Below are 72089 nucleotides of genomic sequence, written 5' to 3' on the forward strand. Positions count from 1 at the left end.
CTAAGAGGATTCTAATTTAGGAAAGGTTTAATCATATTTTATTTAAACGTTATCTTTTGAATTATTTTATTTCAATAAAATTTAATTTGCAAATCAAATAAATCCAATTCAGTAAACAATCTATTGTCACGTCACTTATATCATTCTCCCACGCATACTTGATTTTAATATCGTCCACTTAAATTAACAGAAATCTATAATTCATTCAATTTTTTACATTCAATTACTAATTGAAAGATTTTACAATAAAAGGACTTAACTGAAAAAATCTTAAAAAAAATATTCTAAATGATTAAACTTATATATTAATCACCATCTTTGTACCCTTATATTAATCACCATCTTTGTACCCAATATTATCTATATCCAAACTCATACTTAAGTAATGTTAGGATTATTTTTTAATCAAATGGAAAGTGATTGGAAAAATATTCAATGATAAGTTTATTTGTCATCCTTATTAATAATATTTCTAGAATTAGTTTAAAAATAATTCAAAAAATATTTAATAAAAATATCGGTATAGTATTTATATAAAATTTAAATTTATTCTTAATTTAAAATTACTATACTTTAAAAAAAATTAAGACTGAATTATATCAAAATGACAAATAAACTAAAGTAAATATAAAACAATGATACCTGGCGCAAACATTCACATACATACGACATTACTACTACGACATTACTACTACGACATTAAACTTGATATATAGACAATTTGTTTTATAAATTAAAATAAAAATGAAAATAAAAAGTATAACAAAAAACAAAAACAAAAAACTATGAACCGATTAAATTACATTTTTTTTTTCAAAAATTAAGGTCTAATTGAATAAATACAATTAGGAGATCAATTTGAAATATTTTAATAAATTTGAAAAAAAAAATTTAAACCAAATCCTTCATTTATATTATTTATTTTTGTTAATGTTTTTCTATTTTACATTTAGAAAACTTTGTTTTCAAGTTGAATATATTATTTTCATGTCATGAAATTCCACATAGACTAATCAAGATAGTACACACTCATATAAATTGTGGATAAAAGATTTTTACAATTCTAAAGAATTAAAATTTAAATTGCTTATAATTGAATTCATTATATTTTAAAAATATTTTATTTAAAAAATAATAATTAAAATATCTTATATTTTAAACACAAAATAAAATATCTTTTTTTACCATATTATGTGTTGTTCTTGATAATTATACAGTTGTTTTCAGAAGTCAGCATACTTATTTCGTGTACTTTTAATTTATAAAGTCGAAAACATTTTGATTATAAAATTTGTTTAAATAAAATGAAATAAACACTTATTATTAACGCTACTGGAAATGTTAGCGATTTTAATTTTTTTTTTGGCAAAACTAATAAAAAAATATTATTAAAATTTATATTGAATTTATAAAGAAATATATATATATATATATATATATATATATATATATATATATATATATATATATATATATATATATATAAAGTCAATTATAAATAAATTTTATGAATTTTATTATATTATAATTAAATAATAGGGATTCCAAATTTTGATCAAAATAAAAGAAACATCATAATACATTATTTTAATTTTTATTTAAAAATATGATTATAACTATAAAATAAAAGCATTTCCATTTCTATGGATGATTTTAATGGAAATTAAAAAGTTAATTAATGAATGTAAAGAAAGAAAGGTAAGAGAGGTGAAAAGGTATATAAAAAATAATTATAAAAATACAACCTTAAAATGAAGATAAAACATGTATACAATTAGTTATAGGATATTTTAATTTTTTCACGAAAATCATAATTTTAATTGTAATATAAAATAATTTCAATTTTTATAAGCAATTATTTTAGATAATAAAAACTAAAAATTTGATTAATAAATATAAAGATGTAAAAGGTAAGCTGAGATAACAAAAGTATATAACAAGAAATAGCTGTAAAATATATTTCTCATTAATTGTTATAAATTAGGGATATTGAAACACCATCTATATATTATATTTAATTATCATAAATTTTAATTATATAAAAGCAAATGTATGTGATTCTATAAATAAAAACATCTTAAAATTTAGTTTTGATGAAAAAAAAGTACATTTGTAAAACTCAGAATGGGGTTTATTGTTACGAAATTCCGGAAACATCCCCTTCCGTGCTAAAGCAACCCTTGTACTGAAGTCACTGTTTGTTTCTTTCCATCACTCGCTCTGACTCGTCTTCTTCCCCCTCTCTTTTATATACATTACAATTCTCGGTTTACGAATTTTTGCATCTCTTTCTTTCAACATGACTCTAATGACTACGTCTCCTTTCGATGTAAAGGAATTATTTGTTTTCTTTCTTTTACCTTTCAATTCAATTCGATTGCATTCTTTATCCTGTTTTTGGTTCTATTTCTTTTCATTTTTATTTTGCGGTTTGTCTGTTGGAAGATTGCTAGGGTTTTGACTTATATGTTTCATTTTCTTCCGTTGCATGAAGCGCCAACAACCGCAGCCATCGCCGCAGCAGCAGCCGCATGATGAGATTGAGGTTCCTCCCGGTCCTGAACCTATGGAAGGTAATTCTTGAATTTCGATAATGCTCATTGTTGAAGACTCAGTGAATGACTGGTTGCATCACATTGAATTTGTTATTTAATCATAATGTGTGAAGTTGTGGGAAGTGGCTGTTGCAATTCTTTATGAATGTTTAGAAAGAGGAATTCGAGTGAAATAGGCAGCATTTTTGCAATGAGCAATGAAATGGAAAATATTTTTCTTATAGTGGGGCTGGTGACGATCGAGCTACATGCACTAAGGTTAGTGTGAGTGCGTAAAGGTTGGTTAGATTGAATGAATGAACGTTATGAAAATTCAAGCTGTGACCTATGTTGATTTTGATGTCTTGTGTTGATTTTATTATCAGGACTAATGTTATGTGTTGTGAGGTAGCATTGAAGTTGCTATGTTTTTTGAGTTTTGAGTATAAGCTTTATTTTAAGTGGTGCTTCTTTTTGTTTGGGATGGAAGGGTAAGGTAATTTTTGGGACTCTTTTTCCCACGTGGTTTGTGAAATTAACAAACTTTTATTTATTTATTTATTAAAATTTGGTCTAACTGAGTAGTCATTATGTTTGTTTTTATTCTTATTATTTTGTATAGTGTTTCTTTACTTTTTCAATTTCAGCAGCAGAAAGCACGAGTATAGTGGCTGCTCCATCATTGGATGATACACCATCTGCGAAATTCACCTGGACCATTGACAATTTTTCAAAACTTCCTCACAAAGTCTTCTCTGATGTTTTCTGTGTAGGGGGCTTTAACTGGTATGTTCATTTCTACCCTTATCCATCGATGTCTAATGTTAATTACATGTGTATGCGTGTCAAGTTATCCTTATTATGAATGTTGTTTTAACTGACATTAGTTTAAATGAGCAGGCGGGTACTTATCTTTTCAAAGGGAAACAGTGTTGACCATCTTTCAATGTATGTAGATGTTGCAGATGCAGCTAATTTGCCTCACGGTTGGAGTAAACATGCCCAACTTAGTTTGACTGTTGTTAATCAAATTCATAGTAACTTTTCAATAAGAAAAGGTAATATTGCTGCGGACCGTATTCTTTGAGAATTTTTCTCTTTTCCAAGTTGAATTACTAAAGTAACAAAAATTATATTCCTCTTTCCAATATGGGATATTATGTTTGTGAGAACTAACATAGTGGTTCTGTTTGTGGACAGCTAATAATTTAAGGTAGAGATCTCTGTTGCAGACCTAAAAAATATTGGGGATTGAGTTTTGTCAAATTGATGCCATCTCAGAATTGTTCATTTAATTCATATTAATTATTTGATGTGAATGAAGTTCTTGTTTTGCAATTTCATTTAAGAAGCAAACTGATGGATCTAGGGATTGTAGGCAGGCAATAAAATCTTTTATTTTTTAACTGTTTGCTTGAAGTTATTGCAGATTATAATTTAATCAGGTCACCTTAATAAGATAATTTGGTAGAAGAAGAGACTATCAATTGAAATATGAATTGTTTGTAATTGATTAATCATTCCTGGTTTATGGTTTCATAGCTCTAGGGTCTATCATTCAATTATAAAACTGTCTCTCTTGTGTAGTCAAGACTCTTGACGAGACCGTGCTTTTCTTGCCAAGAAATTCCTCTCAGCTGATGGCCTTCCTGGCTGTGTGACTTAGCTATCTTTCTAGCAATTCTCTTTTACTTCTCTAATATCCCTGAGATGTTTTTCCAACTATTGTTTTTGGCATAGCTCAATTTTTATGTTTTTTATTTACGGGTCAAGGGAGAGTATAAAAAATCTGAGAAATATCTTATGATTTTATTTTTATATCTTTAATGTTTTAGAGATTTGGTACTGCGACTCTGAAGCCCAAGTGAAATCCACTATGCTCAACACTTCCCACACTTTTATTTTTCAAATGTTATAGGCATTATGGAGAACATGATGGGTCTGGTTCTTATGGTTACTGGATGTGTTTCTCTCCTTTCTGATTTGTTTGAAGTTTTGTCCAATTTCATTCCAACATGGGTGGGTTTTTCACTTGTTACTTAAGAATTTTTTTTAATTATTTATGATATAATAATAACATAATAATAATAATAACATTAAAAAAATAGAAAGAAACTATTTAAAGCATAATATAATATATAGTAAACTAAATAATCTAGTAAACTTAATAAAATGTATCATCTAATATGATAAATTAAAAATTAAAATGAAAAATAATAGTAATGAAAATGTATAATAAACCACTTAGTACTAGTAATAAAAACTAACTAAAACATAATATATAAGCTAAATTATAGATAATTATAAATAATGTATTAGTATACATTAAAATCTTATGAGTGAGTAAAATAAAAGTTCTCTTTTACCATTCATATTTTTGTTTTAAAAAATATTAATATATATATATATATATATATATATATATAAAATAAAATAATAAAGTAAAAAGAATATAAAATACTGTTAAGCAATAATATAGTTTTAGTTATATAATACAAACTAAATATTTATATACTTATATTTGAAAGCTAATATATATTAGAGGTTCTTTGAACTGGTAAAAGAAATTCAGAATAGTGGTTATCCTGCTACTTGTATTGACTACTATAATCAAATTTATGTTTTTTAAAGTACAATTATATTTTATTACTAATGATTATCAGGCGACGAGATTTATATATTATTCACACACACACATATATATAAGAATAAGAGTAATGAATATGTATAAAATTATTAGAATAATAGTCATCTCACCATTTGCCATCCTGTTTAGATTTTACCAATATTATTCAAAATATTCTCTAGTTGTCTAACATGTTTTATGTATTTTTCAATAGAAGTAGTAATTTTCTTAAATTTGACAACTAAACATGGTTTTGTAGAAATAGAAAATCTAAAAGTGAAAATCTTTTTCAAGAAATATAAATAGAAGATGAAGCAACTGGTGTTTCTTCTATTTAAATTAACTTTAGGGTCAGTGGTAATGAAAGAATGGCTACCATATCTTGTTCTATTAAATTGTCTGGGGTGGTGATATGCTGTTATTTCTTTATCCAATTGCCTACCTATTCTCTTATGTAGCATATTTCCTATCTCCAAGAGGGGGGCGGGGGGATTAGAAGGCAGCATGATAGAGTAGTTGATCTCTTAGTTACTATCTCACCACTGCAACTCTATTATAACCCCTATCACCACCGCTGCCACCACCTTCCTTGTCATCACTGTTCCTTTTTCACCACCCTCACTGGCATCTTTGTCATAACAACTACCACCATTTTTAGTGCTACCATCTTATTATTGTCAATTTTTTCGGAGAGTCCATATAAATTAGAGTTATGACCAAATTATAGTATATAAGTGAGTACAAACCACACTTTAGAAGTCAGGTTTTTGGTATCAAAACCTATCCTAATAAGATTTGGTGAGTCTATTGTACTACCTCCTATTAGACCATAGATCCCACATTAACTAGATATGACCAAATAATAGTGTATAAATGAGTGTAGTTAAACTTAAATTCAATTTTGTGAGGTTTAGTTAAACTTAAATTCACTTTTTAAGTTTTGTCATTGTCACCATTATCATTACTCTTGTCACTACTATCACTATGGGCATCACTACCACAACTTATTATTACGTGGTCTTTATCATGGTGCATGTCAAACATTGGATATGGTTAATGCTTATCTTGCCCTTACCTTATTGTGTTCTATCTTAGTTTTGTATCCTGTAGTAAGTCCATGATGCTTTGGATATGTTTGATGATTCTTTTATCAGCCTTTGGAGGATATCAAAGGATCTTTGTCAAATGTGTTTGGAACTTTAACTTTCAGAGGTTTCATATTACCAAGAAACTTAAAATGTTCTTATTTTACCTTTTCCATGTATTTATATTATTATCTTAGGTTCGTATTGAAGCACATTTGGATGGATTTAGTTTTTAAATTTATATGATTGATTGGAAAAAGCTACTAGTGTTACTTTTTCTAATCAAACTTGTTTGGTAGTTTAGATTGATTATAATCCAAATTTACAATCTTTAACAAAGACTCTCTTTTTGTGATAAAGAAAATTTTGGAGATTATCTTTAAAAGCTAGCAAATTACGTTTTTGAGTTTACTTTTGTTTTACATTTTTCCATTTTATTCCTGACAATTCTTTCCTTTAAATACAAACCAGCTACAAGAAGTAATTCTATGTCTTTTTTTTTATTATTTTTTTTTAAAATTTTACTATAAAAGAAACAACTATTTTTGACAGTTCTAGGAAAATAATTTATCTTCACATATAAAACCAAAAAAAGAAAAACTATTTTCACATATTCAATTATAACAATAGCGAGTATTATAGATTATTAAAATAATCCAGTCTTCTGAACACATTGTTTCTTTACCATATTTCTTTCTCTGATACATAGGGAGGTTAGACAGTTAATTACTTACTGTAACAATCACTAAGTATTACATTCTGTGTGTGTTATTTTCATTTCAAATACCACAGTAATTTTGTATTTTTACTATGTTAGAAGTTTCTCTGGGTGAGTTTGTGCTAAGCTTGTTAGGTTATTTCTGTTATTAAAAGTTGACATGGGTTGGTAGAATATTCTAGATTGTATTGGTAGGATTTGATACCTGTGCATATTAGTAGGTCTACGGGGCAGATAAAAAAGGAAATTATCATCATTCAGAAAATATATTCTCTCTGTAACTAATTCTCTGCATCAAGTTTATTCTACTATTGGGCTTCCGTTTACAACGTAGGATTTTTTCTTGGTTCCCCTGAAAAACCCAAATCTATCACAGTTATACTGGATTTTGTTTCTTAGCTCTCTAATTTTAACTTGTTTTGTGTTATCCATAATGTCTTATCATCTACTCTTGCAACGATTTTTGTAGCTCCCTCATTTTCTTATTCAGAAAAACAAAGTTGATTGCTTTTCCATATTCCAGAATGTCATCATCAGTTCCATGCACGTGAGTGTGATTGGGGTTTCCAACATTTCATGCCACTTGCTCAATTGTATGATTCTGCTAGAGGTTATCTCGTGAATGATACATGTATAGTTGAGGCTGCCATTACTGTGCGTAAAGACATGGATTGGTCATATGACTCAAAAAAGGAAACTGGTTATGTTGGACTAAAAAACCAAGGAGCTACTTGTTATATGAATTCCCTGCTTCAAACACTGTACCACATTTCTTATTTTCGAAAGGTTAGCTAATGTTATATACATTTGTAAGTCTTATTTTTTAAAAGGGCAAGCATTTATATTTGAAATTAGCTCATGTATAGAATTCCTTTTGCAGGCTGTGTACCATATGCCCACGACTGAAAATGATTTGCCATCAAGGAGCATACATCTTGCATTACAGAGTTTGTTTTACAAATTGCAGTACAGTGACACTAGTGTAGCAACGAAAGAGTTAACCAAGTCTTTTGGATGGGATACATATGATTCATTCATGCAGCATGATGTCCAAGAACTTAATAGGGTTCTTTGTGAGAAGCTAGAAGATAAAATGAAGGTATTTAGTTATTTATAATAGTGTTTTATTGTTATGTCTTGTTAAAGTAGCTTTTACTCTGGATTTGCGTGCTTTTATTATGTTCTTGAGATTTCGTCTTTGCCAGGGAACTGTTGTGGAAGGCACTATACAGAAATTATTTGAAGGCCACCATATGAACTATATTGAATGCATCAATGAGGATTACAAATCAACAAGAAAGGAGTCATTTTATGGTATGCATTTTTCTTTTAGGATGCTGCTATTTACCAGACTATTCCATATTATTGGACCTTATGGAATATTGGATATTTGATTACAGATCTTCAGCTTGATGTCAAAGGCTGTAAGGATGTGTATGCTTCTTTTGATAAGTTTGTGGAAGTGGAACGGCTTGAGGGTGATAACAAATATCATGCTGAGCACCATGGGTTACAGGTAAAACCTGAACCGTTGTGCTTTTTTATTTGCCTTTTATTATCAGGCTGAACTTCACTAAATGTTTTATAGATAAACATCTCTTTTGTACTGATCTTCCTCTATTTGGTTAACTGTATTTGCTTAGTAGTTGCTGTTTCACTTGAATGATTTCTAAAGCTGTTATTATTATGATTTTTATGTTCATTATCTGGATGATTATTTTCGTGGAATGTGATTATGGTTACTCTTTCAGGATGCTAGGAAGGGTGTATTGTTCATTGATTTCCCACCTGTTCTACAGCTTCAGTTAAAACGGTTTGAGTATGATTTTATGCGAGACACTATGGTGAAGGTTGGTATTTAATTCAATAAGCAACAAAATATTCCTTGCCTTGTGACTGTCATATATATATATATATATATATATATATATATATATATATATTTTTTTTTTTTTTTTTTTTTTTTTTTTTTTTTTTGCTTTATAATATTATATTCCTATAGGACTTTTTACCATTTTTTCTTTGCTGGTTGCAGTTACGGATAAGCTTTTCTATTATAAATTATCAGTTAAAGACCTTTTGCTTTTTATTAAATGAATGATGCACCGCATTTAGTACCCATTTATTGGATTCTAAGAGCAAATGCCCTGTTTGGGCTTGTCTTTGATTTTTATCCGCTAATCTTTGTTTCTCACGAAGTTTTTATTGTTATTGTAAGCTTTCTCTCTTGCTTGTCCAGGAAATTTTGTACCATATCCTGTTGTGTACTTTGTTTAATACTTAAAGTGAAGTGATTTTAACTAGTAGTTACTTGAAGTTTGAAACATTCTATATAGTTGTTTCTGTCGGAGATGTGCTTTTCTCTGTCTTACCTTGATTTTTCCCCCCCATTGGACAGATACTTTTGTAAGTAGGATATTAAATGCATTACTAGAAGTTGGTACAATATTAAATGTATTACTAGAAGCTAATATAAGTTGTTAGAAGATTCTAGAGATCTCCTTGTAATTATTACTTTAGGGTTAAAGTTCTCTATACATAGAGACTAATGTACTGTTTCAAATGAATCAATTGAATAAAAATCTTCTTTCAAATTAATTCGTTCCAGTTGGTATCAACTCCCGATCTTGGGAGTCTTGCTTCATTTCTTCTTTACCATCTTAGTTGCAGTTCCTTTTTGGGGTTGCCTGAAGTGCACCCATGTCCTTTAAATATTGGGATTGGATTGCCTGAAGTGCACCCAACTTGTGGTTTTGTTCGGTGTTGCACCCTGCTATCCACCAGTGCTGTTGGCAGACCTTCACCGGACCTTTGTCACTGGTCCCTTGCTGGAGTTGTTGTCGGAGTCGTCGTCGGGCTATCTTGTTAGAGCTTACACCATTGTCGTCATTAGAATTGTCGTTATTGTTGCTGCTGCTACATCTAGAGCTTTTTTGTCTTATTGTTCTCTTGTAATTAAGAGGGGATTCTATTATTTACTTCAGCATGGCAGCTCCACTAAGCAATGTTGAGCTTCTAACTTCAGAGATACATACAATATGTGATGAAATTGAAGTTTGAAATCTTGGATGGAGTCCACCAGTAAGTCACCTTTTGGTACTTGCTCTCTAGCTATGAATAGTAAGAACTTAAATTCATCTTTTAATGTTTCTAAAACTTTATGTATGGACTCTTGGATTCTGGACTCTCGGACCACATACTATATGACCTCTCATTCATCTCTTTTAACATCATATGTTTCTCTTTTCGGTAACCATATTATTGTTGCCAATGGGACTCATATGTCAATAACTGGACGTGGTAATGTTTCCCTTTTGCCATCCCTCAACCTTAAAGACGTTCTTTATGTTCCAAACCTTTCTAATGATCTTATTTCCATTAAGAAACTCACCCATGACCTAAAGTGTTTTGGAACATTCTTTCCTACTCATTGTGTTTTCTAGGATCTTGCCATAAGGAGGACGATTGGAATTGTTGAGGAACGAGGAGGGTTGTATTGTTTTAACAACTAGGGATCTAAAGATAATATTACTACACAAATAGGTACCCCTTGTCTCTAATCTTGTGTTACTTTTGAGTCCTCTCAAATTTGGCTTCTCCATCGTCGTCTAGGACATCCCTCCTTTTCGTCTCTATGGTTTATGTTCCCTCCTTATTTTCTAAATAGTTTGTTAAGTCATGTAAATGTGATGTATGTCAACTTGGAAAACACCGTTGTGGCACATATACTCCTAGTAATACAAAGAGTGTTCAACCTTTTGATTTAATTCATTCTAACGGTTGGGGGCTTGCATGAAACAATAGTATTTCTAGTGCTAAATGGTTTGTTTCGTTTATTGATGATTGTACTTGTGTTACATGGATTTTCCCCATGAAAGAAAAATATTAAGTTTTTACTTTATTTGTCAAATTCTTCCATATGGTAAAACATAATTTCGGAAGTCAATTAAACGTTTCCATTTTGATAATCGGAGGGAATATGTAAGTCATGACATGTCTAAATTCCTTTCTGAAAATGGTGTTGTTCATGAATTACTTGTGTGAATACACCCTAACAAAATGACATTGTTGAAAGAAAAAAAATAGGCATCTTCTTGAGGTGACACAAATACTTATTTTCCAATGCATGTCCCTAAATCTTATTCCCTACAGCCTATCATATTAACCAATTACCCTCTCAAGTTCAGGATGGTCTGAGTCCTATTGAGTTCATATCTTCCTTCTTTCCATCTGTTCCTTTTCTCTTTAGTCTTCATAGTTGAGTATTTGGATGTGTTGTGTTTGTCCATATTCATAGTTAATTTTGTAGAAAATTAGATCCTAGAGCTGTTAAAGTATATTCGTTGGCTATGCTTCTAATAGAAAGGGATATGGTTGTTATCATCCTACAATGTGAAAGTTTTTTTTACCTCCATGAAGGTTACTTTTGATGAAACTGAATCTTTTTTACGAACATCCTGAACTTCAAGGGGAGAGTTCTTTTGAAGCTAAGGCTTTTGGATCTTTTGAGTCATCTTTTACCTCTTTCATATAAGAACCATCTCGTACTACTCTTGGTATGCCTGGAACATCTCATATGGACATCTTTAAAGCTGCTCCTAACAAGGCCTTCTTTACCTCCAAGTCTAGTGCAAAGGCTGTGTTCCAAACTATGACACAAGGGGTGTGTGAATTGTTATGGCGGAGAATTATTCTAAATGATCTTAATGTCGCATGTGAAGAAACTATGATCACTTACTAAGATAATAGGTTAGCTATTAGCATTGCTCAGAATCTAGTTCAGCATGAAAGGACCAAACAAGTAGAGATAGACCGACATTTTTTTAAATAGAGACTAGATTGTGGTCTTATCACTACTTCTTACATCCCATATGGGCTTCAGCTAGCAAATTTGTTTACAAAAGGTCTTCCTAATGAGTGATTTCATGATCTCACATGCAAGTTGGGAATGATAGATATCTATTCACTAGAGGGGGGGTGTTTTAAGAGGATATTAAGTGCATTAGTAGAAGTTGATTTAGTATTAAATGTATTACTAGAAGGTAATATAAGTTGTTAGAAGATTCTAGAGATTTCCTTGTAATTGTTATTTAGGGTCAACGTTCTCTATATATAGAGACTAATTTACTGTTAAAATAAATCAATTGAATAAAAGTCTTCTTTCAAATTAATTCTTTCTAGTGATACTATTATAATAATATTTTGTGTTTATTATTCCATTTGTAATATTTCTATTACTTCTGACATCTCTTTGTAACTTGGTCATTGATTGGCATCAGATCAATGATCGCTATGAGTTCCCTTTGCAACTAGATCTTGATAGGGATAATGGCAAGTATCTATCACCTGAAGCTGACAGAAGTATTCGGAATCTTTATTCACTTCACAGGTATCTTATATAGTTCATGCTATGGTTGCAATTTTTTTCTATGCTGCATTTGAACTGCATGCTATGCTGCATCATGAAACTACATTTGTGCTTCTGCTTGAAGTGGTGAAACTGGGAAGGTAAATGATTTGAAAAGAAAACCACTTCATACTCAACACCACTATAATATTTGGATGATTTGATTCAATGAAAGAAAATAAAAGCTTTTTTTGCCTTCTGTTTTTTGTTAATATGTTTTTAGACAAGTATAACCTAAAAACAAATATTTAGTGGTGGAGTTCTCATTTAAGTTTGAAAAGACTGCAGGCAGAACTAAAGCTAATTGGAGGGTTAAAGCTTATTGTATTGAAATGGGAGAGTTAAACCTAATTGTGTTGAAATGATATATTTGTCTATTAACTTACCAACTAACTATTGTATCAAAAGGATATAAAGTCATTTATCATCAACTTCCAATTTTGGTTGCATGTTCTGTATGACTTGGCTTTTAGCACATCCTTTATCTAATTGAATTAATGGATAAAGTTAAGAGATCTATAAACATGTTCTTTCTCTTAAGTCTATAAACGATTATGTGCTTTTTCTGGTTAGTATAATCTTTCTTGTTTTTGGCTCTTGACATGGAATCAATGCATTCTAGCATTGTGGTGAGGAATTCTATTCTTCTAAATTGACGTTGAACTTTTCGGGCATGTTCATATTTTGTGCTTCATATCCAAATAGCGTTTGTGAGGAATTTGTTTAGAGTTGTTATAATCATTTACATGTATTTATCCAACATTCTAAGCATTTTGGATTTTGGTTGTTGAAAGAATTGATAGTATTAGTGTTATGTTTGTTGTTTGTTTTAATTGTCCCATCATGGCTTTGTTTATTTTCTTTTTTAATTTATAATGGAGACATTGTTGGCGTTGCTGCTCAGGAAGTGGCAAAAGCTGCTGTTTTTAGGGGATATAGTGGGATAGGTTGTGGTGTGTATGTCAAAACAGTGAAGAAGGGTGAAGACAGAGGAAAGAAAGCAGAATATGGTGGGAACATGGTGACTATTATGGCTGGAAATAAAGTAGAAGATGCAACTTCTTGAGTGGGGAAAAATTCATCCAAGAATTCAAGATATGGTTGTCACAAACATATAAAACACTAGAAGACCAATGGCAGACATATTTCTTTGCAGGGCTGCAATATAACATTCAGAGTAAATAGTTAGCTCAACATGATGATGATGAAGAAATTGGAATGTCAGATCAACAAGTTCTTTCCTTTTTAGCTTCTAGGATGAACAAATCTGGACAAGGAGAGGGTTTAGCTAGTGCTACTGCTATAAAAGTATAGAAAAAGTTTCGGGGTTGGAAGAAGAGAAAAGAATTCCTGATCATTCATTAGAGAATTGTTAAAAGCCAGGCCCATGTAAGTAGTCACCAGGTCAGGAAGCAGTATAGAACAATCATATGGTCCATGGGAATTCTAGAAAAGAAGCAACTCTTATCATTAATGGAACAAAAGGAGTCAACAATTCTTTCATATCGACCACCACCCAAGCCTCCAGACTTGAATTGGAGAGCAGTAACCAATGGGTTCCCTTCCTATGATAGAAGATGACCCATGAGATCAAGCTTCACGGTTCCAACTTTGAGGATAAGGTTGTTTTACAGCAGGATGTAGTGATAGGATATAATATGATAGGTTATAATGGATAATAGGGGCAGGACAGAGAAAACAGTTTATGAAAGTGGGTTGCCTTTATAAGAAGGTAGGAGAGGTCTGGTGGCAGAGCAGTTTTGGGTATTCATTGTATTGACAGGAGGTTGTTCCTGTGGAGGGAGAGTGCTCCCTTAGGAAAAGATTGTAAACACTTCATGCTTTGATTATAGAAGCAATATACATAGATATTCTTTCTTTTGTGTGTGAGTGGATACTCTGAGGAGTGAAAGATTGGTTTCTTGACAAAAGAAACCTAACAAGTACATACATTCTTTAAACAGTCACGACCTGGTGCCTTCATTTATTCTTTTCATCTTTGACGTTCAACTTCTGTTCGATAGAAGTATAATTGGTGTTATTTGATCTTAGTGGAGTTTTGAGGATATATTTCAAGCACTGTGTGGATTTTACTGGCAATAGGCTGTATGCTGGTTTAAAATTTGAACTTTTACATAGTTGTGTTGTAGATATTCTGATTTGCCTTGCAAAGTCAGGCTATTTTAAAGATAATGTTGCTCATGTTATTAATTTCATATAGATTGTGCTATCCACTCTTTGTTCCTTTGCTTTCTATTCTGTATTTAGTTGAGGGCAATTAGTTGATTCAATACAACAAGTTTTTACTGAAGATTAATGGAAGTTTTTTTTTTTTTTTTTTTTTTTTTTTTATATCAGTACATGTTAGTTGTTAGTTTTTCTTTGTTGGGGAGTTGAACCCACAAATGCTCTCACCCTCCCTTCCAAACCCTTGAAACCAATCTTGTATCTGTCAAATGTTAGTGGAGGGAGTTGAACCCACAACCTCTTCCAACTTTTACCACTAAGCCAACCTTATAGCTCCATCAACAGAAGGTTAATTGCATATTAACGTTAATTTTTTCCTTTAACAAGCACCCGTTACAATTATTAAATATCAAACATGTATTTAATTATCTAGGCTATTTACAGAGTTCAAACAAGGTTAACATACTTAAATTTTTTGTATTAAAATTGTTATTTTTTGTATTGTATTAAAATCATATATGCCAATGTTTATTAATTGACTGTTTACCCTTTAATTAATTATTAACTACAGGTCTTTAAGTAATTTGTTATTAGACATCATTGAAAAATAAAAATTGTAAAACTTAATTCCTCCTAGGCTCTTACAGCTTTTAGAGAATTTGTAACAACTTAGTTTGCACATCTATACTATCAATTAGGTCACTGCTAATCAGACCAATAACCTTAATATCTCCAAACACCCATCTTTTTAATTATGTAAAGCTTTTTAATTATCATTCTATGTGGATGGCATGAGGAAAACTGTGGCAAGGGCTATAATAAAAACTGTGGCATCTAATAAGTCGATAGGTTGGTTGATAAATGCAATGAGGTTCTGGATAAGGCGTTGAGGAGGTAGAGTGGAGGATAAATATTAGGATAAAATATATTGATTGCTGGTGATGGTCTGACAGGCAAGGAAACTTCTCGAACGTGGAATTTGTTTTTAGAGGTGCAATTTGTTTAGGACTAAATTTATAATTGATCTATTTTTGCATGATTGATGACTTTACTTGTTATTGCATTAGTTTATGAGGTGGGGTAGCCCTGAACTATGATGTAGTTTGCTGTTAACTATAGGTTTTCCTCATTGTTAACATCTCTAAAGACCTTGTCTGCACTTTTTTGTTTGCAGTGTTTTGGTGCACAGTAGTGGGGTGAATGGTGGACACTACTATGCTTACATTAGGCCAACGCTATCAAACCAGTGGTACACTCTTTTTAAGCTTTCAGTATTTGTATATGTATCATAATGTTCATCTTACTATTGGATGTGCACTTGTTTGTCATAAACAAGTAATGTGATGAAATTGATTATTATCAAGGGTAATATTTGTCAATATGAAACACAAAAATCAGAGTCATGTTTAAAAAGCTTTTCTGTTGTGAATTATGTTTTTAATCACATTTGTATATCTATTATTTGTAATCATTCAATGTGGGGAACCTAGTATGGATAATAACGAAGAATATCCCTAATTATAGCTGTACATATTTCTTTAATTACTAAGATCAAACGTATCTTTTACTTGTATTGACATCTTACCGTGCTAGTGATGCTAGAACAGTAAACATCACTATTTAATCTCTTCAACTCATTCAATTTCATTATTGTCAAATTTATTCTGTCGGAAGTTTATCATGTTGGTTAAAACAAATTTTTAGATGTTTGAAGGTGTTGTAGATAATTCACTTAGTGCTGTATGTTCGTGGAAAGTTAACTAAGTCCCTTTGTACTATAACCAGTAATGCTGTTATATGATACGGAAAAATGTGAAAATAAACTTTCAGATTCAGCACGCATGTCTTTTGTATTGTCTCACTCTCTCTCCCTCCCCCCTCCCCCCTCCCCTTTTCTTCTCTGTTTTGTGAGTGTGTTTTAATAGGAGGTACAGAGAGGATGTCTTGTAAATTGATGATAAATGTATTTTGGGTGATATAGGGATTTATTATTAATAGAATATAATATGATAGGTTATAATGTATAATAGGGCAGGACAGAGGAAACAGTTGAGGAATTAATTGTTGTTGGGAGAAGGAGGCTGCCTTTATAAGAAGGCAAGGGGGGTCTGGTAGAAGGGGATTTTTTTTTTTTATATTCAGTGTATTGACAGGAGTTTGTTCCTGTGGAAGGGAGTGTGCTTCCTTGGGGAAAGATTGTAAACACTACATTCTTTGAATACAGAAGCAATATACATTCATATTCTTTCTTTTGTGTGTGAGTGGGTATTGTGAGGAGTGAAAGATTGGTTTCTTGACTAAAGAAACCTAACAATTATGGTTTTCTAAGATTATTCAGATGATTTGTTGGGTGTCAATAATCAATATTTTATTTTTCTGTGATATGGTAGTATAATAGGGCTGTAAAAGTTTGGAGAGAAAACTGAGAAGTAAAAATATTATTATTGTGCTACAATTCTATTACACATAGTGCCCAGGGACTATGGACCAACGTAAATAAGGTTTCTAAAAAGCCCAAAACCGAAAAGCTAGTTAAAACAATACAATATATTTCAACAATCCCCCTCAAGCTGGAGCATATAGATCATATGCACCAAGCTTGGAACATATAAATCGAATCCTAGGCCCCCTTAGAGATTTGGTCAGAATGTCTCCGAGTTGTTCATTAGAATTGACAAACTCGGTAACAAGTTCCTTAGTCAACAACTTCTCTCTAATAAAATGACAATCAATTTCTATATGTTTTGTTCTCTTATTAAATACTGGATTGGAGGCAATATGAAGGGCTGCTTGGTTGTTACAATACAGTTTCAACGGCTCATTTCCACAAAATTTCAATTCTTGGAGAAGTTGTTTGATCCATACAAGTTCGCATGTAGTCAAAGCCATAGATCGGTATTCAACTTCAGCACTAGATCTAGCAACAACACTTTGTTTCTTACTTTTCCAAGATACAAGGTTCCCTCCAAGTAGAACACAATATCCTGTAGTAGATCTTCGATCAATTGGAGAACCAGCCCAATCTGCATCACAATATCCTTCAATCTGAGTGCTTCCCTTATCCTCATACAACAATCCCTGTCCTGGATTTCCTTTTATGTATCTGAGAATGCGAATCACTGCATTCCAATGGTCAACGTGTGGATTCTGCATAAATTGACTCACAATCCCCACTGGATAAGAAAGATCAGGTCTTGTTATTGTAAGATATATGAGTTTTCCAACCAACCTTCTATATCTATCTGGGTCTAAGAAAAGTTCACCTTGATCTCTCATTAACTTTTGATTCGAGTCCATAGGACTATCAATGGGCTTGCAATTTGTCAAGCCTGTTTCCTCTAAAATATCAAGAGCATATTTCCTTTGTGAAATGATGACACCTTCTTTTGACTGTGCCACTTCAATACCAAGAAAGTATTTTAGACGACCCAGATCTTTAGTCTGAAAGTGGTTGAACAAATGATTCTTCAGTTGAGTAATTCTAGTGATGTCATTCCCGGTAATAACAATATCATCAACATATACCATGAGGTAAACACATTTGTCAGAAGAAGAATGACCATAAAACACTGAATGATCTGTCTCACATCTTTTCAATCCAAAATTTTGCACAACCCGACTAAATTTACCAAACCAAGCACGAGGTGATTGTTTCAAGCCATAGAGGGAACGTCGTAATTTACAAACTAACCCAGACTCCCCCTGCGCAACAAACCCAGGAGGTTGCTCCATGTATATCTCCTCTTCCAAATCACCATGAAGAAAGGCATTTTTAATGTCCAACTGGTAAAGTGGCCACTGACGAATGGCAGCCATAGCAAGCAAAATACGAACTGTACTGGTTTTAGCCACAGGAGAAAAAGTATCACAATAGTCAATGCCATAAACTTGAGTATATCCCTTAGCTACTAGACGAGCTTTTAGACGATCAATTTCTCCAGTAGGACCAACCTTAATAGCATAAACCCATCGACAACCAACAGGCTTCTTACTAGGAGGAAGAGGGACAAGGTCCCAAGTACCATTGTGGTCAAGGGCCTGCATTTCATCAACCATGGTTTGACGCCATCCAGGATGATCAAGTGCCTCATGAATATTATTAGGAGTCTTAAGGGAGGATAAGGAGGAAACAAAAGAGAAATAGGAAGGAGACAAATGATGATAACTCAAAAAATTATAAACAGGATATGGATTACGAGTAGAACGAATACCTTTCCGAAGGGCAATGGGCAAATCATTATCTGAGTCAAGAGAAGACGAGGAGGATGAAGGATCCATGGTCTGGGGATCTGATGGAGGAGGAGATGAGTCTCGATGATCTTCATTGTTCTGAGTTTGAGATTGTCTCCGACGCTGATATGTGAGAAGAGGTGGAGGAACAATGTCATTCACATTTTGAGTTTGAGGTACAGAAGCAGGAATAATCAAAGGATCACATGATGGTAGAGGAAACATTTGTTGAACAGATGAACGATCCTCCATGGAGGACAAGAAAAAGGGTGTATCCTCAAAGAATGTGACATCAGCAGACATATAATATCTCTTGGTGGAGGGAGAATAACATTTATACCCTTTCTAAAGACGAGAATATCCCAAGAAGACGCACTTAATAGCTTTTGCGGATAGTTTATCAAGACCTGGAGAAACATTATGGACGAAACATGTACACCCAAATACACGTGGGGAGACATGGTATAAAGTATCGTTTGGAAAAAGGATAGAATGAGGAATCTTATTCTCAAGAGAGGAAGAAGGCATCCTATTGATTAGAAAACAAGCAGTGAGGACTGCATCGCCCCAGTGATGCACAGGAATATTAGTATTCAACATCAGAGAGCGTGCAGTTTCAATGAGATGTCTATTCTTCCTATCTACAATACCATTTTGTTGTGGAGTGTGAGGACATGTTGACTGATGTAGAATTCCTTGGGAAGATAAGAATGAAGAAAACGCTGTAGAAAAATATTCCTTAGCATTATCACTACGGAGGATTTTAATTATCTTCCCAAATTGGTTCTTAATTTCATTAACAAAGGACACAAATATGGACAAAAGTTCAGATCTCTCTTTCATTAAATAAACCCAAGTACATCGAGAGAATTCATCAATGAAGGTTACAAAATAATTAAAACCAAAAGAAGTAACACGACTTGGTCCCCAAATATCAAAGTGAATAGTTGAGAAAGGAAAATTACATAGTGTCTTAGACTTTTTAGGATAAGAAAATCTAACATGTTTTCCTAACTGACACGATTCACAATCTAAAACTTGAATGTTCTTGAGACTCGGAACCATCATCTTCAACTTGGATAAACTTGGATGGCCCAACCGATCATGCAAAAGTTTTGGGGATGAAGTGACAAAACAGGAAACTGAAGAGCTATGTTTCAAAAAATAAAGTCCTCGAGACTCATGTCCTTCTCCAATCAGGCGACCCGTACCATGTTCCTGTATAACAAAGGAATTAGCAGGTAAAGGTTACAGAACAATTTAAGGAACGAGTCAATTGGCTCAAGGAGATTAAATTGTAAGGACAATGAGGAATATACAAAACAAAATTTAAATTTAGTGAAGGAGATAAGGAAACTCTTCCAATTCCCTGAGATGCAACTTTGGATCCATTGGCAACAGTAATGAAATGAGGATTTTCTGAGAGGACATGAAAGAAAATGAAGAAATATTACCAGAGATATGGTCTGAGGCACCTGAGTCAAGGATCCATGGATTGTGACCTTCCACAGATTGAGATATGCAGGCAATTGACACATTGGACATGGAGGAGGATTGGTCAGGATTAGAAGATTTTNNAGACTTATACTTCAAAAATTCTTGGTACTCTTCATTTGAAATTTTGGNTTCGAGATCATCAGATTTAAAAACATGAGCAGCTTTGTCTGGATATCCATGTAAGGCATAACATTTCTCTCGAGTATGGCCTATTCTCTTACAATATGTGCATTGAGGACGCATACCACGACCACCACATCCTCCTCGATTGCTTCTGCCTCCTCCTCTTCCTTGTGGTGCTACCATAGCTGATGTTTCAATACCACCAATTGAACTTTCGTTTTTAACTAATGAAGGCACCCGAAGGCGTCGAGAGAAGGATGAGGCGGCGACCACCAGGGATGGGTCGCGCTCGTCGAGGCGCACCGAACCCTTGACTTCGCCAGAGAAAAGGCTGCGCCGGTGACGGCGCCGGCGGCGGATGGCGGCGGAGGCGACGGCGGATGTGGCGGCGGACAAAGCCTAACTGGCTCTAGATACCATGTAAAAGTTTGGAGAGAAAACTGAGAAGTAAAAATATTATTACTGTGCTACAATTCGATTACACATAGTGCCCTATTTAAGGGACTATGGACCAACGTAAATAAGGCTTCTAAAAAGCCCAATACAAAAAGCTAGTTAAAACAATACAATATATTTCAACAAGGGCATTGATATTTGATTTCCTTTTTTATTCTTTGCTTCTTTTTCAATTATGTCTTGTTAATATTGGAATTGTCACCGTTGCTAGTACATTCACAATTTAAATATTTTCTTTTAAGATGATGTTTTTCTTCTAAATCAGATTAAGATCATACAGTTTTAACATCTAAACAGTATAAAGCTGTGTAAATCTGTCTTTATAAGTGATTAATTGGTAAAATTTTCAACAACTATGTTTATGATTTTTAGACATAATGCTTGTTTGAAAGTGTCCGTGTCTTGACCACACACTTTGATGTATTTATATGGAATTAGAGGAAAACATAACTTGCTTGTGTATGTGATCCAATCTTAAAAGGTACTTGCATCAGGTTTAAGTTTGATGACGAACGTGTAACAAAAGAGGATGAAAAAAGGGCTTTAGAAGAACAGTATGGCGGTGAAGAGGAGGTAGTATTTTGAATGCCTTTGTCGGGCTTGTCTTGTATATTTTTCATGACAATTTTTCTTTGCTTCATTCTACTTTTCTTTTGTCAACAGTTACCTCATACTAATCCTGGGTTCAACAACTCTTCCTTTAAATTTACAAAATACTCAAATGCATATATGCTTGTCTATGTACGGGAAAGTGACAAGGATAAAATAATTTTTGATGTGGATGAGCTTGACATTGCTGAACACCTTAGAGTAAGATGTTTGATTCATTGATGTTATATATATTTTTGGGCTTATTTGCATTTGTTAACTAATTATCATTATTTTTGCAAATTTTATCTCCCTGTATATGTCATAATCCCTTACTATTTTAATTGGTAAATTTTAATTCATCCATTAATTTGAAATCTAATATTTAACAGAATTGTTGATGTGGTGTTTGGTAGAATGTTGCGTTAGCACAGATGTGCTGATTTGGTAGATCAATAGTTTTGTATGGTGATATAAAACCATGGTAGTTGAATCATGAATTATATCACGTATAGGAGAGCTTATTTATCGTATCCTGAATCGTCCCCTATTTTTACTTTTCGGGTGCAGTGACAGTTTCCAGAGTCACTTTTTTTCAGTGCAGTACTGGTATTAGTGGAAGTCACATTTACTAATTGGGATTTAAAATGTTTTAATCAAAATAGGCTAAAATTTAGGTTAAAAACTGGCCCAACTCCAACCCCCTGAAAGCCCTAGGGTTGTCTGTCATCACTCACATATGTACACGAGGCTAGCTTTGAGGCCGTGCCACTGTAAGGTACTGTGAGAGTTGCCATTGCAAGTAGCCACTGAAAGAGTTGTCATTATGGCATGGTCTGTTGGCTTCTTCTCCCTCGTCGTGGAAAGGAATTGCACTGTGAGGCAGCAAGAGGTACCAGGGTAAGAGATGTCATTGTGAGAGTCACTGTAGCAAGAATAGCCACTGTGAGAGGTTCCATTGTGAGTAACATCCCTTCCCATGGATGCTACGATTTGGGGCATACGAACACGATACGAGTCTTCAAGTGATTCGTATCATGCAGGTGTGGAATCGTATTGTAGGGCTCCTCTGTATCTTTTGCTGTATGACTCGTGAAATTGGAGAAGTTGAAATTTTCTTTTCTTCGTACTTCTTTGAGGATAATATTGATTCCTAACAGTTACACTAACCAATAGTCTAATAGAACACTTTTGTAATGAATGAACCAAAGTTGGACTATTAATGAAGTGGGATAATCGTATTTTGGTAACAAGTTTTGAAGGGAACAAATGTCAGAAATAATGATAATAGAGTGTAAAATCTAAGCCCATTTTTTATTCATATTTTCAATGTAAAGATACTCCCTTTAAAGGTTCAACTGTACATTTTAGATGAGATTAAAGAGAGAACAAGAAGAAAAAGATTTGAAGAGGAAGGAGAAGGCTGAGGCTCACTTGTACACCATCATAAAGGTTACAACTCTATTTTTATTTCTCTGTTATTTTTGGCCCCTTTATTAAATGCTTTGTAAGATGAGAATAAATGCCTAGTTATTTGTTCATTGGTTTCAGGTTGCTCGTGATGAAGACTTGCGTGAGCAGATTGGGAATGATATATTCTTTGATCTTGTGGATCATGATAAAGTTCCAAATGTTCGTATTCAAAAACAAATGCCGTTTTTAGATTTCAAGGTATGAACTATAATTTATTTTGTCATATGCAATAAGCTTGGTGCATGTGAATTATGTCTCTGGAACCTCAGGAATTAGGGTATTGTTAGAAATTACACACACATCCACACATGCACTTTTTATGTGTACACATAGACACAAGTACACACATATGTACTGTAATTAGTGAACTTGAGCTATATGTAGTTATTTAATTTATCTAAAAAAATTTGATTCCTTTTTGCCGCATATAACCCTTTCACTGTAGTATCACCCATTTGATATACGTTTGTTACAATATTGAACAAAAGTTTTGGAGTGACATATTATTTAATCTGTTTGTATTTGTTTGATCCACACTTGATTTTCACGAGATTCTTAAATTTTTCTCTTATAGTGCAGCAACTGTATCAAGGAACAATCTTGTCAAATTTTTTATCTTGGGACCAGAAATATAACAAGTCATGTTGACACATTGCATATATGATATCTTTAGTTTGTTTGTAGCTAGGTTTCTGATTAAAATTTATCGACATCAGGGACTGATATGTTTGTTTGATTAGCTTGTTTATCTAAATGGTTAGATTTAAATTGTTGTTGCTTACATGTCATGGATGTTATTTATATTGTTTTAGGGTTTTAGTCTCATACAGTTCCTTGCTGAATAAGTGTTTTTCAGCATAGAGTTGCGTCATGTTCATTGCATTCTTTCTCATCTATTGAAATTGATGATTGTCCTATTTAGCATCTGTTATAACACAAACTAATTTTTATTTTCAATTTACTTTGAGTCTTTCTGACAAGAAATTTATCAGGAAGAAGTTGCCAAGGAATTTGGTATACCCATCCAGTATCAACGTTTTTGGTTGTGGGCAAAGCGCCAAAACAACACATACAGGCCAAATAGAGCACTGACACCTCAGGAAGAAGCACAATCAGTAAGTACTGAAAGGACTTCCACTGCTGTTTTCTTGTATAGCTGGCTGACTGGCATGTTTCTATTCGCTTAATGTTAGGTATATTATATTGATTTATAAGCTTAGTAATTAGTGATTTTGAAGACTGATCTATCTGTCTTCTTCAGTACTGTAGATGCTTGTTTAGGATACTCCACAGGTGTCCCTACATGTGTAATGTTTGCAAAATTCAAATGTAGATATATTTTTTATCTGATAATATATAATAGGAAAGACTAGTGTTGTCAATAAATAATGTGCTATAGGTGTGGAGTGACCTTATAGTGCTACGTGACTTATATTGTGTAATGTTTTTCAACTCTTGTGGTAGCAGCTGCTTTCTTGGCAAATTGTCATTATAGCAGCTCTTACCTTGGTGGGGAAAATTTATTCTTTACTCGCCTGTTTTTTTAGTTATAGAATCCATTTGTTTGTTGCTCAGTTTTNAATATTTTTTTAATTTGGGTTGGTTTTATTTTCCAAAACAAGTAGGGTTTATGCTATGATCCGAAGAACACCCTGTGACATCNAGTTTGTTTTCAGCTACTGACCTCGATACATGATTGTTTAGATGCATGATTGTTTAGTCAACGCTGGGCTCTGTTCTCCCTTTGGTCTGGGCTAATAAATATTACTTTGTTGTCTGTTGATGCATCACAACACAGTTCCATTAGTGTCTTATCTGTTTGCATCCGTTGCTTGTGCATCTGTTTTATTTAATTTCATGCTGCTCTTCTTGTTTTGCTGTTAATGAAAATTGTGTATTTTGTTAACTTTCTCCCTCTCTCCTTTGGTCTCTATCAAGTGTTAAGTATGTAATGTGGTCTACTCACCCACAAAATCTAATGTATTATGTTTTTCTCTATTAATTTTATTTTTATTATTTCATTTATGTGTTCTTATTCTATTAATTATGGAGCTGCCATTTATTTGAGTTTTTATCTATTTTTCCCNTTTTTTGAAATCATTCCTGTTTATCCCATCTACATTCTTTCTTGTAGAGGTTATTGCAGTATCTGCTATTCCAAAAATAATGCTACTGTAATTTGCTACTCCGGATGTGTGTTGGGGAGGGGGGTGGTTTAAAAACTATTCAGTATTATCTTTTTTTTACTTTATTGTTTTTAAATTATAGAGCTTTTAACTATAATTCTAGAGATGTAGTATTATAAATGTAACCTATTTATCTTATGAGGAGTGCTAGTAGTATACTCTCTAACACACTCTTTCTACCACACACTCTTTATAATTTATTGAAGACTACAAAATCAGGAAAAGGACATTAAAAGAGTTGCAAAATCCACTAAAATTAGTTTTCTTTTTTTCTTTAAGTTTCAGTTAATAGTGGAGATGTTTTCAAAAGAATGTGTCTAGAGTTTGTTGCTAGCATTTCTCTTATTTTTTGAGACATGTTTTTTCTAATTTATGGAAGTTGGAACACATAGTATTCTTTCAAAATTTCATTTGATTATTTTGTCAATGTTTTTCTAATAAAGATTTTTTTGATTTGTTTGTGCTGTGGTGCCGTAACTGTTGTAGGTTGGACTCTTAAGAGAAATTTCCAATAGATCCAATAATGCAGAGCTAAAGTTATTTTTGGAACTAGAAATAGGGAAGGTAATGTTCTTCTGGTAATTTAATTTTCCTGAATAGTGTGGTGGTGACCACTAAATATTATATATTCTTCCATCCCCTTCTAAGTGAGTAACATGGATATATTACCTGCACCTTGCACAATGAATCAGGATTTGCAGCCTATTCCTCCTCCTGAGAAGTCAAAAGAGAATCTGTTGCTTTTCTTTAAACTTTATGAGCCTTCAAACGAAAAGCTTAGGTGCGTGCAAGTCCTATTACTTATCAGAGGTAAGTCTACATTTTATTATTGAAATGTTTATTCCTTTCTTTCTTCAGGTATGTTGGACGGCTCTTTGTGATGTTCAGTGGTAAGCCAGTAGATATATTGGTAAAACTAAATGAAATGGCTGGATATGCTCCTGATGAAGAAATTGAAATGTTTGAGGTTAGCCAATCTTCATCTCATGCACAGTTATGTTCCATGATTGCAATATCAATGGCATGCAATAATGTTCATATTGATAGCGGTATATCTATTAGGAATTAATTAGACAGCCGGTCTATATTTTCTAGAAAAATAAATAGTTAATAAGATGGTTAGAATAATTATATTTATGTATCACCATTAAGCCTCAGCAGAGTGTAGTCTGCCAGATTATTTATTAGTTGTACCTTGTTCTGCACCTAGGTGTTTAGTGGAGTTCCTTAATATTTCATATACTTTTGTATTTTCATTATAAATAGAAGATAGTGAGAGGGATCTCTTAAGCCCTCTAGAAATATGTTTTTCTTTTTTAATCTCAAGTAAGATTATTCTAATTTCATCTGATTTGGAATGATTAGGGTCAGAATCAGATTTTTCTGATTTGACTACTTTTGGGTCAATGTAAAATCTCTCTGTATTAGAGTTTTTGGCATGTGAGAAAACAGAGAAAAGAGAAAGAGAATGGAATTATTATTGCACTGAAGGAAAAAGAAGATACAAGCTGAGCATAGATAGAGGTTACAAATGTAACAAACTAACATCCAGTTGAATGGCTGGATGTCTACATTTATATCTCTAATACTATGATTTGAATTGATCCTTTTTATTTACTTTACTTTCTACATTTTTTATGTAATTGACAGCCTATCCTATTTATGTAAATCTTTTATTCATGAATAATATACGCAAGAATTATTCTTTCTCTCCTATAGTTTCCTATCTATAGCAGTTCCTATAATCACTATTTACATTGTGTTGTCCATGATCAGGAGATAAAATTTGAACCTAATGTCATGTGTGAACGTGTTGACAAGAATTCCACGTTCCGTGAGAGTCAGGTATGCATCATGGGTGACTAACATGTTTATCGTAGTTTATATTTTGACTTCAACCATTTATCAGTGTTTTATTTTTATAATAATAATAATAATAATAATAATAATAATAATAATAAATATTTCAACTCATAGCTGACTTCTCTTGCACTGTTGTAATTTGAACAGCTTGAGGATGGTGACATTATTTGCTTTCAGAAGTCCAACAAAACTGAAAACAAAGAGCAATATCGCTATCCAGATGTTCCTTCTTTCTTGGAATATGTGCATAACCGTGTGGTATGAACTGTTTAAATTAGCATGTAACTTATTGTTGACTGCTATATTATTTTAAATTGTTGTTCCTCAATTTTAGTATATCCTGCTATTAGAAGCAAGTATACTGCATTGATTGTGAATTATAAATTCTTATCCTTAGGTTCTCTGGATTATTAATTTACTTTAGAAAGTTAGTTTCTTCTCCAAGTGGACATATTATTATTTCCCTTTGTATATATAATTTAATCATCTGTGACTGTACTCATTTGTTGTTTTGTGTCTTTTTCTAACTGTTCACGTTAAGGAATGGTGTTTGAAATAATCATAAAACCTGGAGTAGTAAGCTATGTACACTAATTTCAATCCCAACTATTAAGGAAACATATTATGATACACTATGGATTTATTATAACTAATCCTTAAGAGACAACATGGAAATGGGCAAACTAATTCTAGAGGATCATGTAAGTCATGATATGATATTTTTTTGGATATTTCCATATTTTATCAAATTGGTTAAATGGAGTTTTTTGGGTCATTCCTCATTTTATTTTATCAAATACCTTAAAAGTAAAAGGCAAACAAATTCAAAGTTTAGTCAATTTTATTATAATTCTATTTGCAAAGTTAAAGACTCAAAACTGAAGAGTCCTGCTGTTTGGAGATTATTTGTGCACTAAATAGTTTGTTTTGATATGCAGGTTGTTCGCTTTAGGATTTTGGAAAAACCAAATGAGGATGAATTTTGTCTTGAGCTGTTAGTTTATTCTTTCTCTATTGTAATTTTTAGTGAAGTATATCCGGTAGTTTAACTTATTACTTTAATGCGCCAGGTCAAAGCTTGACACCTATGACAATGTTGTTGAAGAAGTTGCTCATCATATTGGTTTGAATGATCCTTCTAAAATCAGACTCACATGTCATAACTGTTACTCCCAGCAACCTAAACCGCATTCTATAAAGTACAGAGGAATAGAACGGTTGTCAGACATGCTGATTCACTCTAATCAGGTGTCATTTCACAGTGCAAAATTTTTCAATAGATTCTGTTTCATTCTAAAATGACTGTTTGGGTTTTGATTAAGTTTCCAATATGCTAAAATCATTGTCTTTTTGGTTTTGTTTCTAGGCTTCTGATATTCTATACTACGAAGTATTGGATATCCCTTTGCCAGAATTGCAATGCCTAAAAACTCTTAAAATTGCTTTCCATCATGCTTCCAAGAATGAAGTGAGTTCTGTTAGTTTCACTTTCATTTTTTACACAATTATTTGCCATGTGTTATATTTCTAACTGATTTACTCTTGTTCAGGTGGTGATTCATACTATTAGATTACAGAAGCATTGTATTGTGTCAGATGTAATTAATGGTCTTAAATCAAAGGTATGATAGTAATCCACATAATCAAAGTTGGTTCACTTATTGAGGCACATTGATTATAGAAACACCACACAGATTTGCAGGCAAATAGAAACACGTCTTTTGGGCTTGCCTGTCTAATTGTATTTTATTATTATTTACAAGAGTTTTTAGATCATATAATTTACCCATGCTAATTTGTCTGTTAAACCAATTAAATTGTGGAACCTTTTCATATGCTGTGCTTATAGTATATGATTTGTGCACAAATGTTCAACACATGTACCAAAACTGGAAGTGTAGTTCTATAAATCTTTTACTATGGGAAGGGTCTGAACCATTTGGAATAGAAGATTCTTTGACTTGATCTTTTGACCTGTCGGAGACTGACATCTGCATAGCACCTATTAGTTACTTAAAATTTGTATGCAGAAAGTAACTACATTTATAAATTCTGTCTGAGGGAATTGAGAGAGGAGGGGTACTGTTTAATATTCTATTTTCGAATGATTATAATTGGTTAATGTGTGTATAAAATCTAGAGTATTAACCTGTATTTATTCTACTTGTTATGGCTCATCATGTTTCCTTAGTTTATTATGACTTGTTCTTCTGCATAGTTAGAATTGTGATTAGTATAAATTAGTATGTGTTTAAGGTTTTAGTAACAACATCAACACATTGTAGTAATTATATATCTCTATTAAGATTTTTGATGCACAGATATGATATGTGTATCTGACATATGTCGGATACTGCGATCTAGGATACTGTGATCTAGTTAATGTATAAGCTTTTACATGTTCCCTGGTATAGTAGTGTGTGTTCTTTGAATCCATTCCTCCAGTTGAGTTTATGGGTACTAGAATGGAGGTTTGAATCTTGGTAATTTGCTGCTAAAACGTCTTGGCTTGTCAACTAGATGTTTATGGTGCTTCCCTCTGGTGGTAAATGCTCCGTGGCTTAATTTTTTTATTTTCTAAATATGATCCTCACATGAATAACTTAGTGCGTTATGAGTCTAATGACAAGATATTTACAAAAACTATATCCAATATAGCAAAACATGTTACACTTGCAACTCTTGGAAATTTATTTCACCAGGAAATTATATCATACCTTTACAATCTTTCAAACATACATTGTCCAACTTCTTATTTTTTAAATATCTATCATGATTTTGTTGTTTTTGGATTAGTATGAATGAATAGTATAGAATGTGTTTAAACGTTGAGGAATTGATCTTTCCAAATTTGTCTCTATTGCTAGTACATAAATCGGAATATGTTTGTCTCCTTATCTCTAGTGCATAATCTGTTGGAGATCCTGAATTGACTAGATATATTAGATTCCTAGATATCTTAGATATATTGTTTCTTATTTGTATTTTGAGCTTAGTCCTTAATTTTTTATTATAAATACAGTACATATTCAACACAAGAGAAGATTAATTCCATATATAGTATTGAACATGGTATTAGCAAGAGATAATTAATCTCTTAAGCCCTTTTTTACCATTTTATTAGAGTATTAAGTTCTTCAATTTCTATGCATCAATTGCTACTCATTATACAAAACTAAATTTCTCGAGATTTCCATACTTTGTTAGCCGCAACTCATACCTCTTAAAATCTGTGCAGAATCTATGTTGTTGTAATGGACTAAAATCTTGTCTTAAATGCCCCAAATGTTCTTTTCATTAAAGTATAAATTAGCCTACCATAAAACAAATAAGTAAAAAATCATATGGTCTTGGATTGTATGTTGGTTGTAATCTCTTGTCTTCTATATATTGACATCTGCCTCGTGGGAAATTTGTTAACCGACTTTGTTTCCTGTTATACAGGTTGATTTATCACGTCCAGATGCAGAACTTAGATTGCTTGAAATTTTTTATCACAAGATCTATAAGGTGAGAAAATGTATAGTTTTAATTTCGCTTTAAGATACATTGATTATTAAATTTTGATATTAGGGTAGAATAGGATGATTTTATTGCTATGGATTCATCACACACACACACACACACAAGGTTGGAAAACTAATTGAGGAAATATAATAACATCACTTAATGTAATCATATCCCCATGATTCAGGGATGTAATCATATCCCCATGATTCAGGGATGTAATCATATCCTTATGATTCAAGGATATTTTTTATACCCTTTAATTGTATTTTGCTAAATATGGAAGTAATAAATATGATTGCTAATACTCCCCATCAAACTGGTAAATATGTATTTTTCATTCCTAGCTTGAAAACAATTCTTTCAAAATTGGTGCTATTCAGCTGCTTTGGTAGAAGTTTTGCGAAGTTGTCTTAAGAGGGGGACTTATGGGATGCAGATTTAACCGCCATCTATTTTTTCTTTGATAAAATGTCAATGGATTTCAATGTGTTTGTTTCTTTCACATTGCATGAGTTATGCTAATGGCTAATTTGTTCCAACACTAAAGTCTTATTGTTTCATATCGCTTTATTCTCAAGTCTTCCAACGTGATTTTCAACTATAGTAGTTCACAAATCCCTTGTGTCATTGTCCTGAACTACTTATGCACAAGAACTTGCTACCATATTTTGTTCTTCACTCTTCCAAAGTTCTAAGATTCCCATTGAGGAAAGTAAAATATCTAGTAGTTGATCTCCTATCCACAATTGACCCAACATGGTCATCACTCACATATACTTCGAGATTTATATTCCCATTTCGTTTGAACTGAATTCCCTTGCATAGAGTCTCAGTTAGATATTGCACAATTTTTGGTGCAGCTTGTAAGGTAATCTCCTTGGGTTGGTGCATGAACTGAGACTTTGTAATGGCCTAATGTGCCATTATATTTATACTTTATAAACCTATCTGCATCTTACTACCTTTTTATCTAGTGGCTTGTCAACAATTTCCCATGTTTGGCTCTTAGCATCTATACCTTCATTCATGACTCGAACCCAATTTTCATAGTTCAATGCTTCTTGAACGGATGTAGTTACTCTAATTGCTTCAATGGTTGAGAGGAAACTTTGGTGCTGTGTAAAAAGGTGTTTAGTGGTCACAAAAATGAGAAATAGGATACTTTGTGCAAGATTGCATTCCTTTTCTCAGAGCAATGGGTAGGTCATTGCGGTCATGTTCACAATTATTATTCAAGCAATTTTCCAAATGTTCAAGGGTGTTAGAAGAAAGAATACTTACCCTTGGCTAAGGCAATTGTCATTGTATCAATTTTCTATTATTATAAATGGAAGATCATAAGGCCTTTCAAGCACTCTAAAATATATTTTTTTCTTTTTTAATCTTTAGTGGCCTCTTCTTCAATATTATTGAGCCTACTTGTACCTTTAACGAGGATATGATAAATTGAGCCCACTAGAGATAAATCCAACCAGATGACTCTTATCATGAAAGTGTGGATCATCAACATAGCATAGTGGAGTTGCCATGCTAAAATAAATAAACAATGCCTACCCTAAACGTTACTCCTTTCCAAGGATATAGATGCAACTCGAGGTGATGCAAGTGGCAACAAGAACGACTCTCGAACATGCCAGCATGTGCCTGAAATACGTTGCATGCAGGCCTGTGGCTTCAATGGGAACAAAACTTTAGAGATCGGCAAATTGGAGGACAACAAATCATTTGGTGGATCATTAATCTGATTGAAGGATCCCTCGACAATGGATGTGGCAGCTGTGATTGTGACAATGACTATAGAATTAGTAGGTACAATGGAATTGGTTGCACTTTGGTCAAGCCCAATAATGAAAGGAAGGAAATGGGTGCATGTGAGGCAACCCTAAAATAAAGATGCAACCTAAGCTAATAGGATAAAGAAGAAATGTGGAAGAAGAGGAGATTTTGTCCAATTGATTGATTTTAACCAGTATATCAACCTGTATATAGATAATTTTAACCCTGAAGTATTGATTATGAAGAGATCTCTAGAATCTTCTAACAATATACGTAATATCCTACTAATAAAAATAGTTCAATGAGTTGTTGGAGTTCTTACATTGGTTTTGTGAAGTTGAGTTAGACTTAAAATCTACTTTTGAAGATGTTATCAATATCTATCCTAACATGGTTTGTTATGCCTTTTGTGTCGGCTGCTATCTAGTTGCTATATGATAGGTTCTTTTAATCAAAAACTTATAGAAAGCACACAGTACACGCACCCAACACACAATCCAGAACTGTATAATCTCTGTATATTGCTAAACGATCACGAATACAAGATACAATTGGTTCAGAGAGCTTAATCTCCCCCCTACAGGACCTGATAGTTCCTGCTCAACTAATAAGACTCAAAAACTAACTCTCCTGAAAGCACCCAAACCCCTTTTATACAGACTTCTAGCCACCTTTTCTAACTGCCTTGGCAGTTAGGCTGTGTAACGTTTCTCCTTCTCCTATATACAAGTAGTTTCCTAACACTATAGCACTCCAGATGTTTAGTCTTTAGTGTGAGGAGATGTGTTTGAAATCCCATGTTAACTAAAGATATCACCAAACTGTAGTATATAAGTAGGTGCAATAAAACTTGAAGATGCATTTGTATTATAGACAATATCTTACCATATCTTATGGGAATATAAATGTGGAAAAGCATGGTAAAAATGAAATATCAAGTACTTGGAGAACCCTTCCTTAAAAAATTGGTTATGAATGGGGGGCAATCATGTTAGACTTGGGCACCCTGTACTATCCAAGGCTTTATTTGGTTTATTGTAGCCTTCACCTAGTGCTAAAGATAAAATCATTCAGTACTGATGTTTTTTGCTTTCCCAGTATACATTCATTACAATCCTGCACATTATGATGTGGCAATTTTTTTATTCAATCATGCCGATTATAATGAGTTTTAATGACTAGGTCATGCAATTTGTTTTCTCTTTGTTGTCTATATCTATGAAATATAACTTAATAATAACTATACCTGATTGGTATATTTTAAACCCCCCAAAAATGGATTGAAACATAGTTATATAAAATATGAACTGTAAATACACTGGAGTTCTTATAACCAGATGCATCGCAGGTTAAATCAATACTTGATATCCATACCAGTGCAAGGCTGGGGCTCAAGAATCCACTGGTAGATCACTTTTTAACTGGAGATTATCTAACTAATAATCAAATAACTAAGGATTTTAGATAGTTTAATACTGAATAATAGACTATAATGATGAGTCAACATGGATTTGCTCTTCTCTGTTGAGAATGCATCTGGCACAATGAATGTGGTTTCTCGGAGAGTTCCAATGGTTAATTTACAAGTTTATACCTTATTAGTCTTTCCCTTTTGTTGTTTGTTGTCATGCACTTGCCACAATTATTGACTTTAATTCATGGGAAAATTTCTAAATTTTTATAGTTCAATTCATAATATTGTGTCTTCTCTTTTGCAGATATTCCATGTCAATGAACGGATTGAGAATATTAATGATCAGTATTGGACACTCCGAGCAGAAGAGGTAAATATTTGTACATATACTGCTTTATAAAATTCTTTTTAATATTTTAGGTATGTTGTTGACAATTTGTTAGACCTTCAGTTATCTGGAATAAGTGCATGTTCAAGTCTGAATGAGTAGTTATGGGGATTATTGTTAAAAAAGAATATCAAGAAACAGTGATGGTCAAGATTGAGACCTGATTATATATTTTTTAGAACAATGGAAGAAGGTTTTCTTCAATTTATACACTTCTTCCTCTAGACCTAAATCCTAGAGGAATCTCCATGTTCTATAAGTCCATGCAAGAAAACATTCTACATATCAAAATATTGCAATTTCCGACCAAAATATGCTGCCAGTGTGAGAATATTCTGACAACATTATTGATCTGTCACTAGAACAAATGTTTCCTCATATTCAACACCGTAAGTTGAGTATACTTTTGAGCAACTAACCTTCTTTGTAATGATCGTGCCTTTAGAATTCTTTTTACATTATAAGCCTATGAGCATCCTACTGTTTTCTTATCCTGTGGCCTTTCAACAATCTCCCATGTCTATTTACTTTTGTAAGACACATGTTTCTTCATTCATGGCATAAGTCTTCTCATCCTTCAATGATTCATTATATCAATGGCAAAGAGGAAACTCTGGTACTTCATAGATAGGTGTTTGGTGGACACAAAAATGAGAAATAGGATACTTGGTGGAACATTGAGTTCCTTTTCTCCAAGCAATTGGAAGGTTGGGTTCATAATTATTATTCAAGGAATCTTCCAAAGGTTCGATGGTGTCATAAGAATGAATACGTACCCATAGTTCAAACGATTGGAGTTGTTCTTGGATCAAGTTGGGTTGTTTTTTTCTCTGATATTATATTTGGAAGAAACACTCTATGCAACTAATTTTTGGAGCTAACCCTAAGGGTCAAACTCACCCTTGTTAGAGGAAACAACAAAGACATCGATCAAGAGCACCAAGAGTAGTGTCTGTACGAGGTGGTTCCTCTATAAATGGAAAAAAAGATTGAGCTGCTGTAAAACTCTCTCCTTGAAGCTAATGATATATGTAAAAGGATTCAGTTTCTTCAAAAATGACATTCATAGTGGTAATAAACTTTTGATTCGAAGAATTGTAACATATGTTAGGCGGTTATTGGTTTATGAGAGAAGAAAGAGACATTAACTGCCTTGGCAGTTGGGAAAGGTGGGATGTAACTTGTATAGATAGTTTAAGGATTGTGTGGGGAGAGGTTAGCGAGTGATTGGAAGTTTTATTCAGGATCTTGTTGTCCTGAGAGGGGGAGGTTAAGCTCTCTTTACGTGTTTTCCACATTGTTAGTGAATGAACAGAGGCTTATCCAGTATTCTGGATTGTGCATTTCGGTGTGTGGAGTGTGTTTCCCATAGGTTCTTGATTTAAGAACTTATCATTACCCCTTTTTATCACGAGTATAACCAATGATATGCATTCTACAACTCCCACAAAATTGACTACGAATATGGACAAACACAACATATCTAGAAACTCAACTTTGAAGGCTAGAGAGCAAAGCAACAAATGTGAAGAAAGAAGACAGAAACTCGATACGACTAAGGCCTTCTAGAGATACAGTAGAAAAAAAGGTAGGTAGCAATAAGGACAACCTGTCCCCATTAAGATTTAGGGACATACAGTAGAAAAAAAGGACTGATTTTTTTATTATACTAAATCATAAAAAATATATTTTCATATCCTTTATTTGTAACAATTTAATTCCCCTAAAAAGGGAAATAGGAAAACTAGGAAAACAAAATAAAATAGAAGATTATACATCTATTTTCTCTAATTAGGAAAATTCTAAAAATATCTTCTCTAATTACAACACATAGTTTTGAAAGAGAAGTGATTGTCACTTATATGTAATTTTTCTTTTAGCAATGCCACTTTATTGTGTTTTATCCACATATTAACTCGCGAACAATATCTTTTTGAAAAAATTTATACATGCCATGGTTTACGTTTTTTCTCATCATTAGAATGCAAGCATTTAATTGACTTTCCAAATTGTGTTTTTATCATACAGATTAGTTTGACAAATAGGATAAGAACTTCAAATTTTTCTTTCATGAGGAATATCCATGTGAGATGGGTACTATAATCAATAGAAGTGACAAATCATTTAGCACGTGATAGAGCTTCATGTAGGTCCTCAAATGTTAGCATGAACCAAATCAATAGGATGACCACTTTTTGTCTTACTAGGAGATATGTAGTTTGATGATGCTTTGCAAGTTGACATACATCAAATTTGAATGACTCTACAGAGTCATTGAAAAATAAAGAAGGAAACATAAACCTTGGAACATAACAAGATGAATCTCTTACACAACGATGGAGAAGCCAAATTTGAAAGGACTCAAAAGTAGTGTCAAATTGGAGACAAGAGACAGTTGTTTGTCTATTGATACTATTCTTAGTTCCCATGTCTTTAATAGTTCCAACCATTGTCGCCGTGTGAAGATCTATAAAACACAATAAGTGGGAAAGAAGGTTATGAAATAATTTAGGTCATGAGTAGGTTTTTGAATAAAGATAAGGTTATTAGAAAGTTTTGGAACATGAGGGACATCTTTAAGGCTGAGGGATGGAAAAGGAGAAATATTACATCTAGTTATTGGGATATGGGTCCCTTAAAGGAGGAATTGGCATTCTTACCGCCAATCTGTTAAGTTCCTAGGTAGAGGAATCCAAGAACACCACTGCAAAACACCCAAACTCACTGAAAAGATCTTGTATTATTGATTCTAGGCATCAAGAACAGCAAGAATGCCTCCAAGGAACAATGTTCCTTCATATAGGATGCCAATGATCCTGTCAACAATTCTCTAAAACATCCAAAAACATACAAAGACCCCTCCACTATATAAAGGAAGTCTCACTCAACCCAACAACCCAACTAACAACTAATTTTTATTCTATTTCCTCCTATCATACACATTATATCCTATCACAATCATGGTTAGAGTGCAAGTACCTAAAAACGGCTTACTTATAAAATTCATGAGAGATTTTAAACATTCAATTTTTGCTTGTAGTGCAAACATTCCTTCAACAATATAAGAGGAGAAAGGAGTCTTGCCAGAATTTTCAAAATCTATAGTTGCTCGATAAGCCTTCCTTGGGGTTGACTTTTTACTTCTGCAAGACAAACGATAGCTTTCTACTTTCCATGGTGCTTAAAGCAGTCTCCTTAGTGTGGTTAGATTTATTACATCGAGAGCACCAATCACTTACCTTTTGGGTTGAGTTTGATGTTCTCAAGATTTAAATTAACAGGTTTGGTAGCCTTCTCAGAGAACATTTGATGAGCCTTGTTACTTTGAACAATATGGAAGACTTTAGAAAGAGAAGAAAGTCTTTCCTTCCCAAGAATTCTAGGGTCATATTAAGGATTCAATCTTGATAAGAACTTAGATATCTAAGTAACAAACAAAATTTATTATATATGTTTACTAAAATATATTGGTCTCTTAGACCTGAAAGGATTTTTGAATGACTCAGAGCTTGACCTTCTTAGCCAAATAGACTTAAAAAGTTTTGGTCTAGTTTATTCTACAGTAGTAAAAATGGGTAAAGTGAGATTCATTCTTTTCTAGCCATCCATTTTGGCTGGGATTTGTCGTAGCATGATGTTAAAAATGTGCTTGTTCATTAAGACCTAGAAGTGGAGTTCTACTTGGATAGTCGTCCTAGATACTATCCTCATAGTGGAAAGAACAGGATGTGCAAGCTGAAGAAGGCTTTGCATGGTCTTGAACAGATTTTCCAAGCATGCTTTAAAAGATTCACCAAAGGTATATTATCCATGATGGGGGGGGGGGGGGAATACTGCCCTAGGCTTCACTTGTTACTAACGCAATATTTGTTAGGGAAATATGACAATTGCCAATCCCATGACAGATTTGTGGAAAACAGGACAGGTGTTATGGGGTCTCAGGTTGAATTTGAACGATTGAAGTCTACCATCCCAGACCTTTCAATTTTGGCTGTTCCTAAATTTCCAAACCATTTGTCTTCGATGTTATTTTCATTCTTGATATGGGGCTATGCCTTTTCTCCCAGCACATTATTCTTAATTTTACAAGCTGCATTTTCAAATTCCTTTTGATTTAGATTCCAGAGGAGGAGAAAAACCTTAGCCCTCAACATCGTTTGATCCATGTTTATCATTTCTTGAAAGACACAAATCAAAATCAGGTACTTTGTCCCCAGTCTAATATAAAATTATTTTTCTGAAATTACTACCCTTGAATTTTCTAACATTTTTGTTTTCTTATGTATTGGTGTGGCTTGAAAATAACAGCAAGTTCAGAACTTCGGACATCCTTTTTTCTTAGTGATCCATGAGGGTGAGACATTGGCTGAAGTCAAATTGCGAATACAGAGAAAGTTGCAAGTTCCAGATGAGGAGTTTTCCAAGGTACATATTGCTAACGTGACTGAATTATGCGCTCTTGCTTTTACCATGTGTTTAAGTATAGGGAATTTTGCATTTCAAGGACATTAAAATACACTGAATAACTGTTTCATTTTTGAATGTTTTGTTTAGAAAATACAATTCAAATTTATTGAATTTTAGTTTTCTTGTTTAGATAGAGTATTTTAACTATTTTAGTATTAAAAAATATTTAAAAATTCAAAGTTGTCATATGGTAATTTACTAATCCCAGCTGAAATAGTTCTGGCTGGCATTAGCTGAAATAACCTTGGCCAATGACAATAAAGAAAAACCTATATTATACTTTTGAACATTGTTGGTCGAGATTATTTTTTTACCAACTTTTTGGTTAGTGTCATCTGAAAAATTCCCCTGGCTAACATTGGTCAAAAACAATCCTAATCATGAGTGATATAGAAAGCTTCCGTAGTCAACACTAGAAGTCTCATGATCAGCGTCAATTTGAAAAAAACAATTCTTGACGAGATGGACAGCAAATAATATGATGGATTTGGGCTTAAAAGGTGATGGCTGGCATCATTTGAAAAAGCGAGCTTGGTTTTATAATGAGATGAGGACATCTAGGTTGAGGTTGACGTGATAATGTTTAAACTTTTGCCAAACCAAGGAGAGTACGAAAAGACAGATGTAAGAGAGAAAAAGAGAATGAAAATTTTCAAATCCGAACTTTAGGTAAAATTTGAAATTCTATTTAAATAATCAACATATTCTTAAAGTTTTAGAATTTCAAGTTATTTTTAAATTCTCTATCCAAGCAACATATTTTGTTATAATGCATTTCAAATTTTCTATTAAAACTTTTCATTCTCCAAACACTCTGCATTTGATGCATTTATGTTCATGTTAGCTAGTCATATCAAATGGAACTAATAATATCTGCAAATTTTGTTTAGTTGGTTTGGAAAGATTCTAGCTTCAATGATTAATGCATCTCTTCTTTCTTCCTTTAGTGGAGATTTGCATTTTTGTCATTTGGTCATCCGGAGTATCTTCAAGATTCAGATATTGTTTCCACTCGGTTTCAGGTTTGCCAATCTTCTTTATCCTTTTGGTTATGACTGTTACAGTGCGGAATCCAGAAAAAATGCCTGTTTTGTGAAAAATTAATTTATTTTATTGTTTATTATTCAGAGAAGGGATATATATGGCGCATGGGAGCAGTATCTCGGACTGGAACACACTGACAATACTCCTAGAAGATCGAATGCAGCGAATCAGGTATAGTATTATCATGAAACTAGCTCTTCATTTTTCTTAGAGGAATGGGGGTTGGTGAGTTTGTGCTCCTTATCATAAAATGGAATTACATGGTCAATGATGGGTAAATGAAAAGAGGAAATTTGTTACAACTGTAGAAACTTGAATTTCAAAATTTAAATAAACGGCATGTACTTGGTACAAAAAAGATAACATCCTATTTTACTTTCCAAGCATTCCATGACTGACCTTTTCAACGAACTATCTGCCTCCTAAATGTTAACAGCAAAAGTAGATATAGATGGTTGTAATGTTACTGGAATTAATTTTATTACTGGTTTCAGAAGCCTGCTATATGATTATTTATTAATTTTGCAGAATCGTCACCCATACGAGAAGGCAGTAAAAATCCATGTTTAGAAACATGTTTAGAATCTTGAAGTGGTGTGAAGGTAATAGGAATGTGGAGAAGTCTCATAATTTTTTTACCGGAGGTTTAGCCTCCTGCAATAGTGATTTAGGAGATTGGATTTGATGGTCCCTTTGTACTTTGGTACATAACATTTTGGGGCTGGGTTTTTGTATAAAAGGTATAGGAATATAGTTATAGTTAACTCTTTCCTTTGGCCCACTCCACCATTTCCTTCAGTCAGTGAGGCTTCGAGAGGACTAACATTGTTCTTCCTATTGGACAACTATTTTCTTCCTTTTAATGGAAGAGCATCATCAAAAGAATTTATGAATGTTAGGTTCTATTGAATGTAAAGAGGTAATAGACAAAACCAGATCCTTTATACAGTAGGACCTTTTTACTTAAACAAACATTTTATTTAAAAGTCAATGTGACTAATTGATGTTCTAAAATTTTTAGACGATAATCAAATGCAACAAGTACTCTTTATAGGAAGAGAAGAGGATCCAGAAGAAGACACTTTCTTTCTTCTAAACTCATCTTTTCATGGTCTTTTAGAAGAGAAGTCTACGTTGAGACAAATTCATCAAATTAAAAGACTAGATCATCTAATAAAAAAAAATAGATTGTTCATTCAAACGAATTCAATTACACTCTGGCTAAATCAGATTTTAAGAGTGTTTACATAATCATAAATTAGAAAGAATAGTAAAGTAAAAAGGGGCTTCTTTTAAACAACGTTAAAATAATGAAAATAACACAAACGCATATATTCAATTGAATTCTTCATCAGTTATTATGTAATTATTATCTTTCTAAATAGAATTGAATTAATCAAAAAATTGTCAATCAACTAATTAAGTATTTCTTATCTCTCCAAACATCTACGTTTGAAATTTTTATTCTTTCATCTATCAAATTGAGTAAACTAGTTGGAACTCTGATTAAAGAATAAGATTAAACTATGAACAAGCATTAAATTATAACTGCAAACCCATAAGAGAATGGAAGACCAAAAAAAATACAAATAAGAAAATAAATAAAAAAAAAAAAAGTGGTGTAGAGTGTAGAGTGTTGTCTTCTTTATTGGAATGATGCATCTCTTTTGTAACACTTTAAATATAATATCTACAACTCTAAATAAGCTAACATTTGATTATGCAAAATGAACATTATTAGGTTGTATCTTCATCTTTTTGGGTTTTACACTAAATTTTTTTATTTAATCTTCAAAATATTCTTACCTTTGATATGTCTAAGGAAACAAATCAAACAATATTGCAAATACGATTACAATTCAAAGTGAGCACAGTCACTTCTTCAAAAACTAAATTACTTACATTTCTTAGATAGAATTATTCAATTCAAATCACCAAATCAAATAAACTTCTAGTTCGTCCATAGGTCCACTAGAATGTCTATCAGGGTTAAGAACTAATTTTAATTAATAATTTCAATTAAAGTTCAAATAATCTCAATTAGACAAATTCTAAATAAAATAGTTGATTTAATCTAAAAAATAATTCAAGAAATAAAAAATTAAATATTTTAAATGTGAGTAAAAATGTAATTATGAGGAAGTTTAGATGAAGTTTTCACATAGTTCAACATATATGATGTTGGGTTTAAGGATAAGCTTCCTAGAAGAAGATAAAGGTCAAAACTTTAAATCACTTTGTTTCTTCTACTTTATACTTCATCCTCTATTTTTGAAATCTTTTATGTAAAGTTAATCTGCTGAAAATGTGTTTTGAAAAATATACGTTTAAACTTTATTATTTTAACCGCCATCAGAAAGAGGATATTGTTTGATCCAAGTTCAACAAATCCTTTAATTGACTTTTAGTGTGGACTTAAACAAATAAATGTAAAACAGTTTTATCACGCTAGACAAAAAGGATCCAGTATATCCTAATAGACACAAGTTATGTGGTTGAACAATTGAAGTGTTGTTTAAAATGTGTTTCGTGTAATAGACACAAATATTATGTAGACACAAGTATACCTTGTTTAGCAATAACAAAATGTAAAACATTTCATAGTATATGTCAAACTTTAATAAATAATTGTCAACATCAAGATCTCTAGAATAATGTGATGCAAGTTATTTTTTTTATCCTTCTCAATCTTTCACTTAAATTAAAAGAATGAATAATTACAAAAAATAAAAATAAAAATCTTACAATAAGAGTATACAATACAATTCATAAGTTACAATTTCACTTAAGAAAGGATTTATAATATGTGTGCGCTCAACCCAATATCAATAAACACTATTGATATGACAATTTTTTAGCACTTTGTTATTTTGGAGATAGTTTTGTTTTGTTTTTGTTTTAGTTATCTTTCTCGTATGGTTTTACATCCTTTATATAATTGTTGCCATTGATAGCCATTGAGAATTCGACTTTTAGTGTTTCATCATGATTTTCGTTATTTCTCTTGATAAGAAATGACTTGATTAATTTTTTAACTTGACTCTTTAGTTTAAATCTTCAATATTATTAAGATGTCTTCTTTCCTTTCTTTAATGAGTTCATACTTGATTTGAATTCTTCTTTTTCTTCAACATTCATGTTAAAGAAGCGTTGTGCGATATGATTCTGCATTTAAATTATTAGAGAAAAAAATTTTCTCAATCAATCAAACAATTCATTCATCAATCATTTCCTAATGTTATTATTTGAATTTTTGATTTCAAAACCTTTCTCTTTTTTTTTTCAAAAATGTAAATAATCACAAGATAATTGTCTTGAACGTTGAAGCACTTGTAATTAATTTTTTATTTCAAATGATGATGAATCAAAGACTAGATAATAAAAACACTTAGTGAAATAACACAATACATCAAGACTTGTTAAAACTAATGCACTTAGTTCTACTATTTGAGTTGTCTAATACCTTAGTCATCTAATAGCTTGAATGGTCTTAAGTCATCTAACGCCTTGATTATCTAACACCTTAGTTGTCTAACACCTTATATTATCTAGTGACTTAGATTGTATAAAGGACTTGGATTATCTAATGTTTTTACGTGGTAATTACCTTTAGTGTACTGTCTAATACACTTACTCATCTACCACTTTGACATTTACGTTTGTCAAATTTTCAACTTCTACTAATATTTAAAACATTTGAATATCAAAATTAAGCACGTGTATAAAATATATATTTTGAACTACAAAACATTTTCACTAGACATTCTAATTGATTATATAAATTAGATGTTCTCTTAGTCATCTAACATTTTTTCACTTATAATAAGAGACTTTATTGTTTAATAAAGTGATTGTTTTATCATCATCAAAACTCCACTAACTTAAAGGAAATCATCTACTTTAATCGGAACTAGATTGTTCCAACTACAAATAATACTAACCAATCATACATATGTGAGAGGAACATCTCATCATAGTTAGAATCTATATTCCTAAAACTTGTGTTTGGGAAATATTTGTATATTCTTGTTGCAAAAACAAGTATCCACAAATTCATTAAAAAAATTATAATTTTACAATATAAAGCAATGATATATAACGATGTCAACCAATTATAAATTTGAATAAATATAATTTCTTACTATACCAACCCACAAATTTCGTACAATGTGATTGCATACTAGTCTATAGAACGATATTTTTGGGATCCTTGAAAAATGACTTTTCATTATGCTGACTCTACAGATAGGCATTCTTTACAAGCACATCTTCATCAATAATACAAAACCCACAATAGAATGTAAACGTTATCTCTTACATATTGAGACATAATACACCTCTCACGCTCACTAAATTTATCTAGAAATCTCACTCCATAATAATATGATCAATTTCACATTTTAGGATATATTATGATTTATTCACTTCGAACACTCCGAAATGTTAAAACATTATTCAAGATTAATAATTATTGTACATTATATGTTTCGAAGTTTTTATTATTACTTTTTGAAAGGTTTATTCCATATAACTTTTATTGTGAAAAATGCTCTTTTGAATTTTCTTCATCCATTTGTACCTCCCATGTTATGAACCAAAAAGTACAATTGATATATTGAGGTTTGTTAGGTGCAAAAATTAATTTGTTGGGTGCAAGAAGCATAGACTCAAAAATTTGTGAGAATAACTACTTCCATTGCAAAATGACATTATTTTTCCCAAAATAATTTGTTCTTATCGACGTGTCTGTATCCAAAATATTTACAAAATTATCTACATTTCATTTTTCGATATTTAAATTTTTTCTTTTTTTTTTGTATATGTGAGCAACTTTACTACAAATGAATAAAATAAATTTTACATTGACAGCATAAATATTGTAGAGTTATTTGATCACACGTATATTATAAGTTTGTTAATTTTTATCAATTAATATTTATCACTTCTTGTGTGAGAGGGTTGATTAATATTTCAAGTCAGTTACAGAAAACAAAATTAAAATAAGTTATATAATTATTTTTGTCAATAAATAAATTAAAGAAATTATATTCTGATACTCTACCAAACTACTACTTTACAACTCACCATTAAAATAATATAATCATTTAAAATATAATTTTTGTATATGAAAAAGAGAAAAAAATAAAGAATAAATAATAAACATAAAACAAGTGTAAAAGTTTGTTAAAATTTAAAATAAGTTATATAATCATTTTTGTCAGTAAATAAATTATATTTTGACACTTCATAGACTATTGAATAACTGATTTTTAGAATAATATAATCATTAAAAAGAATAATATTTTGTATTTATAAAAGTGAAAAATAAAAAATGGTAAACGTAAGAGAAGTTATGGTTGAAGAAGGAGTTACAGAATTTGATGAAAGAGAAAAGTGAAAAGTAATAAGAAAGGTAAGATTTTTAACCCTAATTTATTAATTAGCAATTGTTTGGCATAGGAGAGCCACAACTGTCACTAACCATCTTTGCATTGGGAGTGTTGATCAAACCTCCAAGAGCAGGATCAGTGATGTACTCGCATATGCACGGTGGCCGTTGCTCTTTCAGTCTTTCACAGCATTCTGCTGACGGTGGCGTTGAGCTCGTGAAGGCATTCGCACATGGAACCAACTCCATCACATTGCAACACTCTGATGCAGGAGCTGCTGCTGCTGCTGCCGGAGCTCCCACCGGAACTCCCACTGCCACCACTGCTTCAATCACAAAACCACTGAGCATCATCATGCACAACATCACACGGGGAAATGGAATCTTCATTTTCGAACACACAAATGCTGAGATTCAGAGTGGGGGAAACTTCAACCTCTTCATTATTTATAATGGGAAACATGGAAACCAATAAGTTGTATTAACATCTAATATACATTTAGAGAGAGAAAATAAATAGTTTATAAGTTATGTGACGTGATAAGAAAGAAAAATAGAAAACTAAAGGTTTAAACCTTTTTTTTTTGTCCCTAAGTTATTAGTCAGTTTAGTCTCCGCTTTTAGAAATGTAAACTTTTGATTCCTAAGTTAAAAAAAATGTATTAAATGAGTCCTTTCTTAATGTTCATGGTCAAAGTACAAAGAACAATTTAAAATGCTCTTATTATTAAGAAACAAATCAGAGCAATCTAAAGATGTAGCGGTTGTTAAGAAACAACCAAAAACAGTATTTCAAGTTAAAAAATGACTCATTTGATACATTTTTTATAACTTAAGGACCAAAGATTTACATTTTAAAAAACGTGGACTAAACTGAACATCCGCTTATAACTTAGGGACCAAAAAGAGATTTAAACCAAAAGTAAATGTATATATTTTAAGAAAGAAAATTAACTCTAATTCAATCTTACAGTAACTAGTTTAAAATGTGAGGTTTTGTATCTATTTAAATAAGATAAAGTTTTATCTTTTAATTTGTGTACGACTTTTAATACACCATTTCACGTCAATTTATCGTATAATGCAAACTTCGTCTTACAAGTTAAATTTATGGGATTAAGTTTGATTTAATTAACTTCTTAAGACAGTAACGGAGTTGAGTTAGAATATATTTTAACGAAGTTTGTTGTTTGTTGGATTTATTATTTTATCCGATATTAGGCCGTTATTGGACCATCCATTAATGTCTAGTCTCACGTTTAAGATGTATATGTCTTGATGTGAAGGAAGTGTGTTGGAAGCCCTACTAAAGATAAGGTCAATTTATTATATATAACTAGATATAAATCTCATTTTTACAAGTTAGTCTTGTGAGCTTTAGTTAAGTTTAAAATCCACTTTTTAATATGGTATTACAGTATATGTTAAAGTCTATCATAGCAAAATTTGTTGTTTATTGAGTCTATTGTTCCATCTACTATTAGATCGCTATTAAATCACTGGTCTTATACGTGATATGAATATATCTCTACGTAAGAAAATAGATTAAAAATCTTACATGAACTAGACATAAATTTACTTCTTAACAATATCAATTCTCAATCACAATATATATAAAAATTTTGAAAATAGTATTTTATTAGATATTATTGAAAATTTTGAGTAGCATACCAAGATCTAATGATAAAAATCGTTTAAGGATAGTAAGTTTTAATGTATTTATTATTCATTAAATATATATTTAGAACCTCATGTATATATTCATGACATAAATGTTTAAATATATTTTGGTTCATTTCTCATCTCAAACTCTGAGATTGAGAAGCTCAAATGAAGATAAAGATAATTTAAAAGTTAAGATATAAAAGTGTTGTAGAGATTATCTCCATCTTTATAAAAATATATTATGTTTCAATTTATAATTACACGTTATTGTAATGGATTATGTTAAACTTTAAAAAAAATAAATAAACAATATAGTAATCAAAATAGGCAATATATATTTTAAATATTATCTATTTACTATGAAATATAAGATTGATATATATGTTTCTTTTAGATTTGAACTATAAGGTAAGTTTTGAGAATTATTTAATTAATTATTATTAATTTCTTAGTTGATATAAGATAATAGAGTATATAAGATTTCTTAGTGTGATTTCTTATTAAGTTTTTTTAGTTTATTTTCATGTAGATAAAAAAAAAAAGTGTAACATAATCATAGGACTAAATATAATTGTTTTATTGTTTTAAGGATGATACATCAAATAAAAATCTTATAAAGACTAAAATAACATTTTATTCATTATAAATTTTTTACAAATTAAACCATATTCATTCATTAATAAATTAAGATTTGCTACTATTGTGATTGTTAAACTTTTTTAGGTTTTTGTTTTTAGTTCTCATATAAAAATATATTGACAGGTATTAGTTCCTAAATGTTTCCTTAAGAATCTTCCGAGATAGTGAAGGATCTTTTAGCAAAGTGTATGTTTTCAGTCACTTACTAACTAGTTTGATGTTATCAATTGACATGAACAAATGAGGATCAAAAACACCATTTAGTTTCAAAAATTTACACATGATGGTGTTATCAAACTTCTACAAGGCATATAAGTCAATGTTAACATTATTATATTATTTAAGGTTGTTGTTTGATGATAAGAGACAAAAATTAGACAAAACCTCTCCAAGTTTTAATTTATAATTTGTTAAAGAGCATTAAAATATCAAACCTTGTATATAAAGAAATATTTAACCAAGGATAATTGTGCAAATATTACTTCAATGTTGTGTGTAAAAGCTACTAATGGCTTGAAAATTGTGCTAGAGTTTGTCATTTACCTTGTGAAGGAGTTGAGGAGCCATACACTTCATTTTTTTAATCTCTTTCTTCTTCACATTGCTTTATGATGGTCTTGATGTTAGAATAATTCACTTGGGAGAGAAAATATTCACCCCTTTGGTGTATGTAAAAGTCACTAGTCATTATCTTTACTTCATATATATAAAGAATTTTGGTAAAAGTTAGTTTGCTTTGTGAAGAATTTGGGGAGCCATTGACTTTGATTTTCTTCCTCCAACTCTTCCAATATTATGTGTTCAGTTTTTGTTTCATCTCATAACATCACCTTTCCATTTATCACAACTTTTTCTAAACACATAATTCATTTTTATCTATTACTTTTAAATTTATTATTATCTTACTTTTAAATTTATTATTATCTTATTTAGTTATTTCTAACTTATAAATTTCTTATGCTTTACAAAATTTCTATTTATGTATCCATTGTTCACCATATATTTTATTTTCTTTTTTTTTTAATTTTTGTTTTATCGACTTTTGATATTATTATAAATCTTTCAAGAAAATTTATCAAAAAGACATAATATTAATAAAATATGATTTAAATTTTTAAGAGATTTACGTTATATAATCTAAAATCTTAAAAGAATGTGTTTATTTTATGATTTTTTTTCTTAGTATTTAACTTTTTAATGAATATTTAATATAAGATTTTTACTCACATGTAGATTTTTAATAATTTTTTCTAATTATATTCAATGCGAGAGTTGTAAACTTTCAAAAGAAAACTTATAAATATATTAAAAGTGATGTATTTTTATCTCAAACACACTCTATAAAAATGAAAATGCAGAAAGTTGTACAGAAGAAATAACCTACTTGCTAACATTATGTAGTCATCATAAACTAAATTTTCGTAAATGCTGCAAATAAGTGAACATCATGTTTGATATTTTTTTTTATTTACTGCCTAGGCCGGCCACAAATAAAATAGAGGAATTTGGAATTAAAACAATTATTAACTGTGTTAACAGTATACACTGTATTACACTCACAGCTTATTAATTAAATTAAATTCTCCATCAATAATTGAAAATATTACCTATGATATTACCTATATAATTAAGCTGTGAGTGATGCATTACACTCACAGCTTTCTGCAACAAATTTCCCATCAAAGATTGCAACAAGCGACAATGACTATGGCAATTAGCAGCAGCATGGCATAATGCAATGAGGGCACTTTAGTCTTGCTGATGTTAGTATGCGGTGTAGATAGTAATCCAGGAGGTGCAAAAAGAAAAAGTCTAATAACACTTATCAGTACCTTTATATTTTATTTTTTCATATTTTCTATTCAACTCACCATTTCTCGTTTTACTTCTTCATTAATGTCTTTAATTTTTTTTTTCCTCATTAATTTTTATTTACCAAAGAGCCCTAAGAGAGTTAATAAATGTGCAAATAAATAACAGCAATATATTCCGCCAGATACCTCTTTGATATATATTCACGTAATTACAAAAATCCATTTAAAGAGCATAACATAAAATCTTGAACCTTTAAAAAACAAAGTAGGGGTGTATGAAATAAGGAATACAAAAAAACAAAAAATAAAATCTCAATGTTGACAATGATCACTACAATTTTAAGGCGTCCCTGAACTTAATGCTGAAGCTATTTTCTAGGCCCTTCTTACCAATTGCTGGAAGATTTCCTTTTTGCATCATAGCCACAAATTCATTGTAATCTATGCGTCCATCCTGCATATGACAAAAACATAGCTCACATCAATCATCAACCATAAATTGTATATATTCTATTTAAGCATCATATTCTTGCTAAAGGGTGTTCAGTTTTTTAGTAAAACATTGAACATATAGCACATTACATTAGTGTGGTTGTTCCAAGTACAAACTAACAACTGGAACATCTGTACCATGATGTTCAAAATAACTACAAACAGTTATGAATTCATTGATTTGATGCCTCCTTGATTTCTTTTTTCAGTCAAATGAATTCTCTAAAGGAAAATAAGATTCATTCTCAGCTGTAATGAATCTACTATTCATGCAAGCCTTTTGGGGATATGGAGGAAAAGAGTTAGCTTTCTGAACTAAATACAAGGACAAAAACTATTCATTTTAAAAGCTGTAGACTAAAAACAAAATTTGGAGCTGAAGAAATCAGAGGGGTTAGCTAGAAATCATACCAAAGAAAAGTAAGTAGTTCATCATTTGTTATAGAGTGACAAGGATGGAAGAGGAACCAATAGAATTGTAAATAACTTACATTATCTTCATCAATTTCCTTGATTATCTCTTCCAAACGAACATCTTTTATGCCGAACTCATCACAAGCCTGTTGAAGTTCTTCCTGAGTAATATAGCCACTTCCATCTTTATCAAAGTAAGAAAAGGCTGCAAAGAGATTATCTTCTCTTTCAATTTTGTTGCGATGTAATGTTGCAGCAAGGAATTCGCCATAATCAATTGTCCCACTGTTATCAATATCAGCCTACAATTTCAAGGCAGGGTAATAAGTTAGAGCTTAGAGTTAGCCTATTAAACAAAATACATTATTACTATGAATATTTGATAAAAAAGAGGTTTAATCATAATGCTTCAACATCCAATTTTTATTCAACTTTTTCTTTGATTTTACATCAGCTACCTGTATATTTTACTGAATATAGTAAAGTTTTATTTCAAATATCAAACAGTTCATGACCTTGCTGGCATGTGATATATAAACAAACAAAAAAACAAATGATAATGTTTTCAAGTTAGTCAATAAGGCGATATCTACAAAGAAGCACAGATGACTACCAAATAACAGTCTCATTTAAATTACAAATTAGGACTTGCAAAATCAAGATTACTTAAGAATCATTTATTGCTACATATTTAAGGATGTGAAAATTTAAATCATATTTAACCGAAATGTATGGTAAAAACTAAAGTAACTATAATTACAGAAAGCTTAACCATTGCAAAAGATATTCATTTCTCATTGATTTTGTGCACACCATACTCTATACTCTATGTAAACCCCATTTCTTTTAATTTTATAAAATAAGCTTAAAAACACTTACCGCTTGCATTAAATCATATATTTCAGACTCATTAAGATTAGCACCCACTCTTTTCAAACCAGCTTTAAGTTCTTCAAAGGTGATTTGACCACTGTTGTCTGCATCTATCATCTTGAACATCTCTTTTAAGCCAGCAATTTCTTCTTCTGATAAGCTCTCAGCAATAATCTGAAAAGCAAAAATGGCAAACGATTGTTAAATGAAAAGGTGCACATTAAAGACTTCCAATCCAAAAGACATAGTGTAAGTATCCCCATAATCAATGTTATCTATCTACAAGTCCAAATCACATAACACGTTTGTGAATTTTATGTATCTGTAAGTCTAAATTATATGACACGTGACTTTCAGAGTTCCACATCCCGCAGAGACTTACTATAAGAGCCATTTTCTTGAGCTTGTTCATAGCAGAAAATTGCTTCAAGCGACTTAATACAGCAGAATCAAGTGGCTTATCAGGAGCTACACCATCAACTTGAATCCAAGGATGACCTACAGGCAATTAAACATATATATGCAAGAAAAATTGAGTTTGGAATGCCATATTATTTCAAATTAATGATGATTGTAAAATTTATGCCCAAAGTAACTAGCTTGGTCACTCCTATAGCATAGAAAAGATTAATCCACATAGCATAGAAGAACTATTATACTTTCTGTAATACAAAGGAGAAGTAACATCAATCTTGTGATACAACTCATACACAAGCATCAAATGTATTTAACGCTAAAATAGTGTCAATAATAATACTTATTTCCGCATTGTTCAAATGTAAGAAAGTATTAGGATATAGAATAATTACTAATTAAAGGAATATTGTGGGTCAGGTCAATCATATCAATGAATAGGAGGATCGAAGAGAGGGAGGTTCCTTTTTAGATTGAGCATTAGCTATTTGGGAAAGGAGAAACACTTGGAGGAGAGAGTGCTTTCATATTTCTTGTTCTTTTCATTCTATTTATTAAAGTCTTTCTTGTATTTCTCTTTCAAATTCTAGGTTCTAACAATTGGTCTAACATGTCGGATCTTTTTCAGCAAGGATCAATGTTTTTGAGATGGAGGAAACACACATTTGGGCTAATAATGAAGATTTGGCAGTGTTTGCAAGGTTAAACTCAATTGGTCATGTAGAGATCACACATCAACTAGAAATATAACCAATAATAATTCATGTTGTCTACCTATATGTAAGGTTTGTCAATATGCAAGTTTATATTTAACTCAACCTCACAAAACCAACTTGAAAGATGAGAACTACACCCCACTCATTAATTATAATTTGGCCTTATTTTTAATCAATGTGAGATCTCCAACATTGAGGAATGAACATGTCAAGTGTGGGATTAGATATTTGTAGATGATCTAACATAAGTCCAATAGTAGGTGACACAACAACCTTAAGAACTTTACTAAAATAAGCTCTAAATGGCTCGGATGCCATTTTAATAAGTGAGCTTATGCCTAATTCAACCTCACAATTGGCTTGTAAAGTGTGAACTGCACCCCACTTATATATTATAATTTAGCTTTAGTCTTAGTCTACACAGAATCTCCAACGAGGTTAAATCAACTAGAACTAATGGAAGTCATATATTACAGGATTGCCTGTAGCATAGACTACAGGACTACCTAAAGGACCTCCAACAGCAGTTCATGTTGCCTACATCAGGGACCTCCAACAGCAGTTCATGTTACAAGATTGCCCCTTGAAAGGTTTCCCCTTCACAAAGAATTTCTCCTTTTAAAAAGAGTTAATGCTCAATCTACAAAAATGAGCATCCCCCTTCTAGGTAGTCAAGATCATTATTGTTCAACTAATTCCCACAACATAGTAAAGACTAAAGAGATGTCAAGATCATGACTGAATTATCAATTAGTAAATTTATACTTACATAATACTTGATGCGCTGTCAACCTCCTTCTAGGGTCACGAACAAGCATTTTTCGTACTAAATCTTTTGCACTTTCAGAAATGTTAGGCCATGGATCAGAAGAAAAATCAAGATCACCACTTAGAACCTGTTCAAATATTCCCTGTTCGTTTTCTGCATACCAAACAAACCACACAAAGGAGGAGAAATGTAATAATCAGAAAAAAGAAGTGGCATAAATGTATAAGAAAGGAGATCACAATTATAGTGTCAAAATAAATCCAAAAGATCTCACCAGCCCAAAACGGAGGTACTCCACTCAAAAGAATGTAAAGAATAACACCAGCACTCCACACATCTGCCTCAGGACCATATCGCTTTCGCAAGACTTCAGGGGCAACATAGTATGGGCTGCCCACCACATCAGAAAAGATATCACCTGGAAGTGAAATATCATCAGTTTTTCTCCATGGAATCAGATTACTTCTTCAACTTGTACAAAGCTTCAGTTAAAATAATGAACAGGCTCATGATTCATAGTTAGAAATGGACTTTAAAGCTTAACTCAACCCCACAAAACCGGTTTGTAGGGTGAGGTTTGCATCCATTTATATAAACTGAATTGGTCCTATCTCTAGTCGATGTGAGACTTCCAACACATAATTCTGGAAACCTGATAGAATATCTACATCTATACACACATGTGGGGAATTACTCGGGCAAGAACCAACTGAACAGAGGTAGAAAAATTGTATAAAAGATTGAAAATACCACCTGTAATCCCAGAACAGAAGTCCCTCAGAGGAACAATTTCTCTACCTAATCACAATGTGTGTGTAAATAATACACTAAAAATAAATGAGTAAATACTCGGAACGTTAACAGCTCATCGATCTAACACTAATTGCAGTATACAGTAGTCGCTTATATGGGTATAAACAAAATTGCAGGACGGAAGGTAAAATACTAAAAGTCAAAGAAACATATCCCAAATTTAGACAAGATAACATATACATAGATTATTATGAAGTTTTTCTCCACAGAATTCATAGAACATTTGCATGTAATACAGAAATTCTCAAAAGTCTAAAAGGGATATTACATTGTTGCTATGAATTTAGGATATAGTAGATGGAGAAGCCTTCTAAACTTCAAAGATTTGATAAGGCCAACAAACATTATCGACCCCTTTTAAGACTAAAAAGTTTGTATGACAAACAAGTTTATACACAAGCAACAGCAACACATTGCATATCGGCAAATGCCAAGCACCTTAAAATATTAATCCAGTTCTATGAAACATATTGCATGTAAAATATTCAGCAAATTAAGAAATCCAAAATAACCAAGACGCCTGCAGATCAAATTCAGCGTCCAATGATATTTCCATCCCATTTGTGCTCCAGTCCTATCAGGGTGTATGTGCTCACATGAAAATTTATTGATTTTGGACTTCAAAAGGTATGCTTTTATTTTCTTAATTTAACGACTCGACTTTTTGGTTTAATAAATGAAGTCTTTATGAATGTTACAATTCATTACAACCTAATTATACCAGTTTGAATCTTCATATTTCAGTCCACCTCAATCTGACTATGTTAGTAAGTATACATTCATACTATTTTTCAGATCTTACACCATGCAGGTGCACAGAGTAAGACTAAAATGAGATAAACTAAACTTGCACAGACCAAACTGGCTTCTGATAAAATAAATGTTTTATTGAAATAAAATATCTATTGCACTCTATATTTTTTACACAATAAACGTTTTCTTTCTCGGTAAAACCGTTTTACATTTTAGTTGCTTAAAATCAACCCTAAAGTGAAACATTAACAAAACCATTTATTTAATCACAATACAAGCAAGACCATCTGAAAATACCTGGCTTAAAGAAGACAGACAATCCAAAGTCAATAGTTTTTAGAAGTGAATCTTCTTGCTGATTGACAAAGAGAAAATTCTCGGGTTTAAGGTCTCTGTGCATGACACCAAGAGAATGGCAAGCTTCCACAACCCCAACTATAGTTCTGGTAAGTTCAGCTGCCTGTCTTTCAGTATAATGACCACGCTGTATAATCCTATCAAAAAGCTCTCCACCTGCACACAATTCCATCACAACATGAACAGCTACAGCATCCTCATATGCACCTTTGATGGATATAACATTAGGATGACCAGCCAAGTGGTGCATTATCTGAATTTCTCTTCTCACATCTTCAACATCATCATCAGTGACAAGCTTCCTCTTTGCAATAGACTTACAGGCATACTCATATCCTGTTGCCTTCTCCACACACAAGAAAGTTGTCCCAAACTGACCCTGTCCAAGTTTTCTTCCAAGAGTGAAGAACTCCTTGAAATTATCAGTCTCTCTCTGCAACACAGAATCAACTCGAAGCCCTGCACTAGAAACTCTCCTCACAGAACCATGTTTCTTGTGCCTCTTCTTCCCTTGTTCTTGTGCTGGTTCTATTTCTGATTTTGCCTCTTGTTTGGCTTCAGGTTTCGGCATAGTTATCTGCTCAGGAGGTTTATTTTGGACAGGCAAAGGCGTTTCGGGCACACTAGTTGCTTCCTCTTTTACAGATTCTCTATTGGACACTGATTCATCAGGCAATTGAGACCGCCAAATTGCTGCAGAAACCGATTGAAACAAACCATTTTTTGAAATGCTAGGACCGGTACATGTGTTTCCCATATTCCTTCACACTGAAAAAAATTGTGCTACAGCTAAAAAATATCCAATTTTCATCACTCGGATCTCAAAACCTGCATCATATAGAAACACAAGACACAAGATCTGAATATGAACTTCAAGTCCCTCTAAGTGAGCATCAAAGTCAAACCCCAAGTATTGAACCAAAGTTTTGTTAAAATAATCAACAAATCCAAAGATTCGTATCCTCATCCAACAAAATGAGAGTTAGCTTGGACCAGAAAACAGAAAGAAAATCTTTTCATTTTTCAGACAACGTTAAAAAATTTAATAGACAATGATTGATATTAACAATAACAGCCACAAAAAAAAGGGGGAAGTCATAAAACTACGAAAAAAACAGCAAAAGGTAATGAATAGTTAGTACAGTTGAACACCCAAGTTGGTGAAAAGAACAAAGAATCGAACTTTATACAACTCCAAGGACACCCTTTTGAAAGACAAAAAAATGGAATCAAAAGAGCACAAATCACAAACTATAAAAACCGGAAATGAAGGTAAATAAATTAGAAGTCAAGGATGGCTAGAAGAGAGAGAGCAGTTAAAGATTGAAGCATATAAAGAAACAGTCAGAGATTAGACCAACCTTGAGTTTACCTTGAGCTTGATGAATCCAAAGATAGTTTGGTAGATAAACATGGTCTTCTGGTTTGGTTGTTTGGTGTCGTACCTCTTGGACCATGTTACACTGCTTCGTTAATTTGTTTATTTATTTCTAATTTCTCGTGTCATTTATATATATTTTTCTCAAACATTACACAAAAAATCATACTATAATATAAATAAACTAGTTTATTTTATATAATTATTTTGAAAATATATGCCTTTAAATTTGATTATCATTTTATAAATTAAATAAATTTGATAACATTGTTTTGTACAAAATTAACTATTGTTTATTATATTTGAATCTAGACTGAATCCAACTTTTTCTTCGACCACTTTTTTTAATGGGAAAGAAATGTATTCAACTGGGAATGAATCTCCTGCAGATACACTTTTTTTTTTTAATTTATTTTACAAAAAGAAATGCGAAGATAATGGAAATTTTCTGTCTTTTCTACTTTTAACATTTACATTATAAAAATGTTATATTGCAATAAATGTGATATGCGAATTTTCAATTAAAAGAATAATTTAATTGATAATTTTTTTTATAAAATTACTTATATTTACAAAACTTAAAATTAATCGAAATAAAAAGTATACAAGATCGAAAATGACAACTTACCAAATTACAATCCAGTTAATAATACACTGATAAATAAATACTTAAATTATACTATTTTTTTCTTGGTGCGTTATTTTTTCAGTTAGAATTATTAATAAAATTTCGATATTTACTATCTGAAGGATAAATGATTACCATTTGTATCAACCAACGTGTTACTAAATTGTATATATACAATCGTCAAGATAACATAGATATTCTAACGATGAAATTAATGAAAAAATATTTTTAATAAAATTTACGAAAAAATTTGGTAATTCCATTTATAATTCAATGATTGTCTTGTTATAAAAAGTAAAAATAAAAATAAAAAAAGGGCATGAAAAGCTAGTGGCATTTTCTTTTGTGATATTATTATATTTAAGACAGTGAAGAAATAGCATGTTTGAAGTGGGAAAGCGAGTGAAACGCGTTTTGGTCTGAAGGAAGGAATGCGCTGATTCCGGGTTATACGTTTTTGACGCAAGAATGATCATATATATTAACAACCTTCTAATTGTATATAACTAGCTACAATCATTTTTATTAAATGTTCATTAAATGATTTAATTTATATTTTAATTCAATGTTTTATCATTGAAAAACAAAAGTTGTGAAATACTCAAAAAATTATTGTCAAAATATTTCTTTTCTTAATTGAATTCGCCTTTTTATTCACTTTTCCTTTCAGTTCTGTATAAATAAATTTAAGGTCAATTATTTTTTGGTATATAATTATTAAAAATATTCTAGAAAAATTTGTATTAATTTAGTCTCCTAATATATGAACATATTTTTGTACATTGTAATACTTTAGAGAAAAGATATGATTAAGTTAACTACTCCGATAATGATACTTTGACAACATTTTTTTTATAACATTTTAACATCATTTACGCGTCATTCTGTGATTGGTCCAAAATTATTCTACAATCAACAATAATTATAAACACCAACATGGACCAATTACAGAATGACACGTAGATGGTGTTAAAATGTTGTCAAAAATACATTTTCAAAGTATTATTATCCTATAAATCATATATCAACCAGAATTTCAAACAGTTTCTTACATTTTTTTTTTTCAATTGCCAATCATCAATGTTTCAATTTTTAATAATTTGATTCCTCTCATATATAAGAGAGAATAAGTAGCAAAATAGTTAAGAATATAGACCTATTTAAAAAAACTATCAAAGTTTCATACACTAATTTTCTTTTTTCCATTGGAATACATTAAAATTTGGTATCAACTTTGTCTACGTTTCTTCTAATATTGAATTGAATTATGATTCGCATTTAACTAAACTGTTATGAATTAAACTTAGATAAATTTTGATCATGTCTGGATCAGCCTAAATTGAAAATCGAGACTGTCTGGATAGGATGGTTTATACTGAAGGTTGAGATGGGTAAAATGAGTCGGCCCGAATCAAAGGTCAAGAGGGATCAACCTAAGTTGAAGGTTAAGATAGAGTAATCTAGGTTGATGGTCGAGACAAGTTGGTCTAAGCCAAAAGTTGTGAGGAGTCAGTTTAGGATGAAGGTTGAGATGAGTCAGATCGAAGGTTGAGACGAGTCAGATCGAAGGTTGAGACAGGTGAGGTCAACCCATAATCGAAATTTGGCCAAATTTGACCGCAACTGAATTGGCCCCAACCGAAATTAGTCAAATTTGGCCGAGCCAATCGCAACTAAATTTTGGTTAAATTCAGCCGAGTCGATCCCGATTGAATTTGGCCAAGTTAGCCTCAGCTGAAATTTGCGCAAATTTGTTCTAGTCGCTCATTATCGAAATCTGGTCAAATTTGACCAAGTCGACTCAGTCGAAATTCGTTTGAATTTGACCTAATTAGCCTAACTAAAATTTGTCCAAATTTGATCCGCTACAGTCTAATGCAATGTAGTTTGATAAAACAAAACATAGTTTAGTTTAGTTCCTCTAAACTAATTTTTAGTCAATTTAGTTCAAACAAACTACTTTTTTGTTCATAATATTTTTAGCAATTCAATACAGTACATTTTTCTCATCTCTATGAAAATTAAAAACCTTTAAAATGCAATATCATGTTCTTAATTTAAGAATTGGAGTCCATAATTTTTTTTTAAGAAATTGTATAAGACTATTGACCATCAAGTTTTACATCATACTTTTTCCTTTTAATCAAACTTTCTTTCAAATGATTAATAAATGTGTTTAACATGTTTAAAGGTCATGGTTTTTCTTCAATTTAACAAAAAAGAGTCTATATACAAAGAATGTTATTGACAAGTCCCATGTATGTGGGTTTCATTGTCTTGTCATTAATAACTAACTCATCATATTTGATAACTACTTCTTGTGCTTCAATGAAATTACTTTAAATCTCTCTTAATAGGCATTTTAATTGATTGCATGATATGCTCTTAATGAAAGTGTAAATTAAACTAATAAATTAAAAATTAAGAAATTGTAATTTGTTTATTTTTTAAAATTTAAAACACAAAAACATGAAACTCAAAGACATTCACTATTATATTAAATTGAAGCTTGACATTTGACACAAATTTAATTCATATGATTAAGTGTGAAAATATTGTTCCGAAGAAAGAACATGAAATCGTAATTAGGGCAAAATAAAAACGAAATTAAAAAGATGACAAACTCAATCTGATTTGAAAAAGAGAAAAAAACTAAAGAAAAAAAAATGAAAAAAAAAAAGAACTTTGAAGGAAGGTTGTCATGCCACTTGGAGAAACTCCAAGTATTGGTTAACAAGTAGGAAGACTTGGAAAAAGGTGGCTAACACTAATATGCCTATCAACTACTATGGTGGTCATCATTGTTATGGCACGCACTGTGGCATGTTCTATGGTGCCTAGCCTATGTTGTTGGCCAACTACAGATCGATAGTGAGATTATGATGCTATTCAGTTACGAATGCTCGTAATAGAAATTCTGATCTTCGTTATCGGGAATAAGATCCATAATTTACTTAAGGGATCCTAGTACTAGTGGTGATTAGGGTTCTGTCTTTCGTGATCGTTAGGAAGAGTCAGATGCTAGTGATCTATATTTTGATGTTTGGGATCGAAAGATTCTGATGTTCGTAAGCAAGACCCGGATCCTCCAGTAGCACGAGCAACAACAAATAAGCTACCACCTGATNCAGTCTTTCGATCTTTTTGGGTTGCATGCCCAATGCAATGTTTTTTTTAATTGAGATGGATTGATCTTCGCTATCGTGTCTCTTCCATCCCTTCGGTCCTCGTTCTAACTTAGAACTTATAGCATATAGGCTACCTACGAAATTAAAAAGATGACAAACTCAATCTAATTCGAAAAAGAGAAAAAACTAAAGAAAAAAATTGGAAAAAAAAAGAGAACTTATGGTTGAAGGAAGGTTGTCATGCCACTTGGATAAACTTCAAGTGTTGGTGGAGTCATCACTTGATCAAATGATTCAGGATAAGACTTGAATAAGAATAATGTTTTCCCTCTTTCAAAGAACTCTAGAAATGTTATAGATGTTCTTTATTTCATCTTCTATTGTAGCATCCTCCTTTTTAATATGAGATGTAAAAAATTTGATAGTATGTAACATTATCTCCTTGTAAAATACACAAAAAGTGGTCGAATTAAATTCATTACATTCAAGTGTATTCCAAAGAAAAAATGAAAAACATGTATACCAAAATTTCATAAAAATTGAATGTGACACTTGATAATACATTAAACAATGGCGAATCTTTTGAAATGGGTCAACTAGACAATTTAAAATTTAATAAAACAAGGATTAACTATTTTATTAACTCGGAAACAAATTTCATTAAGAGATACAATATCAAATTTTATTCAGATATACAATATAAAACAATTATATTAGTAGAATAATTTTTTTAGTATAGTAAGTTTTAATGCCTAAAATGAGATTTGATCTCAATATTGATACAATCATGGGATATTTGGTTATTAAACCTAACCAACACCTACCAAATTTTCAACTATAAAAACTTACAACATTAGCAAGTTTGTTCATGTTTTAGTATTTTTGAAAATTCTTAAATTTTAAACACAATATTTCACTATCAATCTATATGATTACTTAAAATTAGACTAAAAATGGCCAAATATCATATAACAGACAGATAATATATGTAGTTTTAACGTGTAAGTTAAAATGCACAAGGTATATCTTTTTACTATGTTATGTTTAGTATTATTATTTGTTGTATTTCGTATCACCTACCTATTTTAACATTTTTTTTCGTAGGTCTCGCCATTTGTTTTTAACCAAAATGTTAATGATTTTAAGGTTCAATTTTAAACTAATTGAAACCCCTATAGTCATTATTTTAAAAGCTATCAAAAATTACAAACTAGTAAGAAGAGTTGACTAAACCAAATTTAGACTTTTTAAACTTAATATATCAATCTCAATGTACCAACAATTTCAAACTAACCCATTCATATTTCAAACTAACCAACCAAAATAATATTTCAAGTTAGTGTTGAGTATAAAAACTAAAACAAAACAAAGTAAATAGAAGAAAATGTACTTGGAGGTGGTGATGTAATGAAGGATAGAATACAAGGGGAGGTGTAAGAAGAGAATGATTTAGTGGCTAATAATAAATGGAATGAGAGAAATGATATTCACATGATAATCACTACAAAAAAGTCAAGGAGGTGCAATTGTGTTCATGGAATGAAAGAAGAAAAAGGTGATGTGCATTCGAAAAAAGAAAAAAAAAATCAATGTTTTAAGCACATTTCTTTATCGATTTTCAAATCCTTTATATGAAATGTTACACTTCATGTTAAGAATACGTGGAATTAACATGAAAAAAATACATCTTATAATAAGCGTTTGAGAATTTATATAAAAACTTATAAACTATTACAATATTGTCATCACATCTTTATCTATTCGCTTATAATTAACATAGATTAACAATTAACAAAGTAAAATTTGTATTTTGTAATGATAGTAGTATATGTTTTTTATATTTGTTTATATAAGGTTTCATCATAAACATTTAATGTGTTAACACGTAAATAATATTTTATTACACCAAAATGGTCTAAAGTTGAATTATATTCAATTGATATTATTAGAAATGATAATATGAGATTTGTTCTATTGATTCACCCTCAAATGAGTAGGTCAAGGTGAAAATATCTACCCAATAGACTGCAAACATACCAACTTGTTTTTTTTAAAGTAATATATATTAAAAAAGGTTTAATAAGTTCAGAGGTCCTTATATTTTGTGGGTTCGTTTCAATTGGGTCCTCCAATTTTGGAAGTGATCAATTGGATCCCTAATTTGATAAATTTGATTTAATAATAACTTTTTCGTTGAATGCAATTAACGGCGTTGACTTTTTTAACATGTGGCAAGCTGAGGCAGCAAGTGGCACAGTTTGGATTTTTATCATTTTAAATTCATTTTCTCGCTTCTCTGACCGCATTTTCCCTCTTCTCGACGTAGAGAGGCTTATCCATTTTTGAAATATTTCACAGATTCTTGTCCTATCAAAGCTCCAGTCAAGGCCCCCAACAAAGTTCCCAATGCAGATAAAACAATCCATCAAAACTTGTTGTACCTTAAGCATAGCACATGGTGCCAATAGGATAAGAAAAACATTAACCACACAACACAAATTTGTATGTCTTTGAAGATTAAAATAACAAAACAAAACAACACAAGCAAAACAGTCCAACCAAGAAAATGGCGAACCTCCACCCCATGTTTCAAGTTTCAATTTTTATAAAAAAAAAAATACGCATTTATGTCTCAATCGAAAGCCCCCGACATCACACAACAGAATACAATGACAACAATCCACCCAAAAAGATTAAAAACACGATAAGAAAAGGCAAAACCCATGACGATAGGAGGAAAATAGAAGCAGATCAAGAGTTCAGATTAGATTATATAATGTAACGAAAGGAGAATGGAAATAAACAGAAGAGAAAGAAGAAGCGAACCTAATGCAAAGCAGAAGGTCAAGATCACAGAGAAGATGTTCCCAATGACAGCGGAGACGGCGAGGAGAAACATAAACGAGTACAAGTTGCGGGAGACTCTAACGTAGAGAGGCTTAACCATTTTGAAATATTTTTGCACGACTTCTTTGGTGAAACGCTTCTCTTCGGATGGTGGTGGTTGTTCGTTGGAAGTGTATTTTTGGGTTTTGTTGTTTCCTTTGGAGGTGAAGACAGAGACGATGGGGCTTCTTCCACTTTGAATTTGAAGGTGAAGTGCTTCCCCAAATGCCAGCATAACCCAGTTACGAACCCTAATTTCCCTAATTTTGCAGTATATTTCCAGAAATCATTTATTAATTCTGCTTTTAATTTATTTCACAATTTAAAATAATAAAAATCCACCTATAGAGTTTAAACTGTGCCACTTGAATGTTTCAATTGTCACCTGTTAAAAAAGTTAACATCTTAGTTGCATAACGAAAAGACTATTATTGAATCAAATTTACCAAATTAAGGACCTAATTGATCAGTTCCATAATTGAAAGACCCAATTGAAACGAACCCGCAAATATAAGGACCTCCGAACCTATTAAACCTATTAAAAAACTATGACTAAAATTTGTAATTGTAAATTTTTTAATATTTTGTCGATATATATATATATATATATATATATATGTGTGTGTGTGTGTGTGTGTGTGTGTGTGTGTGTGTGTGTGTGTGTGTGTGTGTGTGTGTGTGTGTGTGTGTGTTTTTAGTATTGATAGTTTTTTATATCTTTAATTTCTTCATCACTAATTACAAGTTAATATTTAAATGAAAAATATACTAAAGTTTTTGTTTTTTCATATTTTAATTAAAGTTAGGGTTAAATATGTTTTTGATCCCTTAACTTTCAGTGAAAATTGGAATTAGTCCTTCTTCAAAACTTTGGCTTAATTTAGTCTTCCAACTTTATAAATGTATGAATTTAGTCCTTTTAACCAAAATTTATTAACTTTATTTGATGTTTCAAATGTTTTCTCAGTTAAGATTGAAGCAAAAATATGTCAAATGATGTAAACAACCCAAATGTTATCATGAAACATGCTTGAAACATCAAATAAACCTAACAAAATTTAGTTAAAATGACTAAATTCATACATTTCTATAGTTCGGGAACTAAATTAGACCAAAGTTTTAAGGAGAGACTAATTTCAATTTTCACTTAAAGTTAAAGAACAAAAACATATTTAACTCTTAAAGTTATATATTTGGAGATTGAGTGTGTTGATCCACCAATGATTACCAACTTCCCAACTCATTTTTCATTAGCAAGCAAATTTGATTGATTTTAAGGGGAGCAAAGACTGCATACAGTTCAAAGAGATAATCTTACCTTATTTTGTCATTCTTAGTTATTATATTATTTTAATCATTTTTCTTTATTTTTAAAAATCTATATGCAAAGTTTTTTTGAACCCAAATAATATATCTTCTTACAATATTTTAAGAAATCAATTTACTTACAATTCAAAGATTTTAAAATCATCTCTGATAGCTTAGAAAGTTCACTAAATCTGTTTTTTCTTTTCTTTTCTTTTGGAAAATGTGAAGTTTACATTAGAATTTTCATATATTTCACACGCTTGTGAAATCAGAGACTTTCTACATTCTTAGACGCATTACAAACATGTTATTAAAGGAAATAACGTTTGTACAGTGAAAACAGTTTATCTTAGTGAAAACAATTTATCTTAGATTGTTGGGATGAATTTTTGAGAAAATTAAACTGATTAACAAATCTTAACACTACGTTTAAATTCTCAAAACACGATGATTTAATGATTTTTTCTTAAGTTTCAATTTATTATAATTTTTACCATTTTTTTTTTCTTTCTTGATAATTTATTGACCATTTCTTTTAACATAAAGCAATCAATGATAATCATCATGCCACTTCAAATAAGAAAAATTTGTAATCTTCTTCATTAGTAATAAACATCATATAAGTCAATAATTTTGATCTTAACATGTTTCATTCAACTTTCCTCAAATTTTATTTCTAGGGTTCTGAAATTGACTTTTTCACATAGCATAATCAACACTAATATATTCTTCCATATGAACATTCATAATTTTTTTAGTCATCAACTCTCTCCAATAGAATTTACTAATATATCTTTATAATAATGAGATGTTTGCCCATCAATAATGACCTTCTCTTTAGGACTTGTTTGGATGAAGGCATTTAACATGGTAGTTCATTTTTTTAAGGAGTTTAAACTTTCCTGGAACAAATTGTTTGATAAGACGTTTAAAAAATTAATTGAAGTTTGAAACTTTTATAAAAAATTTTAACAATTCAAAATAGTACAGATTCAAATTATCCTAGAAAGTTAATGAATTTTTAATTCCTTTTCATATGGGTCCATACTATTCACAACTCTTCATCCCTGTTCTATTTTTTTTTCCCACCCTTTGAGCACATTGTTAATTGAGTTCCACACATTATTTAGATTTTTTTACTTGAAAATAACACTAATTAAAAATATTTAATGTTATGTTTTTAACTATTAAATATTTAAGTTTTAGAATTGTCAAATATTTAAAATTATTTTTAAATTTAATTTAAAATTAATAATTATTTAGTAGTGTTTAGTATCAATATTTTAAATTAAAAAAATATATGCATTAAAATAAATTCAATTACTATCTAAGGAAATTGAATTATTAAATATTTAACTATTTTAACTAAGTAAAATCTATAAAAAAAAAAGAAAAACAAAATACTCAATTGCAAGTAATTTAAGTATTATCTATTTTAATTTATAATTAAATTCGTTTTTATTCCCTATCATTTTTTGTAAGTGTGTAATTTTAATATTTATAAACACATTTAATAATTCAGTTTCTCAAAATTAAGTAATTTTAATTATTTGATTATTAATATATCATTTAATAGTTAGAGTTGTTAGTCACAATAATAGGTGGTCCATTGCTAAAGTTTATTGATAAACTTGCAATAAATATGTTAGGTTGACACACATTTTGTATTTATTAGTTTCGATTAGTGATTGCATGAACATATATCAATGAAAGATCCTATAATTAAAACTTTATAAAAGGACTAAAATTACATATGAAATAAAAGTCAATTTTAAATGTTTATTTAATGAATGGTTAAAATTTTCAGTTTTTTTTTTTATTAGAATGGAAAAAAAATGCTCCTGGTTTAAAACTTTATGCCTCGGCCATCTCCATCATTTGATCACATGCATATCTCCGAAGAATTTCGTTGTGGTTCAATTTCCTGCATTTAGAAATATTTTGTTTGTTTATATTTAATTTGATAACTTTTTTATTCTGTAAATGCTTAATAGTTTCACTGTTTTTTAATAAACCACTAAATGTTGATTTTACTTATATGAAATTGTGATATAATTTAAGTAGACTTTATCAAATCCAATAACATGGGACATTTCATTTAAATAATATAAAATAAGAAAATATTACAAAATCAATAAACTAGAATGAAGATATATAAATATAATTCAACTTCATATACATAATTCTAATGAACACTGTTTATTTAATTATAAAAAATGTCATTACAATTTTAATTTAAAAAGAAACTTTAACTAAGTAAGAACAGTCGAATATATATGTATTTTTGGCTGGAATCTATTATTGATATATCTCATCTTTTGTTCACATTTATTCGGTGATCATTCAAATTCATACAACAAACAACATAAAAAAGGTAAACTAATGTTAAAAGAATTAAACACGGGGTTTCATAAAATATTATATATTACATTTCATCCAAAATCGCAAACATCCTAAGCATATCATTGACCTATACTTGATTATCTGGATACAAGTATGAATGTTGAGCTATGACGAGTCATGTACTTGTAGTGACCTCTACTACTCTACAGAGTCATTGCCAATTGGGTTTCACCCCATAGTCACAAGGTTAGTTCATTCTGCGTCTTAGATCAAGATAGAACACCTAGATTAGGACCTTCTGTTACTTTCACCACATGTCTTACCCTTCTCTACTTGAAAATGAGTGCCCATTTAAGTGTCATAATAACCCCCATAATTGAGCTCCTACATTCATACATATCATACATGAAACAACTAACAAGAATCTCCCTTTAGAAAGTCTTCTCAAACCATATTTCCACACATACATAACCTTATTCACTATCACCATATATTTCAAGTTATACTATTGAGCATACATTAAAGCATCACAACATTTCTATCCATATATAATAGAGAAAGCAAAATAAAAAAGCAACTAACATACATACTAGGCACCCAATGTAAGACCCAAGCAAACTCAAGACATATCAAGTTGTGTCAACCCCAAAAACATGTGTAAGATAACTTGTTGTCAATTATGACCTTTGTTGATTGTTATGATCATAACTTTCTCCATATAACTTCAAAGGAGATTACTCTTTTTTGTTGGAAACTAGACTCAAAAGGTTTTAATTTGATTATAAATACATATACTTTTGACTTCTTAACGAGATTCAATTAAATTGGAGAAATCGTGAAAATATTTGAACCTTTGGAGCATGAGAAGAAGACTTATTTTTTAGTTTATGAGATGTGATAATCGATGATCACACTTGATAATTGATTATTCCTTTAAGAAAACTTAATTTTTAGGTTTCATACTTAAGATAATCTATTATCACTAATGATAATCGATTACGGACTTAAAATAATCAATTATCAACCTTGATAATCGATTATTCTAGAGATAAAACCACGTTTTAGGGCCTCTGGACTTAAGATAATCGGTTACCACCTACTTTAATCGATTATTTATGTTAGATGTGGAAACATGACAACTTGGAACATGTTTTCTTGCGTGGAAATGTGGGAATATTTCCCCATATCAAACTTTATGAGATTTTGGATTGGAAAGGAGTATGGACAAAGCTTTCTTTTCAAAAATTAGCTTAAAAATTGTGGGAAAGGGACCATGGAATTCCCTTGGTTTGTATACTAAAGGCCACGAGTAGCTTTGCAATTAGTTAGGTGTTCAAAGTGTAGAGAAGAGTGAGTTGTGAGTGTAGAGAGAGCTTTTGAGGTGCAGAGGAGCAAGGTGTTGCCTAAAATTCGCGAAGAAGGGGATTAAACTTGTGATAAAGGTATTCAAGATTGGATGTTTGATTTGTAAGGCTTGATGAGTATGTTGTTTCTGCATAATGAAATTTTCGTATGCTTGGTTGGTTGAAAGTGGAAATCAACTTCCTCTATTATTTTTGTAGTATTTATGTGTTGATCTTGATTATGAGGAAGAGATGTAGGAGGTTAGTAGGACGATCGTACCTTCCTAATGTCTTGATATGATTGTGAGGAAATGGATATGATGAGTCTATGACGTTTTTGTGATTGAGCTTAGCTGGAAACATTTCAGTTGGAAATATGTGATGAATTATTAGACAAGGTTATTAAGATAAATGATCTTGGTGTTCTTTGGACTATGTGTGATGGATTTTGAGTATGTTGGACAATGAACATGTTAATTTTGAGCATATAAATATGAAGTTATAGTATGGATATGAATTGAGGATTTCAAACATATGATGTTGGTTTGCATAGGAGGATTTTCGTATGCTTGGTTTGGTGAAAGTTATAATCAACTTTCTTAGTTATTTTTTGTGGTATTTATATGTTTAAGAGGTGATCTTGACCTTGAGGAAGAGTTGTATGGAGGGAATAACCTTTCAAACCTTTCTTCTGTATTGTAGTGACTTGAGTATGATGTAACCTAGAAATGTATGTAATTATGCTTGTTGAAATCATTTCAGTTTGGAATATGAGATGAGTTTATGTATGGGTTTATAATGTGACTAAAATTGATGTTGGTTGGATTATATGTTTTAGATTCTAAGTATGATGAACCATAAGTATGATGGACTAAAAACATTATAAGCTTGAACATACTAGTTTTTAGTATAATGAGAAGTTTTTTACTAGGTAATGAACTTTTGATATAATGAGTGTGAAAGGTTGAGGATTTGCAAGTGAAGGGCTATTATTTCCTTTTTGGTGTGTAATTTTTTGAATCTTAAGTTTGAAATGAAGAGTTTTTAATTTCTTGGTAAGTTATGAATCTGTTGTGATGCTAGAAAAGAAGCCAACCTTGAGTGTTTTCTATTGAATGTTTGGTATAACCAATGTTAATAACCTTTAATGAGATTGATGTTTTGGTATAAATGAGTTCTTTGAGAACATTTATAAGTTATTTGGATGGTTATCTTGAATTAACATGTGGTTAAATGAAAAAGTATTTCGAAAGAGACTGAATATGAGGTTGTTTGATGTTTGAGCAATGCTTTGAGCCATAGCTACTAGAATAATCAATTATTTCAAAGAACAATCAATTATGGATAAAAAATAATCAATTATATGAGACAATAATCAATTATAATTGCATATAATCGATTATCATTGAATATCCAATGATTTTGAGGGCTGAAATTAATATGTTTTGGTTCCTTGAGGTATGAGACTTATTTATGGTTATGTATGGATGGTTGTTGGTAATCTTTAGTGTCTAAAGGTCTTAAGGATGGTGAATTTTGGTTGTGATGAGATATGCATATGTGAAACTATATGTACGGATGTGATGGATTAATGTTGTTGTGGTTAACAACATGATGATGATTATGATAAGTCTTCTTAGTTGTTACTGAGGAATGATTTTGTATGATGTGTTATCATATGGGTTTTTCAAATCATAATTGTGTATGATGTGAATGTCATGGATATATCTATATGATGAGATATATTGACTGGGTTATGAAATGAGGTTATGTGCACTTTCCCGGGGAAGCTCATTGTAAGAGTAATGGAGAATAACATCTTGTACTTACCCGGGGAATCTCTTTAGGAGAGTGATGGGAAGTAACACTTGCACTTTCCTGAGGAAGCTCTTAAATAGAGTGATGGGAGGTGGTGTTGTGTACTTGCCTGAGGAATCTCCCTAGACGAGTGATGGGGAGTAATGGAGAGTGATGGAGTGTACTAGCCTGAGGAAGCTCTCTAGGAGAGTGGTGGGGAGTGACACTTGCACTTGCTCGAGGAAGCTCTCGGAAAGAATGGTGGGAAGTGGTGTTATGTACTTTCTAGATGAATCTCCCTAAACGAGTGATGGGAAGTGACATGACGTATTAGTCCATGGAAACTCTTACAAGAGTGATGGGAAATGACATCGCATATTGGTATAATAATGTGTATCAGCCTGGGGAAGCTCTTGGATAAAGTGATGGGAGATAATGTGACTTGATGGTTTAGTTTGGTTTTATGAATGTGACATGTTATGATTATTTGAAATCTAATTGAGTATGGTGGATAAATATTACTAGAGTAGTAGTAGTATGATTTCTTGATTTTGTCACAAGTGTGGTAGAGAATCATGGATTAAATGGTTGTATTGAGTAGTGCGGGTAAGTATTATTAAGATGTATGTCTTGTTGTATTTTTGTTAGTTCGCCCTTACTTGTTTGTGCATGTGACTGCGATGATCATATAATTCATGACGTTATACGAGAGCAAGCAATATTACAAATGAAACTGAACATGCATAGAGGTGAGAAAGGTGTTGGAAAACCAATTGAGGAATTTGATTAAGGATTGTATTTCTTAAGGAAGACTTGAATGTGTGTAATTTTAATTATTCTTTAGTATGAACAATAACACTCAGATTGGAGTGTTAAACTCAATACCAGAATTCTAGCACTAAGTATTTACCTGCTCGCCCAACGAGCTATCTTCTGTCGCCCAACAAGAGCGCAAACAAAGAGTTTCCCTGTCCATCGAGAAATCTGGCCCAGCCTCTAAAACCCATTGCTAAACCTCATTATTACTCGCCCAGCTAGTATGCAGAATTCTGCATAACATTAATTTTGCATAATTTACACCTCTCAACCTAACATGTTCTAACTTCTACACCTCCACATGCATTTATAACTCTCATTTACTATTCCAAACCTTAATTGAACTAATATAAGTGTTTATAACTCAACTTAAATGTTATTAGTCTTATGGTCCCATATATTTCTAACTCAAACTAAACATCATTTTAAATGCTTAAAAGTTCATTCTTAATCATTTCTCATAACAATTTGGTGAATTTAACCTCTAAATAAGTCACAAATAGTCCAAAAACAAACTTTAAATCTCAAGATTCTCCATTCTATCCTTATCTCAAAATCTCACCTATTAAAACTCTCATTTAACACTAAACCAGCCTACTACTCATACCAATTCATAAATTCTTAATTTACCATCATTTTTTTGGTTATCTAAGGACTTATACAAGTTTTAAATGACTCTAAAACAGATTTCAAACATCAGTTATCACACCAAAGTCGCTCCTCTAGAATTTCACGTACCAAAACCCCAATTTATACCAAAAACAATCCCACAACACTTCCTTTTCACTACCTTAAATCCTACATCAGTTAAATATATAGTTAGACTACAACACAATAGCATGAAACATTCAAATAGTACCAATTCTCAAATATGATCACCAATGTTATTCATCAGCACACTAACATCACTCAACAATTATCTCAATTATACATATTCAACCAAACATAATTCCTCACCACATAGCAAACATAAAGTCCTGCATCATATTAAGGATAATATTAGCTTCTCTTACCTGATTGGAAAGCTACAACGACTCTACAAAGCACTACCTCAGCTTAGATAATTCTATATGTACCTATAGACCATATACAATCATGATCAAGGTAAGTCCTTAAGGCCATTGATCGACAAAGAACTAGCAAGATAGGTTGAATGACACATGCATGCAATTCTTGTTGCATGTGTCTTAGATTGAAAACTAAAAGAAAATGAGCAGAAACTGACTTACTTTATATAAAAATCTGATCGGATGACGTTATAGGTATTACTGTTGCGATGACCTAGGTATTTCCTAATCATCAAGAGACGACTCAAGAATTAAAAATCTTAGAGAGAAGATAGAGAACTTAATAAATGAATTTAAAAAAATGAAAAGTATTTTAGATAATAAGACATGTTTATTAAATTTTATTTATATTATTAAATTATTTTAACATTTAAATAATCGATTTTATTATTTAAAAAACCTATCAACTTTAATATTGTGTTTTCTAAATTATTATATTCTCTCTTCCTTTTCTATGTATTTTCTCTTAAAATATCACTTAAAAATTAGAATTCAAAGTAAAAATGTTTTGAAAAAAATATAATGTGTTTGATAATTTTATTAGCTAACTTTTTTTTTATTTTATTCACGCGTATCGATTGGTTAGTTTACCAAGAAGTAAATTTTTTTTTCAATATTACAAAATATATAATGTGTTTGATAATTTTAATTGACCTTTTTTATTACAAATTCAATTATTAATATTTTGATATTAGTTTTTCCCATATATCTTATC

At 31.3% G+C, this 72089-nt stretch overlaps 3 protein-coding genes across 7 annotated transcripts; 1 reads left to right on the plus strand and 2 right to left on the minus strand.

Moving 5' to 3' along the window:
* The first annotated feature begins 2132 nt into the window (after positions 1-2132).
* LOC106770788 (ubiquitin carboxyl-terminal hydrolase 13) lies at positions 2133-40523 on the plus strand. 4 transcript variants are annotated; one of them, XM_014656588.2, is made up of 32 exons: positions 2133-2329; positions 2495-2573; positions 3157-3320; positions 3435-3592; positions 7487-7749; positions 7844-8062; positions 8169-8277; positions 8364-8479; positions 8715-8813; positions 12243-12352; positions 15732-15806; positions 21358-21436; positions 21527-21673; positions 22823-22903; positions 23003-23122; positions 23917-24039; positions 25597-25674; positions 25803-25891; positions 25969-26077; positions 26887-26955; positions 27121-27231; positions 27912-27967; positions 28044-28221; positions 28340-28441; positions 28524-28595; positions 30418-30483; positions 33978-34043; positions 38180-38263; positions 38370-38486; positions 39476-39550; positions 39657-39743; positions 40101-40523. In XM_014656588.2, exons 2-32 carry the CDS (start codon positions 2532-2534, stop codon positions 40140-40142), a joined length of 3306 nt encoding a protein of 1101 aa, XP_014512074.1. In that variant the 5' UTR covers positions 2133-2329; positions 2495-2531; the 3' UTR covers positions 40143-40523. The 4 variants fall into 4 exon arrangements, with proteins under 4 accessions (XP_014512074.1, XP_022640342.1, XP_014512075.2 ...); XM_022784621.1 differs by having other exon boundaries at positions 3182-3320; XM_014656589.2 differs by having other exon boundaries at positions 3185-3320.
* A 4489-nt stretch (positions 40524-45012) lies between these two features.
* On the minus strand, positions 45013-45351 carry LOC106770188 (non-specific lipid-transfer protein 2-like). The gene has a single exon (XM_014656010.1). The coding sequence runs from the start codon at positions 45349-45351 to the stop codon at positions 45013-45015; it is 339 nt and encodes a 112-aa protein (XP_014511496.1).
* A 3876-nt stretch (positions 45352-49227) lies between these two features.
* On the minus strand, positions 49228-56156 carry LOC106772133 (calcium-dependent protein kinase 1). Of its 2 annotated transcripts, none has more exons than XM_014658325.2 (8): positions 56042-56156; positions 54621-55508; positions 53032-53175; positions 52758-52910; positions 51241-51356; positions 50865-51032; positions 50063-50287; positions 49228-49533 (listed from the first exon to the last, which is right to left on the minus strand). In XM_014658325.2, exons 2-8 carry the CDS (start codon positions 55435-55437, stop codon positions 49411-49413), a joined length of 1746 nt encoding a protein of 581 aa, XP_014513811.1. In that variant the 5' UTR covers positions 55438-55508; positions 56042-56156; the 3' UTR covers positions 49228-49410. The 2 variants fall into 2 exon arrangements, with proteins under 2 accessions (XP_014513811.1, XP_014513812.1); XM_014658326.2 differs by having other exon boundaries at positions 56053-56151.
* Between the last annotated feature and the right edge of the window lie 15933 nt (positions 56157-72089).

The sequence above is a fragment of the Vigna radiata genome, chromosome 8, assembly GCF_000741045.1.
Source record: "Vigna radiata var. radiata cultivar VC1973A chromosome 8, Vradiata_ver6, whole genome shotgun sequence".
NCBI classification, from domain to species: domain Eukaryota; kingdom Viridiplantae; phylum Streptophyta; class Magnoliopsida; order Fabales; family Fabaceae; genus Vigna; species Vigna radiata.

Coding starts and splice junctions, on each gene's coding strand:
- LOC106770788 (XM_022784621.1), top strand. CDS start 2,300: ATGACTCTAATGACTACGTCTCCTTTCGAT. Junction 2,574..3,181: donor CGGTCCTGAACCTATGGAAG/GTAATTCTTGAA, acceptor TTTCAATTTCAG/CAGCAGAAAGCACGAGTATA. Junction 21,437..21,526: donor AGTATGGCGGTGAAGAGGAG/GTAGTATTTTGA, acceptor TTTTGTCAACAG/TTACCTCATACTAATCCTGG.
- LOC106770188 (XM_014656010.1), bottom strand. CDS start 45,351: ATGAAGATTCCATTTCCCCGTGTGATGTTGTGCATGATGATGCTCAGT.
- LOC106772133 (XM_014658325.2), bottom strand. CDS start 55,437: ATGGGAAACACATGTACCGGTCCTAGCATTTCAAAAAATGGTTTGTTT. Junction 52,911..53,031: donor AGTACCTCCGTTTTGGGCTG/GTGAGATCTTTT, acceptor TTTGGTATGCAG/AAAACGAACAGGGAATATTT. Junction 50,288..50,864: donor TATATGATTTAATGCAAGCG/GTAAGTGTTTTT, acceptor TTGAAATTGTAG/GCTGATATTGATAACAGTGG.